The sequence below is a fragment of the Xiphophorus maculatus genome, chromosome 13, assembly GCF_002775205.1.
Source record: "Xiphophorus maculatus strain JP 163 A chromosome 13, X_maculatus-5.0-male, whole genome shotgun sequence".
In the NCBI taxonomy this organism is placed as follows: domain Eukaryota; kingdom Metazoa; phylum Chordata; class Actinopteri; order Cyprinodontiformes; family Poeciliidae; genus Xiphophorus; species Xiphophorus maculatus.
In genome coordinates, this window is record NC_036455.1 from 16528779 (window position 1) to 16586611 (window position 57833).

The following is a 57833-nucleotide window of genomic DNA, read 5'->3' on the forward strand; positions in this document are numbered from 1 at the left end:
TTTTGTATTTTCACATTAAAAATGGACTAAGAAGGGCTGAGAACTAAGAAATCTGAGTAAGAGAAGTTTATGTATGGATTTTACGTCTAACTTCGAACAATTAACAATTGTCTTGCCAACTGATATTCCCTCCAAAAGTTTATTTTTAACAGTAAAATCTTTGTCTGTTTTAGTTATTGTTCTCTTTCCACAACAGCTCATGCCCTGTTTAACTTTTCACCTAGTGACTCAATATCTCATTATTACATGTGGGCATTATGTTGAACGCAACTTTTTCCAACTTAAGAGGATTTAAATTTTTAGAGGAAAAGTGTTCCTCTAAACAAACTTGTGACATTCAACGAACTCTTGTCCAGCTACAAACCTCGGTCTCTGTTCGGTTGAAGCAAACTCTGGCGTGGTTCGAATGCATATGTGGACGCCAAGCAGACCAGAGACCACTCCAAAAGCAGGAAGTGGACTGCAGCGCAATGTATTCTGGGTAAGTACAAGCAAAACAAACATGCGAGTCTTAACGCAGGCAGGAGAAATGACTTGTCTTTTAAACAAAGACAAAAGAGAAATCCTGCAACCGCTAAAATCTGACGCTCCAGTGGTTTTTGGTGCAGCGCCACCACAGGCGAGGAGGAGAACAAGGGTTTGGTTCGTTTCACAGAATGAAATCGATCCTCACCAGCTGAAAATGTAAAAAAAAGTTACAATTTTGGTCCCCAATTGAAGCGAGTCTACCGGCGAAAAAACACCCCGAGAAGCAGTTAAAGACACTTTTATATCGACAGGCTTTTAAACTCATTTATCTTCAAGTATTTTCTTGTTTCTGTTTGTATGTTAACATCTGTGACAAGCGCCACTTATTTCTACTAGCAGGGCTTCTGCCAATAAATCGATTCCATTTATTTCATGTAAAGTGGGCCAGCGAGAGAAGCACATCTGAACAGAATAGACCCGAACAAAAGAGGGGAGAACTTGAGAGGTTCAGCTGTAATTCTCTTCTCAGTAGAGGAGTCACCAGAGGGCAGGGCAGCGGCATGACTACATCTCCCAGCATGCTGCGGTCACACTGGGATGAGGCGATGGAGTAGACGTTGGGGGAAAAAACAAAAACTACTGATTCAATACATCCAAGAAAAAAAAAATCATATTTCTGTTAATTCCTGCTAAAAATGCAGAATTTTCAAACTGCCTCATCCAGAAATAGCAAATGGATACAAGAAGGAGGAGGTTGATTATAGAGCTGCAGAGGAGGCTTCTCTACACCAGTTGGTGCAATCCTATTGGCCCATCTTGGTACCCCTTCCCCCATACCGATCCCACCTCACAGACTCCTACTTGATGTCTCTCATCTTCAGCACATTTCTACGCGCATCAAGCCAAATTCACAGGCGGCCATGGTGGGAAGAGACAAATTTGTCCGACAGCAGTCGGGGGTTGTGTACATGGTGTAGAAATATTTATTGCAATCTAAGTGAGGAACAATGTAGGTAGGAAAAAGTGTGTGGGGGGGTGGGGGGCTAAAGGGAAGAAGGGGTGGAGGCAGTGGAGGGGTGGCTGTTTTTGGGAAGATGGATGTTGTTCAGAATAGGAAATGGAGGCAGCAACAGAGAGAGGAGTGGGGGGTGAGTTCATATTGGGGAAGGGGCGGCGGTGGTGGTGGTGGTAGTGGCGGACGGTGGGAGACTGGGCTACATGACGTTTGTTTCCATGGTGATGGTCTCTCTGTCTCCCACATGTAGGGAGATGGTGCTTTAATATGTGTGTGTATCTCTGTGTGTGTGTCTGTGTGTGTAATGGGGTTTTTTTTTTTCTCCAAAAAAGAAAAAAAAACTGTTTGTTTGTTTGGTGGCCATTTTATTGCTAAAAGAGTAAAACCACAGCTATGAGCCGTGCCAATCTGCACCCTGAAATGCTTCCAGGGTTTGCAGTCAACACAGATTTCAGAATCATGATTCAACACAAGCCGATTGGTTTAAAAAAAATAAAAAAAGTGTATTTTCTTGACCGTCCTGTTGTTTGAGCCGGTCCTTAAGTTAAAGTGTAAAAGGCAACAATGCCACAACTGTGGCTGTTAGGTTCCATTAAGAATCTTTATCTTTGCTTTGAAATGAAAATAATATGAATAAAGATCAAATCTGTTGGCGCAACCGCAGCTGCCAGACAACCACTAATTCCAACCAGTTCGCTCCGGACTGCAGAAATGCCAGATCAATTACAGCGCGCGAGTCGGTCTTTCCACCTGTGCTTCCCGCCATCACGCTTTTCTCACTCGCTGATTTAATGTAATTAAGAGTTAAAATTGCGCGAGCTAAAGATTTTGGTGTTTGGTTTGTAAAGGCTCGTTTAAAAATAGCAGCTGGGATGAAGGTGGAATTTTAGTTTGCGGGGGTGTGGATGGTTTCAAAAAAAAAAAAAAGACCGTCAAACGGTGAGCGAGCCTGGATGCTTCTGCACGTGCGTTTTTATTAGGGATGTGACACTGCATGTGTCGGAGAAACAGGCTGATATCTGCGCGGGGCGTGACCGGCATGGCAAAAAGATCCTGTTGCGATCCGCGCCGAACTGGAGGCAGAGAGGAGGCCTGGGAATTCCGCTCAAACTTGAAGGCAACATCGCCATCTGCTGTCGGGAAGAAACACGGCGCTTCTGCTGAACAAATCCACCCCGCTTAAAAAAAAAAATGTGATTAGCGACACATTAAGCTGCGCTTTGCTTACAGATGGTAACACGCGAGATTGAGGCGGACAACCTGAGCGGGAGTCACCAAGCAGACGGGCGAATTCCCTTGGAGGCGTCAATTCAGGGTGGACACACATCCATCTTCCTCCATTCACCACACACGCCATCTATTTTTTCCCTCCTGTTTTTAATGACATACACTATCATTTACAATTTGGCACCGTCTGAAACCAGAAATCTGCATGGAAATTCAAGGTTGAAAGAAAAAAAACCCCCACAAAAACAAGAACCTGCCCAGAATTTCAAGCAGCTGAGTCAGAAGAAAAGAATTGCCGTTGTTCTCGACAAACGGGTCAAGCCTTTCACCTGCAGAAGTAAGAGGATAAGCTGAACTGCCGGAACTGAAAGTATTAGGGGGGAAAAAGTCATTAGTAACCCTAAGGTGATTAGTGATGCTAAGTAGTGTAGTTTATGGATTTCAATGCAAAAGGCATGACAAAATGCCAGTCATGGGTTTGATTCATTTTTAGCAATAATAAAGTGTTTGGTTTTTAGGTTTTCTTTGCCTCAAAAACACAAAATCTTAAAGTACTTCTGGTCTAGTTTCTACTTCAAATATCTCAATACATTTTAAATAAAACAAAACTAACTTACAAGTAACTTTTCAGCAGGTGTAGGGGCTTCTTTCAGCTTCTATGTTTGGTGTAGAAAAGGTAGTTTTTAATGATTGCCTATGAATGAAAAAGAAATTTGATGTGTATTTTTTTCCCTAATCAGCTCAGGCTGAACAATTACATACCCTTATCAAAATATATATCTGCAGCTTCCGTTTAACTTCCGCTAAACTGCCTCTCAGTTTTTATGTCAAAGTTCTGTCCCTTTTGATTCTTTCTCCCAGCTTTCATCATCCTCATGGGTTAAGCCACAGAAGAAAGCTCTGTTTTCGTGAGAAAGATCAGCCGTGAAACCCGTAATCCTCGCTCCGACAAGATATTTCCCTGGAGAGACGATCTAAATAAAACCAGAGCAAACCTGATGTTTAAACTAAACATACAATCACTTCTAAAACCGTCCTACGGTTTTTGAGACTTTACGGGAAATTCATGGATTGCCTTGGAATCTTTCAACACAATCATCTCATGCAAAGGCTCATAAAATTGAGATGATGTTTTTGAGTCTGGAATTGAGGATTTTGGTGTTGACACTTGACAAAATGTAATGTTTGTTACTGGTTTCTCAATGGCCGCATGATGTTTATGTTTTTATGATGTAAAGCATATAGAGCTGCCTTATTGTGATACAAATAAACTCGAATAGTTCCCATTAAATATCTGAACAAGATGGGAGCAAATTCAACAAATGGCCACAAGAGGGCACCTTGAACAAAACATTGTTACACCTCCAGTCAGATTCTTACTATGCCTGAGAGACAATCTGTGTCCATCTGTTCGGTACTGAGACCGAAACTGTCTTTAACTGGTGCCTCTGACTCAAAAGGGTCAAAGGTCACACGCCAAAGACCTCCATCTCTATTGGTTCGGGCGCAAATATTGAAGGTCAGTGCTTCACAATCTGTGCCAGGCAACGAGCCGTGCAGTGCTCAGAGATCGGATGTTTTGGGAGAACTTTTGCTTGAGTGATGTTCATTTCAACCCAAAGTCATATGTGTGATTTATCTGCCGTCCTGCTCAAAGACAATATTTTTAATAAAAAAAATTTTTTTTCCTCACCTGCATTTAAATGATAATAATCTCTAATTGCAGTTGTGAACTGTCTGTCACCCTTAGTTTGTTTACAAAATGGCCTGAACAACCCTGGAGCGGAAGGTCACATGCCTCATTTCACCACCTTATGGATGCAGGGAAATAAGAATCTGGGCTCTCTTCACACAAGCAATGAGGCAGTGGAGTTGATTTTTACATAATTACAGCACACGTAAATCACGGGCAGTCGTAGGCCAGGCTAAAAACAAATGAGATCTAGGGTACCTTATGAAAAACATCACAAGGTACGCAGAAGCCAGGATTTTCCAAGTTTTAAGTGGAAAAAAAAAATCACCTGGAGCACATAAAAAGTACTTCAAGCTGCAGCAGCAAATTATTTATTTACACTTCTGTCATATTGTGTCACACAGAAAGAGGAGGATAAAGTCCACCTAAATGCAAAATGCGAAGTAATCCCATTGTATTACTGATAACTGTCCTGGTGGTAAATCCTACATGACGTCCAAAATGCAATATTCATAATTAAGTTTTATGCGATGATGAAGTCATTTCCCGTTTTCATCACCATTTCTAATGCAGTACTTCTAAATGTTAACAGAAAAAAACATTGATGGAAACATGGACTGCTGAGTAGCTGACATAGCAAAGTACAACAACTAGCTAGTTCCACCAGTTTTTCACCTTACTATTTAAACATGCTTACTGCCTGTGGGTTACTTGACTCAAATTGTAACTTCAAATCACCTTTTGCCCACTCCCAAGTCAGAAAATCAGCAGTACTTGTTAATTATTCTTCAAATGCTAGCTAAACCTAAGCAAGACTCAGAACTGAATGCTGTCAGACCTGTAAAAAGAAGAATTACAACCTGCATGACAATATAAAGTGAGTTAAAATAACTCAAATAGCAACAAGGTCATTCTCATTGATCAGTCTGGAGCAATTTGTAAGGTTTTCGGACTTCAGTGAACTTCAACTAGAGCCATTATCTACAAATAGTGAAAACATGAAGGAGTGGTAAACTTTCTTGGTAGTTACCAAAACCACCAAATTTCCTTAAAAGGGAGTAGAAAAGTCCTCCCATTTCTTCAGGTCTAACTTGCCTTAGTTAAAATTAGTGCTCAAAATTCTACATTAATAGGAAACCAAGCAGAAATTGCATTCATGGGAGAGTTCCAAGATGCAAACTACTGCTGACCAAAAACAACAAAAATGCCAATCTCACACTACCTAAAAACATCTTGATGATTCTTAAGAAGCATAATTTCATAATAATAACTACGTGATACCTACAGTCAAACAGGATGCTGTTGGTTGGATGGTCTGGAGTTGCTTTGCTGGCTGTTCCAGAACCAGACTGCCCTGCTGTAGTTGATGAAACCATGAATTTCATCAACTGGATGGAGACATACTCCATCCAGATTTTCTGGATGGAGTATGTCTAGCCACCAGTTTGTGGCCTAAAGTTAAAGTCCAAGAGCACAGATTCAAATCCGACTGAGATGCTCTGGCATAACCTTAAACAGGCTGTACATGCTTGACAACGTCCAATGCAGCTGAATTAAAGCAATTCGGCATTGAAGGGTATGCTAGCCTCCATGATGGATAAGACAATCTATTAAACTTTGATTATGCTATTGGTCAAAGTCAAAAGCTCAATTTCACCAGCTAGATTTGCATGTTATTGACAGTGTCCAATTATGGAGAATGACTTTGCATAGCAACCAAGAAAAGGAGGGAAGAAATGAAATACAGCTAAGAAAAGTCTTCCTAATGGTAGGAGGATTTTCTAATCCAAAGAAAGCAAGCAGCAGGGCATAAGAACTGGAGCTTCTTTTTCTGTTGGAAGGTAAAATTATTTAATGTGTGCATTTACACATGTTCACTGATTCATCTGTACATTTTATTTTTCTTGTTTGAACCACAGACGTGGGAAATCAGGAGTACTTTCAAAGACTTGAGCTTAAATTCACCTGTTTATAACTGCTCGTTCTTTTAGAGTAAGTAATAGTAAAAGTAAGTAAAGTAAAAGCTTGAAATTAACATTTGGTGCCATCTTTGATCCACTGTATATGTATTTCTTCAAAAATACTTTGTACAGCTATTCCAGTGTTTCACACTTTCTTTATTTTTCAGGATGAAGCGGACACTTCTGCTTGTCCTCGCCTTCTCAGGTCAGTCTGTCAGTTGTGCAGAAGGGTGAAACTCAAAGGGACAGGTCTGATGTTTGTACAGATATAAGTTCTCCAAAGTTATTTTCAGTACCTCCAGTAGACAGATGTCATACAGTAGTGATTTTGTAGAAAGTGCAGAGATTCAGACCTTGTCAGTCCACTACAATCTTACCATGAATGCTGTAGTTTTTGTAACAGGTCATCAGTTGTTTACATGGACAGTATTATAAATTGTTCTTTCGAAAAAAAAGCTAACTATTAAACGCTAACTGATGGCATTTGCTGAACTACAGCAACTAACAGTACGATAAGATAGTAGATTTTGCTGTTTGAGCTCATTTCCCACTGTTGGTTTCACAGCATATATTCTAAATCTAGATTATATTTCTATAATATTGATTGTTTACAGAAGATGTGTTATAAGATGAGGTAATTTTTAAAAAAATGATCTTGTCCAGCGGGGGTTTATGTTCTGTCTACCAACTTGTTTCGTGAGTACCACTACGTGAGCAGCCCCAAGACGTGGGCTGAAGCTCAGCGGTACTGCAGAGAGACGTACGCCGACCTGGCCACCGTGGACAGCCCAGAGGAAAACGACAGACTGCTCCTTGAACTGCAGGGATCCGGACAGTTTGCCTGGATCGGGCTTTACGACAACACAACGGGCTGGAAGTGGACAATGGGAGACGATGACTTTGTCGGCAATAAGAGTTTCCCACCTTGGCAACCAAATCAGCCTGACAACTACGGTGGCAAGCAGAGCTGCATAGTGATGAATTTGATTGGAGGCTGGCGGAATGAAATCTGCAACACAGAGCGCCCTTTTATCTGCTTTGATGGTAGGTAACTCCACTTTTCATTTTCCAAATCTAGTGGCAAAGATGGAAAAATAAGACAATAAAACCATCATAAGTGAATATATTTAGGTCAGACAATGGTAAGGATTAAAAACAGTAGAAGAAAAACATCCATAGTAGTTTCAAAGAAGAGAATGAGTGAGGTTTGTCTGTTTTTGCTGGTTTTTCTGTGCGGTTTCAGAAATTGACGGTCTGACCGGACGAGCCCCCACTTTTCCACTGTCTGACAGTGACATTTTCGGTGCTCCTCCTAATCGTCGTTCTACGACCGTAGGAGCGTTAAAAAAGAGAATATAAGTGAAGTTTATTTTTTGCTGTTTTTCTCTTTTTTTGTAGAACACGGCCCTTCTAAATACGTTGTTGTGACTACATTCATGTTTTGGGAAGATGCTAAGAACTACTGTCGGTCCAAATACACGGACCTGGTCAGAGTGTGGAACACGTCTCAGAACAATGAAATACACCCACTCATTGAGAGGAACCACTGGATCGGCCTCTACAGAGACCTGTGGGCTAACTGGTCTGACCACAGCCTACTGACCTTCACTAACTGGGAGACGGGCCAGCCTGACAACAAAGGCAGCACCAACATGACTTCCTGTGCTGCTGTGAATACGAGCACCAGAACGTGGTGGGATGTTGACTGTAGTGAAGAGCACGAGTTCATCTGTCAGACTCTGATTCCATCCAGTAGGAGGTTGGAGCTGCGCTTCCAGTCTGAGGCCGACCTGACCGACCCCGACGCCCAGCAGCAGATTTTACAGCAGGTACAGGAAGCCTGTTTCCTCTCTATTTTGAGAACTTAATCTACAACAATACCAAATCTAAAGGGAAAGTGCATAATTTGTTAATTTAGGGTTCTGGTGCAAAGTTTTGTGCAGTTAGTATCTCAGCTTATTTTAACAAAAACAAACTCTGTTGCCAAAAAAGAATCTTTGGCATGTACAGAGTTACTACTAATCAATAAATTAGAGTATGCATTCACACAAATGTGAGCCAATTCACACCACAATAATACAATAATAGTTTTTTATTGTTCAAAGGTAAAATCTCTGTTTCCTCTGCGTTTCCATCAGCTGTTAGCAGAAATTCACCATAATTAACAGAAACAAAAGGCTTGAAACTATCATACCATTTGTAATTAATTCATGTGTTGCACTTTTTAATGATATCCTTATTTGTTGACTATTGTAAGACAGTAGATAATATCTTGGGTACTGCAGAAACTCATCAATTAAAGTAAACCATTTTTAGCACAATAACTTATAGGAAATCAGCTCTATACCAAATTAAAAATTACTTAATTGTACAAAAAACTCACATGACAGATTTTACAACATCACGATTTATCATACACAGAAAAGGTCGAAATGGATACTTAATATTTATAAAGACTAGGAATTAGAATATCTCCTTTGCTTTGTTTGACTACATGTAGATATGAAGATCGTATTATATATCTCTATAAGCCATCATGTATGAATTTACAGAAAATTAAGTCAGTAAGATATATGACAATATGCTTTGATCAACTGGACAGCACTTAAACAATCTACCATAAAAACTAATCAATTGTATCTTTCATTTAGCTCCACGCTAAACTGGAGACTGATGGACTAACAGACTTCAAGCTCAGCTGGATCGAGAAAGACGGGCAGGACTTTCACAAGGATACAAAGCAAAAAACATAAGAAAAATTCAGCTTTTTAAAATTGAGTCTTACTATTTCAGCAGCATCTGTAACAGTTAGTCAAAGATATATTTGTTTTTTTATTCAGCTATCTATTTAAGTTTCAGACAGAAGAAGCAGAAGACTTTTTCTATCTATGAATTATGTGAACATGAAACCTTGTTTCTTTTGCTCTGCTTTGTTTTATGAGGTTGGAAAATTGACGGACTGTGGTTCAAAAGTCTTGAAAAATTGTTTGTGAATAATTACTTGTACTACAGTCTTTTATTTGTAGTTTAAAATGAAATAAATATGGCATACTTGTGTGGTCTGAATTATGGTTTGTCTTTGATCACTAAATGTTTGAGTAATAAATCAGATAAACCAACAATAAACTGTGTGAATGTATCACAATTTGTCATTTGTGGTGCAAAACATTAACATTGAGATTTTTACTAAATTTGTTTTTGTTTTAAGCAAATACCCTTTGTGTGAGGTTAATGCGGACTGCTAACAGACTTATTTAGCTCAAAAGAAGATTTTAAAAAATTAGAAATTTAATTGCAGACTTGTTGGAGTATAATATGCATGATGACATACTTTTCTCAGTCTTATTGGCATGAAAAAAAAAAATCAATTTGACCTTTAAAGACAAGGAATTGCATATTCATGAATTTCGATTAGGGTACTTTGCGCGTTTTTACCAAAAACAACCACAGACTAAAAAGTAAGGGTAAATTTACTGTGAATTAAATTAGGAAAATATATATTTTAATGGAAGCCAACTAAATGCATTATAGGTGTATAATATAGAGAAATATTATGTATCATAATGTAGACTGTAATGAAACTAGGGTTGCCTTACAACCATGATCAGCCTCTTTAGTTTTGTCTGCTGGCTTCTGGTATTTAAAGAACCACTGGGGGGGGAAAATGTATATTTCTGTCATTTAAACACAAACTTACATGTGGTTTTGCTCATGTAATCAATTATTCTCACAAAGAGAATGAAAATAAATTAATCTATGTTCTTATTTGCCACTTTGAATGGATTCCCAGTAGTTTTTATGCCATTAAAAAGATGCTCGGTTAAAGCATGTGATCTACGTCACTATGTCTTGATTAAGATCATGTGATCTATGTCCAATTTATAATTTCAGTGTTCTTCTACATCCTATTTTTTAAAACTCTTTTTAAAATATATACGCCACAAGAACAACAATGTTTGCCCATTCATTTGACTGATCCATTCTCCTTGAGATAAGGACACAAACATTTAAAAATCTTTAATTGAAAGTTGGCCATTTCATCATCCATTATTACACTGTAAGTGTTGACAGTCCAAGTGCAGGAACTTGTTTTACAGTTCTTGCTATACTGCGACGACTTCTGCTGTAAAATCTGCTGGGCTAACTGCTAACCCAACCATTGGTCAAATCTGGACCAATTATGCTACTTCAGGACATGGGCGACTTTCTGTAATTGATGGCACCATGAGTTCTGTGCTCAGTCAGAAAATCTAACCATAAGCTTGTTACTTTAATGCTCCAGAACATTTAGCAGAACCACCTCTGAATGGGTCAAACACCGAAATCCTACTGAGAAGGTTTAAAGCTACAGAATGTAACTTTTATTTTTTTTTTAAAGTTACATTTGTTGAAGCTGTCACTATGTCCAGACAGGTAATCTGGGGGTGGGAAGGAACAAAAAAAAAAAAAGCTTCGCTGCCTTCTCCCAGTGCTAACTAGAGACAACCAATCAGAGCCAGGAGGAGGGTCTTAGCGTTGTCAATCATGCTCGTGTGTGCTCCCCGTACCCTCCTTTCTGTCTGCTATGATACAACTTCTCCCCATCAGCAGAGCCTGAAGTGAACGCTAAGGCTAGTTAGCATGGCCACGTATGATGACGGACAAGCCCTTTTGTTGTTTCTCTGCCTTTAACACATTTAGCAGCGCGTTCATGAGGTTAACTGGCAGCGCTAAGATCCTCCTCTTGGCTCTGACTGGTTGTTTCTGACAGGGAGAGGTGCATTCCTTCAGACGGCAATAGCAGCACAGGGAGGAGGTGGAGAAGCTTGATCTTTTCACCGTCTCATCTTATCTCTACATGGTGATAGTTTTAGCAAATATAAAACATCTTTTTTTTTTTTTTTTTTTTTACTTACGGCAGATTTAATGCTCAAGATTCCTCCAGTGAGGCTGAAGAAAGACGAGCCTAAAAGATAAAATAAAAATACCCCCAAAACATTGCAAAACACTGATTAATAGATATTGCTACCATGATTATTAGCTTCAAAGGACAATTACTTTTTGGTGTGTAAAGCTTTTGTCCTTAAATAAATTAAATATATTGAAAACTGCTTGTTGTACTACTCCTGCTTGTCTTTGACATTACATTGTATTTTGATGACTAAAAATAAATTCAAAACAGCAGAAACTAACTGTTGGATTTAACTAAATTTGGTGTGAACGGCTTAAAAACACACAGATACGGTACATTGCTAGGAGCCAAACTTCTTCCTTTATATATTTAAACAATGCCTTGCGTGGGTTAGCCGCCTCATTTCACACAGTTCATTTGTATTTGTTTTACATCACGTTCCATTTGTTTTACATCCTGTTCTAATGAAAGCAGCAAATTACTCAGATTGGGTTTCAATACTGAAAATGAGGAGAAATAGAATAAAGGTAAACAGATTCTTTTCATCAAAGCAAAGATCCAAGCAGGATACCAGAGATGTCTTCAAGTCCAAGTAAGGCTATTGTGTATTCCTTATTTGACCATGCTTTTTTGTTTTTATTAACAAATTAGAAATAAACCATTAATTGAGTCTTAAACTTGAAGGAAATATCTCTCAAATGTAAATTGTCCAAAATATTACCAATTAATTAATCCTAAATGTTTATACAGTTTTTGGTTTTGCCTTTTCTCTTCATATAAAATAGATGTGCTCTGCATGTTTTTTGTTTAGATTTTTTTTAACCCATTATTTAAAAACCTAACATTTAAAATGTTTAAATTGACAGGATGAGGAAGACACTTCTACTTGTTCTCACCTTGTCAGGTGAGGTTTCTTTCAGGGGCAAAATAAAACAATGTTTCCATTTTCTTAAAAAAAAAAAGCTTCATAGTTATTTTATTATCGTTACCCAGCGGGGGTTTATGTTCTGTCTACCAACTTGTTTCGTGAGTACCACTACGTGAGCAGCCCCAAGACGTGGGCTGAAGCTCAGCGGTACTGCAGAGAGACGTACGCCGACCTGGCCACCGTGGACAGCCCAGAGGAAAACGACAGACTGCTCCTTGAACTGCAGGGATCCGGACAGTTTGCCTGGATCGGGCTTTACGACAACACAACGGGCTGGAAGTGGACAATGGGAGACGATGACTTTGTCGGCAATAAGAGTTTCCCACCTTGGCAACCAAATCAGCCTGACAACTACGGTGGCAAGCAGAGCTGCATAGTGATGAATTTGACTGGAGGTTGGCGGGATGAAATCTGCAACACAGAGCGCCCTTTTATCTGCTTTGATGGTAAGTAATTTTTATAAAAAACAACTTGGGGGTGTGCTGTGGTGGCGCTGGGGTTAAGCACAACCCACATATGGAGGCCTTAGTCCTCGACGTGGCTGTCGCAGGTCGATTCCAGGCCTGGCGACCTTTTCCGCATGTCTTCCCCCTTCTCTCATTACCCACTTTCCTGTCAATTAACTATCAAATAAAGGCCACTCGAGGCAAAAAAATAAAAAATCTTTAAAAAACTTAAGTATTCACTTCACAAATTTACTATCAATCAAACCATCAAAGGTTAATATTTTTGCGGCGCCGTATGCTGCAGTAGTTAGAGCAGGTGCTCCGCATTCACCGGCTAGAGACCTGGACATATCCATCTCAAGTACGACTCCTGTCCTCAGTTCCTGTGCTGCTTGTCTTTACCCCCTTCTCTTTGCTCCGTTCCTGTCAAATTATTGTGTGAAAAAGGCCAACAGTGCTGTAAAACACTTTTAAAATAAAGATTACTATGCCAGACAGAGGTCAAGAAAAATCAAAGAACAACATTGGTCCTCGCTTTCATGAGGGGTTTTTTTTCTGTGCGGTTTCAGAAATTGACGGTCTGACCGGACGAGCCCCCACTTTTCCACTGTCTGACCGTGACATTTTCGGTGCTCCTCCTAATCGTCGTTCTATGACCGTAGGAGCGTTAAAAAAGAGAATAGAAGTGAAGTTTATTCTTTGCTGTTTTTCTCTTTTTTTGTAGAACACGGCCCTTCTAAATACGTTGTTGTGACTACATTCATGTTTTGGGAAGATGCTAAGAACTACTGTCGGTCCAAATACACGGACCTGGTCAGAGTGTGGAACACGTCTCAGAACAATGAAATATATCCACTCATTGAGAGGAACCACTGGATCGGCCTCTACATAGACCTGTGGGCTAACTGGTCTGACCACAGCCTACTGACCTTCACTAATTGGGAGACGGGCCAGCCTGACAACAAAGGCAGCACCAACATGACTTCCTGTGCTGCTGTGAATACGAGCACCAGAACGTGGTGGGATGTTGACTGTAGTGAAGAGCACGAGTTCATCTGTCAGACTCTGATTCCATCCAGTAGGAGGTTGGAGCTGCGCTTCCAGTCTGAGGCCGACCTGACCGACCCCGACGCCCAGCAGCAGATTTTACAGCAGGTAAATACTGTAAATGCCTCTTTAAGAGCAATCTATCCTCAAAAAGTTCTTAATACCCTGACACAGGTTTTGTTTCTATCTGACATTTAGCTGCATGCTAAAATGGAGGCTGATGGACTAACAGACCTCAAGTTTCGCTGGATGGAGAGGGATGGGCAAATTTTTCATAAAGAACCAAAGAAAAAAACATGAGGAAAATTCAGCCTTTTTCATGCACCATTCATAAGCATAACCTACAAATATTTGCATCTATAGTCTAGTAAGTCAAGGACATTTTCAGTACCTCTTTTTTTGTTAAGCTAACAGTCATTTACTTTGCAGATACACTATTAAACTTATGTAATCTTTTCTGGAATAAGTCGATCCACATATATTTTTATTCATATATGTATACCTAAATGTCAAGGTACACATTGTATGCAGGTCATATCGTGTAATATCCAATTTGACTGTTTAATAAGGTAAAACCTGACACGACTACCTGTAATATTATATGCGTTTCCTAAACTTGAATTATGCAAATGATTTGCTTTTCTCTTTTTATGATTTATTTGTGCTGTACATGGCATTATACATTCTATGGACCATTTAAACTTTACACCCGACCTTTTTCTTGACTTTGATACCCAATTGTTACTTCTTTTTCATTTGTTGGTTGTATTGTCTGTGATGCAATACGATGCAAGGGTGGTTTGAATGTATGAAAAAAATAAAGAAAAACTTGTCATTTCTTGGCCACAAAATGTTTAAGTGTTGCCTTTTAAATTCATTGGAAGTGTTTGTGACTTTGTTCATTTAGTCAGTGTAAAACTATGTTAAATTATTTTAAACTGGCAATAAATCCGTGTAATTAAATGGGTGTGTTAGTGCCATAATTTGTCATTTTCTCTCCAAAATGTTTATAGCAAGACATTTAGGAGTTTTTAATACAAATACTAAATGTAATGTATTTCAGTCATTGCACTCAGGTGAGTCTCAGGTCATTGTGGTATAAAGACGTCTGTGTCAGAAATGTCTATAACTTCTTTTCAGCTGGATTTAAAACTAGAAAACAATAAACTACCAAATTTACTCAGACTAAACACTGTTGACTACTATTGCATGTTTTCAAAATTATACTTTTTTTTTAATAGACGCCACCTAATTTCACTTGATTCATTGCATGTGTCTACATGCTGTTCTAATGACAGCGACAAATTACTTCCACCATGTTTGCATAGCTGCAGAAAAGAAGGTGGAGTGACAGAAGAAAAGGCAAGCAAATGCCATTCCTGTAGGTCTGAGATTTATTTTCCGTCAGATTTTACAGCAAGTACGGGAAGCCTGGATCCGTTTCATCTAAACGTAGCTCGCCCATCTCGCAACAACGCTGTCGTTTTGTCTCGAGTATTTAACCAAAGATTAACATACTAGACATTGTGTGCTGTCATTGTTTCAGCTGCATGCAAAATTGAACTCTGATGGGATGACAGACTTCAATTGGCGCTGGATCGAGAAAGACGGAGTCACTTTACACAAGGAGCAGAAGAAGAAGACATAAGTGTAAACCCATCCTGTGTCGGCGTGTGTTTTCTCTAAGAAGTCAACCTAAAGTTGCTTGTCACATTTTACAGGATAACTAACGAGCTCGTAAAACATTTGTGACAAACTCATATAAAAATGAAGAACTGGGCTGATGCTGGTCCTACAAAAGCCATGAATCTGTTTCATTAAAAAAGCCTTACACTGAAAAAACAAAAACAGATGATTCAACTTCAAATCAAAACACTGAGCTCATTTGTTGCAAGTAATCAAATTGAGTTTATCCAAGCGAATATATTACGTTTATTAAGTTGTCCTCCTGAGACATAAAGATGACACCCATGATGACCCGTATCTGTGTGTCCGTCATGAGTTGGCAGGTATCGGTGGCGTCCATGACTATTCAAAATGACAGTCAGCCACAGAGTCTCTCTCTCCGTCTCTCTCTACGCAAGTGTACACATCCCCTCACACACACATACACACACAGAGATAAATAGAGAGGAATACAGAAGCTGCAGCGTGACAGTAATTCAGCCGTGCCGTCGGCTGGTGCGAGGCCATCTCTGGCAACACCCTAAATGAGTTCTCATGTCCCCCACGGCAAGATGAAGCACCTCTGATAAAGCCGAGCTGCGGACCTCGACTTTCTGCCACCTAACCGCAACTAAATCACAGTCCGCCTCCTGCACTCGCTGTCAGGTCTGGGTGCAATGGGAGGATGAAATAAAAAAAATAAAAAATAAAGAGGATGCAATAAAATATCTTGGCTAACAGTGTGGGGTTATGTGTGTGAGGGTATATTACTGTGAAGAGATTCTGTCACAAATGCAATTCAGTTTACCTGTACTGCACCAGTTCACAAGAAATGTCATTTCAGGGCACTTTACAAAAAAAAAAAAAGTGAATTAAATCCAATTATATATACACATGACAACTGATCCAAGTTATCAAATATTATTCATTTTGGTTCAAACATTTTCTATCTAATCAAACCCTACAAATTGTATCAAGTCAGTAGCTGTGTTTCCACTGACCATAAAATTGTGCAAGTTGAAATTATAAATATAAATGTGCTTAATGCAATTTTTAAAAAAAAAAAACCATATTTTTCATTAAAGTTTGCTGCGTTAGGATGAGGTGGTTTTTCGGCCGTATATAAATAGATGTTTCGTAAAACTCCAGTGGAAACACTTTTTTCGCATACTCACGTTATCAACGGCCGGATGTTAATAAAAAAAAGATGACACACAGGGCGCATTTGAGAAAATGTTAACGACATAACAGTGATGCAACAGATTTAATAGCTGTTACAGGCCTGTTACTCATGTCATTCGCAAATCAAACTTCGACCAGAGTCCTCCAACCAAGATGACACGTTTCTGTGTTGCTGGAGATCAAAGGAAAGATGGCACCCAAAAAAATGGTTCATATCTAAAACCAAAATATACACCATCTAGTTTACATAATTTAGATCAACATTAGATTATTTTTCTTCTTTTGCTCTTTCCTTTGGGTTGTTATTTTGTTTGTATTTCCTTTTAATTCCTGTAAAGCACTTGTTGCTGAAAAATGTGCTATATAAATAAAATTACCTTTATCTTGCTAAATGTTTTCACTAATCATGGACCTAAGAGACATCCATTTATTATCACTAATCATGGACCTAAGAGACATCCATTTATTAATCCATGGGGTTTAATATGAAAAGCTTGAGCCCATCTCTTACAAAAGCAGCCCCCCACACCTTAATCCCCTCAGCACCAAACTTTACCCGTGACACGTTGCCTTCAGGCAAGTACCGTTATTCCGGCTACTGTCATGTAACCACTGGCTTTCCAGACCTAAGATTCGTGATTCGTCACTCCAAAGAATACATCTGCACTGTTCTAGAGTCCAGTGGCGGTGTTCTTTGCACGACAGCAACAGATGCCTTTGCGTTGCACTTGGTGCTGCAAGGCTTGAACGCCAGGGCCATGAAAACCCATTCCATGAAGTCCTCCATGCATTGCTCGCGAGTTGATCACTGACCGCATGAAGGAGGTCTGGAGACAGTGATGGCAGAAAGTTGGCACCTTTGGCCATAAAACACCTGACGATTGGATGGGTGAATAAAAACTTTTAGCAGTGTACTGTATATTATAGCTGCCTCACATGAACACTAACTGCTTAAAAAAATCATACAAAAATTGGCAGGACATTTTACCTCTAGAAAAGGGGCCTACTCCATTGCAGATTGATGATTGAGCTACTGATAGCTGTATGGCTACATCAAACTACATAAAGTTGCATGCTTTCATGTTTTCGTTTTTCTAGAGCAGTGGCTTCATGTACTGTGACTATGGACATCCCAAAATACTTCACTATGTGTACTTATTATCTGCAGCAGCTTGTACTTTTTGAATAATGTCTGAAAGCAGATTAAAAAAGACTTCTAATCATTGTGTCCTTTATTCAACACAATGCTATAAAAATCATTTTCATTGCCAGTAGTCAGACAAATAGATTAGAAAAACCCAAGCAGGCAGATTTAATGAGACTCATTCGACCATTACGTACTTTCTGTTTGAAATCTATAACCCCCTTAACATTTTATGAAACGGTTACTCAAGAGTGTTTGTCTCAAACTGTTTTAATGTCAACAATGGTGAAATGATGATGAAACAAATGAGGCTACCAGACAACATACTTCATAAATAAACCCCAGAGATCAGGGTGCAGTGCTTGGCAGTGGCAGCTGGTGGAAAACATTCTTGGTGGGGTTGATGTGCCAATAGATTTCCCTTCCAAATCCAGTACAGGGATTGAAATGAGCAGCAGGGGAATTCTTTATACAGCAAAATAACATGTTGAATTAGCTAAAAGCAAAAGGCCGGTTCAGTAACTTCCAAGTTATATCGAATTTTATCATTAAATCAGTGTCAACAGCCAACACCGAATCAAGACTCAGAACTGTGAAAAACACCAAACTAATTTGAGAAGTTTAACTTTTAACAAACAAGCAAAATTTTAATAAAATTGTAGAAAATTAACTCATGGCACCAGACAAAGGTCTTCCTCCCTAAAAGGACTAAACACACAGGATGAAATAATCATGGCTACTCGCACAAAATTAACCCAGAAATCAAAAAGACTTGACCAGGTTCTGCTGGAACCATGGGCGTAAATCCCGGTGGGGGGTCGGGAGGGGATACTGGGGATATCCCCTCCCCAGATATATATATGTGTGTGTATATATATATGTATATACTGTATATATACACACACACATAAGTGGCCGTCTTACCCAGCAAACATCATGCTATCAACCAAACATGTGCATTATAAAAGCAGCAGAAGCTCAAAAAGGCAACAGGAACATTATGATTATTAACAATTATAAAAACCAATCCTAGCAAAATTTACCCAGAGCAGTATTGGCATTATGCTAGCCAGAGAAACACATACATCAAACAAACTACAGCAACATTCATAACTGATTATCAGTAAAGACTAAATGATAGTGGCTGATGAACAGAAAAAGTAAACAACGAAAAACAGCAGGGTGGTAGCTATTAGCTAAAACTAATTTAAAAAGCTGAGGAACTCAAACTGTAGCTTACCGGCCATCTTGAAAATTCAGCACCATCATTCAAGGTGGGGTAAGGTCTCCATCATCAAATTTGGAACTTTCTCACTTTCAATTACGCCGGAATCTTCTTTTCTTGATTTTTTTATTGGCTGTTGGCAAGAGAAACGTCAGGTAAGCATTACCGCCACCTACTGGTTTACCCGCATATTCCAGGCAGAGGCGAAATTCTAAGCGTCCCAAATGACATTAAATTCAGCGATGCTGATTGGCCAAATGTTTCTTAGTTTCCCTTAGTAGCCGCACACTATTGGCTATTTAGCTACAATAAGGTGGCACTATGAGAATAGACAGTCTGTCGGGGGAAATTCACTTTTAAATGATAGTTGATGTGAGGTAATGTGGTGTAAATGATTCAGATTAAGCACACGCTACTAAGGGACACTGGCTAATAATTTATTTCTTTTTTTTCCTGCGTATTTCATTCCAAACATAAGAGAACGTGTTATTTTACTTTTTTTTTCGTTTATTTTTTTCTTTTTGCATGAAAGTTTCTGTATTATCAAAATGTGTGTGTGTGTGTGTGTGTGTTTCACCTTCCTTTCAAACTACAATTGCTCTGGAAGAAAACAAATCTCTTTTCTCTTTCGATCTGCATTTCAATAAAAGCCCTTTAATGGAAGGAATAAGGGATTACATTTGACACTAGCTCGGTCACCATTTGATGTAAACAGCTTCCCATCCCCGTCTCCGTGTTTCATTAGTGGCCTATAATGTATTTTTAATGGCAGCCTTAAATTATAATTCCAGTTTCAGCTGTCGTTATGAGTCACCGCCGTTTTCTGTTGGCTCAGCAAAGCACGCTCAGTCGAGTCGAGTTCAAATAGGAAGGCAACTTTGCCAAATGTATCAGTTTGGGGGCCAGCAACGTGAAAGCTGCCAAATCCCATCAGCTGCAGAGGTGGCATGATGCTAAGTGATCAGCAGCAAGCCTGCAGATTGGTAAAGGTCTGCATATTGTGACTTTTCTCAAACTCTACTGTTTGAGGACAGTAGAGTAAATGGACATTTAGCGATTTTTAAAACGACTTTCTGTGGAAAAAAAGTGAGCAGCTAATATCTGCTTTGCAGATCTGAAAATACATAGTGACGAAACATCAGAAAAGTAAAAAGGTGTACCAACTAATTTGAATTTACACTTAACGACGACAACCAAGAGAGTAATTTACTACAGGTAAGATATAACATGCTTGTAATTTTGTAACAGAGCCCCGCTTTGAAAACACGGAGCTTCAAACATAAAAAAGTCACCTGCAGTCTTTGATTTGAGCAAAGCTCAAAATTTTAAATTTGGCTCTTGTTGACCTTTTTCGTCTTTGTCAAGCATGCACAAGGATAAAATATGTCCCCATTTCTGCAGCGATTCCTGAAAAAGTGATGCAGGCGTCGCTGGCATCCCTGCTTGGCATTAGCCGCCAAAATTCAGCCTCATTTCACCGCATTTCACACAGTCATGTGTGATGAGTGCTATTCAGCGCCGCTCTCAAGTTCAACCTCCACACTTCAAAAGCCACTCCATCATCATCATCGTCATCGTCGTCGTTGGGTAAAAAGTCAAAGTGTGAACTTCTTTTGTTGAGGCGTACACGGTGTGAGGTCTCTCTTTGTGACCTTTGACTCACTTATGGCTCGACGATGCAAACGGCGCCAGAATGAGAATCGCAAGCGCTGGGAATGACCCAGGTGAGAACAGTGACATTTCTTTGCGGTTCTTAGAGAAATACGTCTTCTTACGGTGGATTTAATCACACCACCTTGAATATTTCCCAACTCTTTAAAAAACAGTTATGGATCTAAATATGTAAGAAATCCTTCAGTGTTTCGAACGGACGAGTAACATTTTCTAAACAGTATTTTTCCTTGCACCTACTAGAGAAACATATTTGAGTATTTCTACATCTACAATCTCAGATTATATCCATATTGGCAAGTAGACAACATAGATTTTAAAGCCTTAAAATAATATTTTTTTTATTGAATTTGCAAATGTGAAACATTTAGAAAAAAAAAAATCCAACCAATAGTTTGAGTACATTTCAGTTTCTGTCAAGCACGTCGCTTCGTGTCCCAGCTGAACTACGTTCTCTTTAAGTTGACTCACCTGATTGCTGAGTTAATGTCTTGCCAGATCCTCCTGTGATGTCAGTTCTCCGTTGCTCTTCTTGTGACTACCACCATGATTTGTAGCAAAAAACCCTATTATTTATAATTATTCAAGTCAATAAATGTCCTAAAACATTTGGTAAAATAAGCACATTGCAACGTGATAAGGATATTCAGCCTTTCAAAGACTCTTAAAGGGTATTTTTGATCAGTCAAGTGACCAAAAACTAATATATATATTATAGTAATAGATTTTTACAATATTTTTCAACTATGACAAACAGCAAATTTTTGTTTGCTATTCAGACATGTCATGTTCAGCATCAAAGTTCATGTTTCCTTAGCTGCGATATGGTAACATGTGCAAATTGTTTATTGTTCAACATGGAAGTTGTTTATGGCTGATACTGATATTTACATTCTACACAGCCTCATATTTCTTTTTGCTCTGGTTGCAGTGGTTTTATGCCGACTGTTACAAAATCTCAAAGATTAATAAAGCCAAGTGAGAGAACCTGACAGAGGCTGATTTGCAGACCAAGTCAATGTTCAGCATCATATATCATCATTAATGCTAAGTTATGCCATGAATTAAAAAGTGTTGCAATCCAAACTATACATAATTCTGGCACTTTGTGGGTAAGTAAATTCAGACTCCTTCACCAATGTTATCGTCCCGACCCCACAAGTCTACGACATTCATGCTGCTGATTAGGTGTACGTAAACTTCTGACCCACACCCGAGCTCCGCTACCTGTACTTCCTCTGCTCTGGAGGTGTGCGTTCGCCAGCCTATGTTGCTCCTCGGAGCTCGCGTTGCTCACAAAGCCGTAGTTGTGAATTAGTAATGGCTTCCCAGTCCTGTTACCTTTTTCATGCCTTACTGCCAAATATAGAGACGTGTGGTGTGCGACTGAGTGCCAAGGAGAGGTTATTATATAACTGCTGCTGACCTCTGCCAACATCCTCCATGAGAGTATACTGCTACAGTATGAGCGGCAGATGGTGAGCATGGACACGGTTTCACTGCATTTATCTGTTCCGAACAAAACAAATACACCACACCGCCAACGCCGTTGCTGCGTTTTTGCCTTCGCTTTGCCTCCTTACAACACTCATGTTGTTGAATTGGATTTTTTTTTTTTTCTCTTTTCTTTTACCCACGTTTCAGGTTTCGCTGCAGGTCAGGAGAGAGTTTTAGCGAATGGTTTTGGGTTAATGAGCGTGTCAGATGTGAAAACCCAACAGAGAGCAAAACAGAACAATAAAAGCAAAAGGGACAAAAAAATAGCCAATGATTCGGCGTGGCGACTGTACGACAACCAGAACCTGTGATGGTCGTAACGAAATCCGTAGACCATAAAAAGCACATCTGGATGAGTCCAGAGAAGGTTTTTTTATTATTATTATTATTATTAGTTTTTATATTTTCCAGTTAGCTGCTGTGCAAAAGTACCAAAAACACACAAGTTTCAGGTGGAAACACAGATGGGATGCATTTGACCCTCCTCTTCCTCGTTGATAGAGCTTCGTTTCGCTTTCTGTGTTGTTTGACAAATGACTCAGTGCTTTTGGTCAATAATCACTGAGTCACTGATAGTAATTGGAACCACCTGCACTGTGGCATTTAGCTGATTTGTACTCCGGATGAGGAGGAAACATCGAACCAACAGGATCTGTAAGCGCTTCACTTCCAAATGTGTAATAAGAAAAACAGCTGGACTTCGACATCCTGTCTCGGATCGTGCCGGTATGTCATCAGCAGAGGAAATGTCGATTACAGACGGTTGCATTCTGTCTTAACCTTTGCTGAAAAATATTATTACTTAAATATATTTGTTACAGCTTAATAAATAGACCAGTAAGTGGAACATAAATTGTTGGTTAGTTGAATCCAGTGTCACCTGGAGACATTTCTTTAACAATGGTAAGACGCGTGTTTTTGTGTGAACATCAGAATCACATCCAGACTTTGTTTGATGCAAGATTTGATTTAGACAAACAAACAAATAATAATTCTAATATGTTAATACTTGCATATCTGCTTCAACAAGCCTTTATTTTTTTAGTTTTTTAGTTTGCAATTAGGCATAAACGTTCTCTGAAGTTGAAATTCCTTGAAGGAAAGTCGAGTTTGCCAACAACGCGAACCCTCAAAATCCAATATGGCTGCTCCACATATAAAACTCAGCCGTATTTGAGATAATAGAGACTGCTTAGTTGCATTCCTGAAAATCTGTATGTCAGCAAACTTATCACACACACACACCCACCCCCACACACACACCCACACACACACAAAAGAAAACTGTCTGTCCTTCTACATTAAACATGACAGTGAGATGTTGGAAAGCAAAAAGTGAAGATGAATAGTAGTTTTAGTTTGTATTTTCTGTTGTTTAATGAGCTTGAACTTGAAGCAACATTAAGATGGAACCGAACCGAGTCCCAGAGGGTAAGTAACTCGTTTATTTCTACTCACCAAACTAATATCAATATTTCTTGTGAGTGACACTAAAGTAGGGGAGTCTAAACGTTTTGTCACAAAGGTCAAAAGTATTCATGGCCCAAGAAAGAAAAATGTAAAATCTCAAATAAGATCAAGGAAAGAAAGTAACAAAATTTCTGGGGAGCGTTATTCATGGTTCATCCAACACTTAGCAATAATTTTGCACATTTGTTCTCTTAAATGAAATACTTTCCAAACAAATTTATTCTCAGTTTACAAGATTTGGGTCGCTTTCTTCCACAACGCTTGCTAAATTTAGGCAAGTTTAATAAATTAAATAAAAGCTTCAGAAAAGCCAGATTTTCAGTAAATGTCTCTGGGTAAACGTGGTTCTACTTATTACACAAGCTTGGCTGTAGAAAAAAATAAAAGGACCCTTTTTGTCGTACTTAACATTTAGAGTTGTAAGAAAATTCGGTCAATAATGGTTTCACACTGATTAAAAGTAAATCGTTCAATAAACAAATTTATGTTATTCTTAAACTGCTGTTTGCGGCCTCAAAAAAAATTGTTCCCAGTGCCAAAAAAGGCCCCGGGGCCGCACTTTGGACTCCCCTGCACAAGAGAAAACTGGAGTCCAGCAGTGGCAGAACTATGGCTGATGTTTGCACTTACTGCAGAATAAGTACCAACTCACCCAGATTTTGACATAAGCTAAAGAGGTTCGCTTCTAAAGTACCGAAAAATGAAAGAAAGAAAAGAAAGAGTTCAACGTGGAATGATAGCGAGTTTTTAGAATGTCTTCAACTTATCTTAATAAAGTGTTGCTCAGTTATCTCCTTTATTTTACCTCTCTATGCACTTCTTCAGAGAAATTCAGAGCGTCAGTGGTCAAACACATTCAAGGCGGATTAAGCAAGCTAATGGATGTGACGTTTTTCCTCAGAAAAGTAAAAAATATCCTTTATAGTTGATCAGAGAATGCAAGCGATGCAAATATCCTCCCTAAAAATGGACAAAGGGACACTGGGGGTTATTTCCATAATCACATTTAGTTTGGGTTTGACTCAGAAACGCACGATTCAACAACAATAAGTTGATTTGCGGTTTCATCGTCCCCTAGATTCACTCACCGTAGGAAACGAGGAGAGAGATCAGGGGCCGGTCGCCACATTTCAGATCTGCTCGCAAATTGAATCCAGGAAACATTTTTTGCTACAAAAGCAAGCAGAGCAACAGAGGCGTTTTGAACACGCGGCACTTGAAAGTGACTTTGACTTGTTAGGGTGCAGCTGGAAGGAGGTGGCAGCGTCTCCTTCCTGTTAGGTAACACCGGGGGGGGTTGGCCCCTCAGCACAGGGCCTCTGTCCCGGGAAGGAGGGAGTCGACGTCAGAACGTTTTCTTCCTTCTCTTCGTCTTTCCTCTTCCTCCGTTCTCCGAGGAGGGCGTTCTCTCCCACCGGTGCCAGCACTTTAATTGGAACCACTTTAGGAAATAAGCTGCTGCCATCTTGTTTTTATCCTTTTTTTTCTTGGTCTGTTTTAGCTAAAAGACAGAAGAGCAGCACATAAAACGTGAACCTTTGATGGCGGGACAAAAAAAAAAAAGTACAGCCTCATCTTTTGGTGAACGAATTGAAATCGAATCCAAACTAAACATGGTTTATAAATACAAAAAATATATTTGTTTGTTTATGTTTATATTTTATTTTGCTCTATAGTGAATATAGAACAAAACAAGACTTAAGGAGGAAATAAAGGAGACGAGCTTTTTGTTTGTTTGTTTTCGCAAAAAAGGAGATCATGATTTGGTGGAATACAAACTGTTTTAAAGTTATAAACGATTAAAGGGGCAGAGTTTTGTGTTTTCCAGGCATCTGGTGTCATTTTATAACATAATCAAGTGACTATGTTAGCTTCAGTTGTTATAAAAATGATGTATATCAAATATTACACCTTGGTATTGGACCTGAGTGAAGTTGCTCCCCCACCACCTTCTGCAAATCAGACAAAACTGGTGTGAATCAACTAGACTACGTTTGTGCAGCAATTATTTTTGTTTGTGTTGCTCTGGCTTTGAAGATAGCAATGAAGGTTTAAAGGTCAACAAAGTCAACCCCCCCCCCCTCCCCTCACTCTTACTAAATCAAAATTACCTTTAAACCAATTTTGTTTGCTGTGAAGAAGGTTGGAAAGTGGTCCTCTGTCTCCAGTTTGATTGCGTCTCCAATGAGAAAAGAGCAAAAGGTTCCAGAGAAGAACTGATGACATCAGCAGGTTGTTTTTGGAGTGTGCATTTCCTGCAGCTAAGCTTTTCTCTTTTTTTTAGGGTGGCAGGATTTATGAGGGACATGTGCACATTCAAGGGCAGACAAACATTCGGGCAAACAGTTTTCGATGATTTATGAGATTTTTTTTCCAGCCGTGTTCTCTGTTTTTGTTTTTTGTTTATTTGTTGTTTTGTTTTGTTTTTTCAATAAGATGTCGTTCTTATCTTTATCTTCAAAACTTTATTTTTAGTGCTGTGCCCTTGGGAGCAGCCTTCTTCCACCCAAATCTATCAGAGCTTTGCAGAAGAACTCAAATGTGAGTCTGCACTAATTAATTTTTTTCTTCTTCTTTGAACCAACTTAAAAGTAATAATGATCATTTCTTACAGATCATTTTATTAGTTTTGCTCAAGCTAGAATTCTCATTGAGTTGAAATCAGAAATTTTTTTGTCAAAAATTCTGATTTCTGATTGAAAATCTGTCCTTCCTGAAAACTAAAACAACTCTGAATAATCTTGAATAATTTGCTTTACAATAACATTTAATTTCACTTTGGGATCAATAAGTTATTTTTGGATGAACTGAATGTAACTGGTTAGGAGCAACAATAATTTCCAGATGCCGTTTCTACAGAAATCCTGATTATCAGTATTTCCTGAAGATATTGCTCGTGTCCATCTGTTGATGAATTAAAAAAAAAACAATTCAAGCAGTTTCGCATTTTTAATAATAACATAAATAAAAAACATCGCCCTTCGCTCTTTTTTGATGACTTTGCTGCAAAAACAAAATTTGGGGTTGAAAGGTCAAACAATCAGTGTAATAATTCATCCCGCTCGCACGCGCGCGTAGAATATTTTATATTCTACTATATTTACCAACTCATTTAATGAAATAAAATATCTTCAGTGAGGTTTGTCTGTCTACTTTATTTTTTATTTGTTTATTTTTATTTATTTATTTATTTATTTTGCTTTCCGGTTTCTTCTGTTAAGTGACCTCACGTGCACCGCTGCAGGTGTTTTTGCGCGAGCGTCTGCGGGTGTCTGCGAACAGCGGCACGTCGCCGCCTCCGCTCCCACAGCTCCGTCACCACCAGCCGGATCGGACTGACACTCCGAGCCGCCATCCCCTGTCGACACACCGGCACTATCTCCCTCGCTTCCTCTGCACCTCCCTCTCTCTTCACCTTCATCTCAATCCCTCCTCCTCTTCGTCTTCCTCCTCCTCCTTCGGCTGTTGTTGCGCCGCCGCCGCCGCCGCTGCTGGCGCTTCTGCTGCAGCTCACAACTTCCAGAGAGCCTCGTCTCCGGCACAACAAGTCCGCCCTCTGGTTCCCCCCGTACCGGCCGGGGGGATGCTCGTCTCGCTCGCCTTCAATGCGATGTGATAAATGGGCCGCGCAGGATGTGAAGCCCCGCAAGAAGAAGCAGGAGGATGGCGAAACCGGGCTTGTCTGCCGCGGCGCTGCCGCTGCTCCTGCTGGGCTCCCTCCTCTCGGCGTCCTCCGTTAAAGCCGGTGAGTTGGACCACAGGTTGGTGAGCGATCACCGCAGGTAAACAAAGGAGAGGCGGGGATGAATGTACCGGCTGAGCAAAACGCATCCAGCGGGGCTGATGTATGTCGGTTCGGAGCACCGCTGATCTAGTGTTAGGTTTGTAGCGGCATCCCTTTGGGGGACGAAGGGGGCGCACACTGTCATGACATATGGATGTGATCTGCGCTCACAATAAGCTTTGTTAAGCCAAAAATGATGGGTTGACATGAGGTAATCACGCTGCATTAGCGTGATTTTTAGGCTCACTCTGACACAAACAGAGGCAGAAATCTCCTCATAATCCAGGTAAATGTCTTGAAATTTAATACAAGATGAGATTGTAACTCCCAGCTAGAGTTCAAGGCACACACACACACACACACACACACAGCGTCATCCAAGTGATTCCATTCAACCTCATCTGGACAATTCAGATTTCTCTGGACATTTTTTTCAGCGTCCGTCACTTTTCCTGCGAGATTATGTCCAGCCCTTTTTAAACGATGGTATATTCTGAATTCATCAGCGAGTTATGCTCAAGAGGGGAAATCTGTCTGAGTCCAAAGATCTTGCTTCCATTGTGTCCTGACGATGGAAGCTCACAGACGACTCATAGTCCTTTGGAAATCCTAACTCTTGGAGATAACATCGTCGAGGCTTTATCTCAGCTTGGAGAGATCGCTTTCATTTGGTCTGAAGATGTGTGTGTGTTCATGCGCACGCGCGTGTGTGTGCTTGTGGTTTTAGGAGCAAGAATTGTACTTCTGGAACCTTGTTTAAATCATTTTGTGACTTGTGGAATAGTTGGGAACGTTCTGGTACGTTCTGAGGTGTGGCTGAGGCTAGAAAATCTCGCAAAAGTCTCTTCATTTTCACAATCTGTCCTATTACAACCTCTTCAATCCATTTCATTAAGTTTGCATGCGACATCTCACACATCAATATTTAGTTCAACTGCAAACCTAATAGGACATGGCTATAGTCAAAGTCCAGACCTAAATCTAATTGACAATCTGTGGCTTGACTTTATAATTGATGCTCACAGACAACTTAAGTTGAGTAAATACGTAAATGTCCTGATATATGCACCCCCACATATTCTTAGATTTTCATTTGGAAAATGTTTTGCTAACTTTTTATTGTCTGCCTTCCCACTTTATGTTGGTTTACCTAAATAAAAATACATAGAGGGGAGAAAACTCATCTCTTTCTGCATTGTAGTTCTGTAAGGGATTTGTTTAGTGGATATTTGTCCAGATGTTCGGGGACTCGGCCTCCGCAACTTTTATGAGTTATTATTAAGGGTGCGCCGATTTATCGGCCAGCTGATTTATTGGTGCCAATTTCCTTAATTTTGGGAGATCGTGATCAGCATATTTTTACGTATGAAGCTGATCTTATCCACCGATCTTGTCTAAGGCAAAGGTCTATGAATCAACCGCTGTCCTCTGTTGCTTTCTGTTGACAGAGGTCTGACTGATAGACCGGCCCATCGGGTCATGTCTGCACATTTACAATCAACAATAGTGACCCCACTGTTACCAACTCAACAACTTTCTTGCTATATTGAGCAAAATTTCAGACAAAAACTTGGTATCGGCCAAAATCGGAATTGGCAGGTTAAGCTTTTTAAAAGATTGGTAATCGGTGATCGGCCAGAAACTGCAATCGGTGCACCTCTGGTTATTATTTTCCCACTGTCAACAAGCTATGGTTACTTCTTCGTATTTGTCCATTTATTCATAGGAAATCTATAAACTTAAGTTTTGAGTTCTGTTAAGGAAACCTACCAAAATTTCTATTTCAATACATTGAAATATTGGTGATAATTTGCCAAGCTGTGGAAAACAGAGCAGTACAAAAGGTGCAGTTAATTGAACTCTCTTTGGTTAATTGAACTCTCTCCATGCAGACCTTTGCGTCCATAAAAACAAATTCTACTAAAAATAAATACAAAAATACTATGTCCACCTACAGAATATTTGCTTGTACACTTTTTGACGACTCAGAAACTAACCTAATTAACAGACGAATGAAGGCTAATAGTAATGTTAGCAAACTTTATACACAAGAGCTCCCCTATTCCAGTGATCATTTTCACAGTTTTCACAAGCAGGAAACCACTATTCCTTTTTATGTACAGCTGAATTTCTATATTTGAGCTTTACATACTTTGCTAAGTGCCAAATTTTAGCTAGGCACGACAAATTGCATCAAAGTTCCAATTTCGTTAAGGCTAGAAGTAGAAAAGTTACCAACAAAATATGTCAGTGAAGACCTTGCTTTTTGTTTTTGAATGTAAGAGGAAATTATGCAAAACTTTTTGCTATATTTTTATTTTAGTTCAAGCGCTGTTATGACTGAGTCACTACTCATTTAACTCAGTCAACATACATTTTAAATTTGGCACATCATATTAGTTGTAGTAACTCAATGTGGTTACTGTGGCAGCACAAGCGAGCTGTAACAACAGCATTAGCATAATACTGCTAATGCTAAACACAAGTGAGAAGTAACAACCTCATTAGCATAATACTTCTAACACTAAACACAAGCAAGCTGTAGCAACCGCATTAGCACAGTAATACTAACTCTAAGGGCAATTGAGCTCTAACTACTGCATCAGAATAATACTGCTAAAGCTAATTAGCACCATCTCAGCTGAAATGGTTGACTTGTTAGCTGGCATAAATCAGCTAAATATTCGAAGGAGTCAGTGGGGTGACATTCCAGACATTTTCTTGACACTACATGTCTTGCTACTTGCTCATCTAACTCCTTAGAGTAAATGTAATCTGCCAATTTTTGTTCATTAGTCAGAAGCAAATATGAGATGCTGGCGAGACTGCCATGGAAACGGTGGGCAAATGCTGATAATTGCCAATTAGGGTGCATCATGTAATGGGTTGAAAATTCCAAAAGTGTTCGAGTATGCTGTATAATATAATCAAACTATGTGGAACATTTTTATGTGGTAGTCTTTGGTTACATTTTCAGAAAGAATAGCTTTAGTGTTGAGGCTTTAGTGTAGTGACCAGGGAGTCACTATTGTTTTCTTGCTTCCTGAGTTCAAACCCAAACCAAGGTCTAACTCTGATGTTAATTTGTCGAGCTGGACTCGAGGGAAATCCAGGTTCGAGTCGACTCGTAGAGGACCTGGAGTTTGTTGTAATTGACACACACTTCCCGTCTGTAAAGTCACACACACACACACACACACAGACGCATTCAGCTCTATCCCTTTCTGCAGTTCAGAAATGGAAACGATTCAAACTTCAACAGGATCTGTCATGAAAGATTAGCGCCGTATTACATTCACCCAGGTGTGATTTCTCCTCTTTTCCAGCACAAACATTAAGATCATTTCACAGAAGGATCGCACCAAAAGTGAACCTCTGCCTACGAAAGAGGAGAGGAGGCAAAGACCGAAAAAATGTGTGAGAATCAGAAACAAAGACGAACGGGGAGCAGCGTCTTCCTGTGGGAAACCCCCCGACAGACTGAAGTGTGTTAATTAGGCTGGGTATAAATGAAAGGAGATAGATTAATTTGCGGGTGGTGCGAGGAAGATCTGAGTGAAAGTGGGCTGAGGGAGCAAAATAAAAAAAGGGAAGAGTTCAAAGAGAGTGATCATGAGGAGGCTGTGCTGCTCTCCGCTTTAGGATTTATTATATCAATTGCAAAGTGCGGGAATGTAGCATTTATGTTCTGTCCTTGTTAATTAAATATCCTTCTGTGTCTGTGTTAGACGCTGCGCTGTCAGCTCCGCTCAATGTGACCATCAGAGAGCTGGAGGTCAACTCGGCTGTGGTGACGTGGGAGATCTCGGAGGGAGATCCCGTCATCGGATTCGCCATCACGCAACAGGTATGTGTGAGTTTGTTTTGTTTTTTTTCTTCCTTTTTTTTAATGGCTTTGGGAGAGAGGGCCTGAAAATAATGTTCAAAACAAACATTAAAACGACAGCTGGGTCGTAAATTCAAAAACATAAAGAAGTACAAGAAGCACTGTGTTATTTTATTTCCCAACTTTGACAATGTGGGCAAATTCTTTGGCATTTTAACAAGACTTTAAAACATATGATACTCATAAATTCTAAAATCCTATTGTGCAAAACTTGATACATTTATGCAGCTATGCTGTTATTACTGAGGATTTGTCCCCTTTGTTTTTTTCTTTTGTTTACATGTATGTTAATACTGCGCACTTGATTGCATTTGGTTTACTTGGCAGTACAACATTTTTGATGGAATTTCATGGACACACTTTTTTTACTAGCTGAGGGGGGGAAAATATCTTTTTCCCACCAGTCATTCATAAAGTTATATTGGCCCGTTACGGAGAAACCCCTTATGGTTTTGGATATCAAAGATTCACCAACCAGAAATGTTTTGAAGCTTTTATTTAAGCTAAAACAGTTAGCTAGAAGAAGAATTAACATGTCTGAGAGCCAATTCTAACCAGCTAGCGTTAAAAAGGTAGCCTAACGGTGCTGAGCTTCTGTTCAAAGAAGCATTTCCATTAAAACCAACTGGCGTTGTATTTAACTGGTATTTATTCTATCTGTTTTTTTAGATCATGTTCTACAAAGTACATTTGTTTAAAAAATACAGCACTTTGTTAAAATGACATTTTTGGCACTTTAGCTAAATTTAGCGGACTTGATTTTGCATTGATGATCTAAATACATGACCCTGATTTAAGTGTCATGAGTGCAAGCTCTGAGGCTTCAAATATATGCCGTGTGTCTACAACATTATGTAGGTAGGTGCAAATTATTATAGTATTGAAGCTAATAATCACTATTTAAGCACTACGGTTAATTATGTTGGCCACAGTAGTGTCAGCATTTGCATTTCTGGCTATAAACAATAGAAGATATATTTTCAGATTGAACTCAAATCTTAAATTATCTTAAAAATCTTAAAGTATCTCCTTAAATCTTCAAGCAAATCATCTTGTTTTTGTGTTTGCCTGAGCACCAAAGTAATTCATCGTCGCGCACACATCTTTTCATTAATTATTCAAACCGGAGCAGAAAATCGCAGCTTTCTGGAACCTAGTTTCTGCTGCCACGCCGCAGCGCTCTGAAAGATCCGTGTTAGATGAACATTTTGTCCTTGTGAAGTTTTAATGGCTTAAGAAATTTCCTTTTATAATTGCCTGGTAAATAAAAGTGCCCCAGAGGAGCCGTGGTCTTTAATCCAGCAGGAGCCAATTGACCTGAGCAAGCAGCTGTAGCCGGGGTAATAATGGCCATTTCTAGGACATGGCCTGGAAAGCAATTTCTGTCTTTAAGCTTTACTGCATTGTTAAAATAAACCTTGAGAGACTTTACTTAAGCTTTTTCCCCAACTGTTCCCCTGGACAGAAGTGTACACATTAGCATAAATTAAGCCACAGCATAGAAAACTGAAGTTCCTTACAGAAATTTGCAGTGGTTACAACAAAAATTTAGTTTAAAAAAAGGTAAACAAAAATGGATTGTAAGCTTGTGTTTTTTTTTTTTCCGTTTTTTTGTTTTCCCATCTTGTGCGCCGCAGAAGAAGGATGTGCGGATGTTGAGGTTCATCCAGGAAGTGAACACCACCACCCGCTCCTGCGCGCTGTGGGACCTGGACGAGGATACCGAATACATCGTCCACGTCCAGAGCATCAGCATGGGAGGCAGCAGCCCCCCCAGTCAGCCCGTTCTCTTCAGAACGCCAAAAGAGTCGGAGAAAATGGCGTCCAAGAATCCCGGTGAGATTCGGATTCCCGGCAGGGTTTGCTTAGTTTTAAACAGCCTGAGTTGGGTTTCTCTTGGGCTTTATGTGACATGCCGGCACAATGTGAGGCGTAATTGTGAAATGGACGAAAAAATGTGATTCGTTTTACTCTGATACCCCTAAATAAAGTCACCCTGTTTGTAAAAATGCTCTATATTCACTGAATAAAAGAAAGCAGGTGATCCGACTTATAAAAATTTAGTTGATTTGTAACAAGTAATCAAATGAAGTTTATCCAAGAAATATATAAAGTATATTAAGTTGTCATGTTAAACAAGTGTAAATAAATAAAGTTTGACAAACTTAATTTGATAACTTTTTTAAGTTGAGTTCCATTCTCTTTTTTCAGTGCGTCACTTCTGTTGATAGGAGACTTTATTAGTTGTGTACTCCACTAATTTGGCCTTCATTGGAAAGTGGCAAGAAGAAATACTCATATGTAGTAAATATTGAGAAAGAGGACTTTCTGGTCTCAATATAAAAGGGTAGGAAAAAATAAATAAACCAACAACGGTGGTGGCAGCATCATGTTGTGGGGAAGGAAACCTGCTGGGATACTGACTGGGATGGAGTTTCAACTTGCAGCAATTAAATAAGCCTAAACATGCAGCTGACAAAAAAAAAGATTGCAATTGAATGTTTTAGACCAATTAATATTCATGTGCAGGAACAGCCCAGTCAAAGTCAGGAAGCGAAATTGAGAATCTGCGGCCAGACTTGAAAACTGGACGTCGTAGACGATTCCTTTTGAATCTTACTGAGGTTGAGCTGATTCACGGGGTAACAAAACCGGAAGAGACGCACCCTAAAAAACAGGCGCATGCCACACTTTTCAGATTTGTATATCCTATCCCTTCCGCTTTGTATTTATGCTTTTTACTTGGTGTTGATGCGTCACATAAAATCCCCAAAGAAACGCACCGAATTTTGGGGTCGTAACGAGACAAAATGTGGCGATAAAGTTCTCTGGCAACGAGGCGCTGCACCTGTCTCTGCTAGCATACTGTGAGCCGTGTTACCGAGTTCTCCAAGTGCTAATCTATATGTAAATACATTTCTTGTGTATTCATCACACTTTTCCCATTGAGGACGTCGTCGTGTAGCTTCTATTGGAACAGGATATGCTACAAACACAAAATGTGAGAGGGGAATTGAAATTCGGCGCATAGGAGAGAGCCCGCGAAAAAAAGAAAAAATAAATGCAAGCACGAGAGCATATAGACACGGAGGCAATCATGTATCACCGCAGATGGAGTGAACAAACAACCGGCCTCCTTGTTTCCCCCTCTGCTGTCACACACACACAGAAAACTCTGCTCATGTTCTTACATACAAGTATATATATATATATATATATATATATATATATATATATATATATATATATATATATATATATATGTATATATATATATATATATATATATATATATATATATATATATATATATATACTGTATGTATTTTATTATTACTCTGTCCCATCCCCCACTAAGACTATATATGTCTCGCTATTTTCTGTTTCTGCGTCTCCCAGACGAACAAAACGGTAATAAAAACACAAATCTCGGGCGTGAACTCCTCGCGCCTTCCATCTTCTCTCTCACGAGTACGCAGAGAGGCTGCTGGCTCTTATCTGGAGCGGCCCGCGGCACTCCCAGTTTTATCAGGTTCGACCCAGTTCTGCTGCCAAAAGCGGCCGCTTCAGAGGGACCCTGCAAAATACTAAAACGCTCATCAGCGGCGAGGCGATAAGAGGACGCAGCAGTCTGTTCCCTGGAAGCCCCCGCACTGACTGAGCTCGCCTTGGTCCTGTTTTAAGACACATGGTTGGAACTGATACTGTATTTATATAGCAAAAGAAAACATTATCCATCTTTTGTAATGTAGCTTTCCTTCTCTGTCGTAATGAGGTTATGACACACCAAGCCCCTATAGAGATTGAAATTTCGTTCCTTCTTGTAAAATAGCCGGAGCTTGGTCAGATTGGATTTAGAGCATCTGTGAAAATACATTTCCAAGTCTTGCCACAGACTCTTGGTTGGATTCAAGTTTAAGTTATTCCGTTGTAGGTATGGGTGTAGTCATTGTCTTGGTGGAAGGTAGACCAAATCGCGATGTGGCCACTGCAGCTGTGTTTCCATCAACGTTTTTGATGCACGTTTGGTAGTACCGCATTAAGAAAGTTCAACGTAAAAGGCAAAATTCAAAATAGCTTCCTGGATTTTGTAAAAACATTTTGTGCTCACTGGAGGTGGTTTTTTAGCCTGGCCATTCTGCTTGATTTTCATCTCCCTTCAGTGACAATCTGGGATTTCTCCCATTGAGCTGGATTTCTCCAGTAGGATTCCAACCGAATAAATCAGCGAACAGAAGAAGTTATGAACGACAATGTAGATGTAGATTTTCTAAGGTGTTTTAGAATCATAGTCTGCCTGTAGTTTTAGCAATGGCAGCAGAGGAAGTGGGCGAAGCCATTCAGTCCGTGTTGGCCACGCCTCCAAATATTGAATTGACATCAACAGCCGCCTCGTTCAGATTGGCTCTTCTCTCTACGCAGTGGAGGATGGTTGTTTACAGCGGTAAGCTTCATCGCGTCATGACCAAATGTTAGGAATTAGCTAAAAAGACTTCAACACAGTCCATGCCTCCTGCAAACAATCTTTTCTCAATTTCAGAGAGTCCAGACCTTCTGGATGAAGTAAAGGATAGAACAAGCAACTGTTTTTTATCAGACTATGTGTTATTTTGCTTTTCCGAGAAAAGCTAATCCTCTGAAGGGGAGATGAAAACACATTTACTGAATAAGTTTTGACGTAGTAAATTTGCTTCCATCCACTGGTGGGTCTGTTCCTTACCAAAGGCAGAAAACTCTAAAAAACAAATTCAAAGTCCAAACTGCTAGCTTGGAGCGAATTACTCTCTGCATTTTTTTCTAATTTGCAACCTCTGCTTCCCGTGTATTACGGTCATATGTAACAGGAAAATCTGACGAAATGACGCTTTCATGGTTGATTCGCCTCTTTTGTCCACTTTTCTACAAAGATCTGATTTATAAAGTTCACAAACAGTTGCTCAATCCTGAGCAGCGGATCGTTTCTTTCCGTTCTGTCTGGCAAAAGTTTGCGCAGACATCTTCATTGTCACTAACGGTGGTTGAAGCTAACGTACAGCTGCTAACATACCCTTGCTTGCTCGCTAGCTTTTCTGTACCTATCATGGGCAACTTCAAACTTATCGCTTGTTGGCTGGACTATGTTCATTTTCACCACCGGCTCACTTCTGTTGCCAACCTATATGAGGCCAGACGCATTCTGTGAGAAAAAAAAAACTTTATAAGTGTGGCTCTATGGTTTCTCTATAGTTCTTTGGCCTTAAATTTTAGTCCCCAGTGTCATTAAAAAGCTCTTTAAAACTCTTAAATTTGACTCCCTGGAATCTGCAGATGCCCTGAATTAATCAAATGAAATCTTAAGACACCTTGAAGTTTTTGGTCATACGGCAACATTTTAAGGGGTGTGAATACTTTCGCAAGCCACCGAACATCTGGTCACGTGACACATATTTAGAGGCGTAATTTGTCTCAACTGTTGCCGAGCTCTGACTTTGATGGATGGATCCGGTTGGTGTTGGTGGAAGTATTCATTAGCTGTCCTGATTAAATCTCCCGGCCATTACTGCTCTCCTCCCCCTCTAAGCGGGTATTAATCAGCCTGACACCGCTTTGCATTTGTAGCCGCGGTGCGGACCGGCACGCCGCTCGTCGCTGGGTTTCTGTCAGACGGTTTGCTTATCTTTCTAAGCCGTCTATCGCTAGGATGGAGAAAATACTGCAGGTGTTCCCGGTGTATCGAGCTAAATCGTTGGAGGTTTCGTGGTAGTCTTTCCCAGCCATCACGTTTTACAAGCCTCCATACTGTTGGACCTATATTGAAACTGTAATTAGTGTCTGTCTTCTTTTTGTAGGTCCTGCTTCTCCTTTTAAATATGGTCAAACCATTCTGGACATGAGATGATTTGTTTTCCAGTGTTTTGACCTGTTTGACTGTTACTGAAAGCAAACCAAGCTGACAAATTAAGAGCTTGTCAACAAAGAAAACAACCATATTTAATGTAATCATGCCAAGCCCTCACAGACAGGAGTATGTCATTATTTCACATTCAGCTTATTAAAGTGCATAAACCTTCCACTCCTTCTGTCACGCCTCGGGCTGCAGTTAAAGCTTAGAAGGATCGCTATGGTAACAGTGATCTTGACAGCCAGGCAGAGCAGAGATGTACGAAGAGCAAAATCCTAAACTCACCCAGACAAAGATGATGTGTCACAAAGGCCTTCATGGAACGGCCTCTCTCCCCTAAAGGCGACCGCGACTCGCGCCGGACCTGGAACGAAAACAAACATTTAGCGTTTAGAGCAGCGGGGTTCACTTGCTTACACAGCAACGGTCGTGTGGTACGAAGAAACCACGTAGGCACAGTGCAGTTCGTTATCAGCGAGGTCAGCTTGTCATCTCTCTGGCATTTTGAAATACTTGACGTCCAAAATAGTATTTTACCCCAAATAGTCAGAATTTGTGTGGCTTTATCCAGTTTCAATGACATCTCGTGGGACAAGTTATCACAATATTCATGACACTGTTGACCTCCGGTGTTTGCGGAGGTTGGCCACCGCAAGAAACCAAACAGCTAAAATCCACAAATACTTCAGACGCCCTCTAAAAGCGTTTACAGCTGCTTATTTTACTAGTTCAAACAATAAATATGCAGAAGCTAACATCCACAGTCTTCCTTAACTCCACTCTTGCGGATCAATCAGCACCGATACCAATGGTTGCTTTGGCTGCTTTGCGACATCCAATAGTAGCAAGTAGCATTGTGCGCTCTTTGCTGTATTTTCTTTCAAGTATATTATGCTACACGAAAAAAAAATCTGTGAATAATTTGGAGTTAGAATAATTTTAGTTAGAACAAGGCGACGGTCTACTGTATTTGGAATTTAGAGGAAGTCTGTAGGAGGCAGCACTTTCCAGCTGGAGCTAGCTTAAGTTTAATTAGCACAGAAAAAGAAGTGCTCTCCACCATTAAATCATTTGCGTGGCAGTATTTTATCTTCCTAGTTGGTAAAATAAATAGCTACGTTGTGACAAATAAAATAAATGATCATTTGTAAGCACTAGAGGGAAATATTGCTGTAAAATTGCAGCTAGCTAGCTAGCAGCAGCTGCTAGCTGGATTCCTGTCTGAAGCTCACTATTTGTACATTGACATTTTTGAAACGTGAACAAATTTACTCTACTGATTACAAATTGTTCAATATTAAACCTGCCTTCAATTTGTGAAAACACACCAACTGTAAATAAATAGCGTAGATATATAAAACACATTTCATGATCAGTTAAATCTTTATTCTATATGTAAAACAACAAAAATAAACAGGAAAAAATACTTATGTGGGCGTTCTGCAGCTAAAGCCATACCAGGGCTGTATTTTTCTGCAGTGAATACAGACCTTTTAATATACAGTAAAATCTTTGTTATATTTGTAAAAATAAAATAAGAAAATTTAGTATTCCTGAAAAAGTAAATGGTAAGGACTCCATCTTCACTGAATGCAGAATTTCTTTTGCCACACGTAATCCAATTAAGTTTACCGAAGTTAATTTCTGAAGTTATCGAGTTAAACAAAGGTAAATAAATTAAGTTAGATGAACTTCATTCAATTACTTGTGACCAGTTAAAATTTTTAAAATTGGATATCAATTCTCTATTTTCAGTATTTTTTTGTTCTTGCGAGCTCTGAGCACTTTGACAGCCCTACTATTTAATTCATATAACATATGTGTTGTCTCTTACATGAAGGAATGTTGACTCTACAGTTGACCTTTAAGACCAGCTCTCTTCAGCCAGTCTGTGGTTTCCCCATCCCAGCTTCTTCTTTCCCCTTCTTCCAGTTTTTGCTCCTATAGTTTTTCCAGCCTGTCCAATTTTCTGCCTGCACCAGATACAGGATACTGTTTGGCTGATTCAAACGTGCACTGGAAGCAACATCCAACTCCCACTATCATACAGCAACGTTGCCGCTAACGCACTGGATGGCGATTAAAAACAAAAACGGCCAGGCGGAGAAGGAAGTGAAAGGCGGTGGAATGTGTTGTGTTTGCTTTGCAGCTGATGGCAGCGGAGAGACAGAGGCTGTAATTCAGAGTGTGTTCCAACCTTTACAGCTGTGATTGGTTTTACGCTGCAGCGGCCAGAGTGCTGTCAGCGAGGGAAAGCCCGGTGACTGATTGGGTGGGGGGTCTGGGCTCCTTTTGTCCCTGCAGACGGCTGCTCTCACTTAGCTTTAATTACACAGAGCAGGGTGAAGAATTCACACCAGCCTGCCTCTCTTTCCTCACGTCACCCGTCTTTGATTCTTTTATCTTTCCTCGCAGAGTTTACGAGTGATGGGAAATTTTTTTTATTTTTTGCATTTAATTTCTGTCATACTGTTCTTAAAAAGACACACCCACTGCTGATGAATTACAGTGTCTTCCACCTTCCCTTTGTTGACTCTGTGTGTGGGTGTGTGTGTGTGTGTTCTCTCTGCAGACGAGGTGACGATGGAGGAGGTTGGTCAGGATGCCCAGCTGAGGGCCGGAGAGCTCATCATCATTGTTGTGGTGCTCGTCATGTGGGCAGGTAATGTTCTTCTGCGTTATTGGTCATTTATCATCAGGCACCTTCCAGGACGGCAGTACCTGCAGAGTAAATAAGCTCTCTGATGGAGTTCCTTTCTGGGAACAAACATTCGGCTTCAGGTGCCATTTTTCCGTGAGGAATAACCCCCCGCAAGGTTTTTAGAGCAAAGTGGAGAGACTCTGGGTTATTTTAGACAATATTCAAGTTTCCTAAAGGTCGTTAGAACTTTTTGGATTCGTATTTATGATCCAAAAAGTTCAGTTGATTGGATCTCTTGTTACTTACCTATTACCTAAAAAATGATGGCCTATTGGTATAAATCTATTGTCTACGACGGTGCGTTGGGGCAATTATTGATAGAAATTTTTTACTTAAAAAAACCCCACAGAAATATGCGAGTTTGAAAAGTTGGAAATTGGCTAGAAAAAAGTCAAAAATGTCGACATTGATCTCAGACATTTTCTAGAAAAAAATACAGAACTTTCTGAGTTTGGAAAGTCATTTTTTTTATTTTTTAGGTTTTATTGGCTCTAGTGGCTAATTGATATCTAATTGACAGGAAAGTGGGTAATGAGAGAAGGGGAGGAAAGGCGGAAAAGGTCGCCAGGCCGGAAATCAAACCTGCAACGGTCACGTCGAGGACTAAGGCCTCCATATGTCGGTTGTGCTGAACTCCTGCACCACCACAGCACACCCAAAGAAAGTCAAAAAAACTAATTTTTTTCTTTAAAAACTCACAAATTTGGAGTTTGATCTCAGACATTTTCCAGAAAACACAAAGGAAATTTTCAAGTTCCAAAAGTTAAAATTGTTCTGAAGTTTGTACATCTGTTTGTGCCTTACCCAGCTCTTTTATGATTCCAGTTCTTAATCTGATTTGCTATATATTATGTCTGAATTTGTTTTTGTTTGTTTGTTTTTTTTGCCACTTTTGAGAAAGGAGCCAAGTGTTATTTTAAAAAATACCCGAAAAACAGATTAAAGATGTAGTATTTATTTAATTTAGCCTGATAATTTGGCAGTAAAGAACAATCTCTCCTGTAACACTGCCATCTTCAGCTCCTATATTTTCATGTATTAATCCTTATTACAGTTGTACAATATGAAAAACTAATGTCCACCACTTCCTAATGAGATTAGATAACACATCTTGCAGCTTACGTTCCTCTATTTCCTCTCTTTGTTTCTTCATTTTGCATTTCTTCTCTCTGAAGTCTCATTAAGCGATCTGCAGCTTCAGCTGGCAGTTTAGATTTTCTACCAGCTCTTGAGGTTTAAGCCTCTCCTTTAAGGGAAACACAATCCGGGTCGCTTTTCTTCTCCGCTTCAAACGGCTGCATCCCGTACTCGAGAGAGCCGACACAGATTGCATCTCTACTAGCGGCCCCTCTTTTCTGTTTTTTTGGTTTTGTTTTTGTTTTGCTTTTTTGTCAGAATTGAAAGAAATGAAAGGACAAGAGAGCTGATGATGTAACATTTGTGTACAAAATTTTAAGAAAAGTCCAACATATTGGTTCTGGTGGTTTGTTTATCTATTATACAGTAAGTGACAAGTAGGTAAAAAGCCAACAAGCAAGGTGAGAGCCAGCTCCTAGTGCTCCTCCTCAAAAATAAAAAGATATGACTGCTTTGTTTTTTCTTGATATTTTTAATTTTTTTATTTGATGTTTCTTGTTGAGCAGCTGTCATAAAAACAAGCAAGGCATTTTTCTTGTTTTTAATTTACTGAACCCCCCGCGCCCCCAGTCCTCAAATTTTATTGCTCAAAAGTTTTAGATTGAAAGTTTTGGGGTCAAAAAATATGTAAGTTACATTTTCTTAATTAAATCATCACACACACACACACACACGCCTGCATACACACACAGCCAGCCGTCGCTTTCTGTTAAGGATTGTAAAAGTGTTTAAAGACCCTTAAATATTACTTTGAAGGATTTACTTCCACTTTCCCCACATTTGGCTTTAAACAGACGTTGAGTACTCAAAATAAATTGTAATTAAAAAGCTAGCCAAAAGTTAGATGAGTTTAAACTGATATGACTGAATTTTTATGTTGCACTGCAAAAACAAAATCTTCATTTTAGGTATGTAAATCTCGGCACACTTGAAATAAGACAAAACAAACTTACAAGTAACTTTTCAGAACGGTATAGGAGCTTGTTCTAGTTAACAATTACTTAATACTGACTAAAACACACTAGTCAGAAGTAAAATAATCTGCTTGTGGATTTAGTCCTTTAAAAAAAAACAACATTAAGTAATTATTGACTTCAAATAAGCATCTATATTTCGCTGAAAAGTCACCTTTAAGTTAGTTTTGTCTTATTTCAGGTAAACTAAGATATTTGCACTATAAATTTGACCAAAAATACTTGGTAGGATTTTGTATTTGTGCAAATTAAAAGACTCCTAAAGGCTTAGTGCCTCTCTTTCCACAAATAATAAAGTGATAACTCACTCCACAAAAACGTACTCTTCTTCCTGTTATGGAAATATTCACATTTGAGTGGCAAGATGTCCATTTACTAAGGTTTTTTTTTTTTGCCATATGATAAGTCTCTGATCTTACTCCACTAAATGTAACAAGATATATATGGTCTCTGTACATTCCATGGAGGGGTTGGTATGCGCCCAATTACTGGTAGCAGGGACTGAGATGACAAGCGAAAAACTAAGGAAAATTCAAAGAGAATAAAAGAAAACGTGGTGGAGAAAAACCTGAGCAGCACACGATGGTAGAAAAAGAAAACTAACTTAAAGCCAAGGAGGCGAATTGTGTTTTTCAGCTCTTAATTGGACCTGTGGGGCATGGTGGGGGATATCACAGGGAGATATCCCATCTTGCCCCTTGGTACCGCAATGATTAGATCTGCCGAGGCTGACATAAGCAGAAATACCGAGCCATGTTTGGGCTCAGATTCATCCCATCGCACACTCCTCCACCATCATGAATTATTCCCTTTCTCGTTCCTGCAAGCTCGTTCTCTATCTGCTCCCCGCATCGACAGCTCCTGCGTCGTGTCTCGGCGTCCAGATTCACATCCTCACCCCCCTCACCCTCCTCGACTCCATCTGCTCACGTCGCTACTGTCCGTGTCTCTGTCTCAGTTCGTTCGGATCGGCTCTATTGACATGTCGGGAGCACGTATCTGCCACGTCGCTCTGTCTGCGTCAGAATTAACAAGCCAATGATTCCAAATGCACATAGAAAGTGGTTTGGATAAGACTGGCTAACGTTAGCCTTTTGGGTCCGTTCCAGAAAAAGAACCAATTTAAATTAGATTTACCATTTTTCATTAGAACAGTGGTCAATATCCAGACAGCATTACTTTTGGACCTTGTTAATGACTACAAGAGCACGAGGATTTTTTGAATCTTGCTAAGAGACATTTAACCAAAATATATCTCTGCAAGTACAATATAATTTAAACCTTGTTCAGGTAGGAGAGCATCCACAAATTCAAACCTGCAGCACACAGTTCTTGTCTTTGAAAGTTATCTGTTGTGTGTTTATCACACCCCACAAAAAGGACAGTTCAAATGGACCCTGAAAGGCTCAAAATGAATGTAAACACCTGGCTGGAATCAGATATGTTGAGCTGCAATCCATATCATACCATAACATACCAACTTTATTTATGAACTACTTTATACACCGACAGGACCAAAGTGCTATACACAATCATAAAATGAAATGCAATTATAAAATAGAAAAGATCAAAATATAAAATGCATACAGACACAATAAAACAAAGTGAAACCTCTCAGATTGTGCCAAAAGCCAAAGAAAAAAGCTGAGTCTTAAGAAGGGACTTAAAAACAACAAGTGAAGAGGCCTGTCTTATGCCCAAAGGAAGATCATTCCATAGCTTGGGAGCTGCCACAGAAAAACCGCGATCCCCTCTGAGCTGCACTTTGGTACCTTCAGAAGCAGCTGATCAGCTGACCTGAGGGAACGGGACGGTGTGCAAGAATGTAACAGCTCAGACAGAGAGGGAGGGGCGAGGCCATTAAGAGCTTTAAAAACAAATAAAAGGATTTTAAAATGAATCCTAAACTGTACTGGCAACCAGTGTAAGGAAGCTAAAATAGGGAAAGTGTGGTCAAATTTACGTGTACCTGTTAAAAGACGTGCAGCAGCATTTTGTACCCTTTTAAGCTGGAAAATATAAAAATCATTGACTCCTATATAAAGTCCATTACAGTAATCTAATCCAATCCAAGCATTTCAGTTTAAAGCTTCAGTCAGGTGAAGGACCTGAACATTCAGTCACATAAAGACAGTTACAAAGTCAGCCTTCTATCGCCTGAAGAACATTTTTTGTAGGATTAAAGGGCTAATGTTGATTTTGATGATGGCGTATGACTAAATGTTACGTTTATTGCTTGTTTCAGAATTGGTGACTGTAGGATGTTCTGAGAATGATTGAACTGCCTTGTTGCTGAAATGTGTTATACAGATAAACTTGAATTTAAGTTTCAGCGGAAGGTGCACGTGTTAAGAAGCAAAACGTTTTTCTTTAATGTTTTGAGCTCTAGAGTGCGTAAATGAACCTTTGTGTGTGTGAAATGTTTGTTAGCTTGTGGGTGTGTCCTTGTAGCTGCCATCTTGGGACCCTGCTAAGGAGGAGAACCCAGCTCTTTTCTAGAAGGAGCAGTGATAAGAGCTGGGGTTTGATTGGCTTTGGTAAATTGTGAAGGCAGGGATGACCAGTATATGGGTGGACTGCTGGATGTAGCACGAAGACTGATGGGACGGCTGCCATTTTGAACTCTGCTGTGTTGCTGGAGGCTTAATAAACCAGCTTTATTAGCTGAATAGTCAAGTTTGCCGACCTTTTCTTTCCACACCACACCACACCTGTCAGCGTAACGATGGTGTCAGAAGTGGGATTTGAATCTTCTTTTTAAGTATCTTAGCCAGTTTAGAGCTGAGACTCACAAATGTTCCTAGTGGACCTTGTAAGACTGTTTTAAAAACGTTTAAATGGCCATGTTTTAGGTTGGTCGCTATTTACATTGACTGCCATATTAATTTAGACTATACAACAATGATCTTCACATATGAAACATCTAATACTGATCCCTCATAACCGCTTAAGAGATACCAAAGAAAAAGTCTTGAACTATCCCTTCAACGCCCACACATTCCAAGATGATGCAAACTTTGTTGGTTTTCTGTATGTCTCTACACAATCATCATAACGAGAGAGAGATTTTATTTCTAGACATTGCAGCAGTTACTTAACAATCTCTATCCTGTTGTCCCTCAGGGGTGATCGCCTTGTTTTGTCGTCAGTATGACATCATCAAAGACAACGAGCCCAACAACAACAAGGACAAAGCCAAGAACTCCTCAGAGTGCAGTACTCCTGAGCACCCACAAGGGGGGTTACTGCGCAGCAACGTCTAGGACCAACCTTCTGTCGCCTTCTGCAATAACCAACCTAAGACCTCAGGACGGGTGAGGAATTTTCACAAACTCTTGTGTCATATTGTAACAAACAGTTGGCTTTGCTTTTATATATTATCTTTATCTGTAGTAATTGATCAAACTAACTGGGAGGCACAATTTTGGACAAACTGACAATTTGCCAACCTCTTTCCTTTAAAAGTTGAGGCTAAATGTTTATAAAATCTACATGTCAAGCTTTTGGACTTCTCAACATTATCATCCACATATATCGTCATAATTAAGGGTACATAGTTTGTCTCCAGTTTGGCAGTATCTTGGATATTTTAAAAAAACAAAAACTAATCAATAATTATTGATACCGACTGATATGACATGGTTATCATGTTAAGTTTTTCAGCCATATCGCCAATGCCTCAGCTGTAATATTCATTTTGGTTAACCATTTAAAATAGGGCTGCACAATATATCACATTATATGGTCATAGCAATATCAAACCTAATATCGTCATAGCAATATGTACCAATATTATTCCCAAGGCAAGATTTTCTAATATCGTATTTGAGCTGCTGCTGTGCGATGTGATCCCTGCAAACAAAGTTGAGTTTCTCCAATGAAACAAATCTGAACTGTGGGAGAAACTGCAGCTTAAGTCTTAACAAATTAGGACATTCAGGACGGTCGGGATCAGAAATGCTCACCAAACAGCAGATATCCTTTGTGAGAACGACTGTAGGGCTGCCAAAGTGTTAACGAATGCAATTAATTTAAAAAGTGATATGTAAAATGTTTTGAATTTTTATATTTCAAGCTTGCAAAGTTAAGCATCGTGATTAATCGCAATTAATGACAGCGGTAGAGTGTGACTAATATAACATTTTTCAATTGATTGAAGCACTTAACTATTTCTTACGGGGTTTTTTTTATATCATTAGAATAACTGAACTGTGCTAAAGTTTATAACTGTGTTTCTTCCAGACCCTGAGACCAACAGAAAGCCATTCTCAGAAAAAAGACAAAAAAAATATTGACGAACAGATCAAACCAATAAAGGAATCTTCTTGAGACAACGGAGCGAGCGTGCAAAATCAAAGGCTACAAGCAGCCGAACCGGAAACGGCGGACTGTCGCCTCCCTCCTGCCGATACACGGCGGACTTTTGACCGGAGCTGCCCGATTCATATGGTTTTGTTACTCTTCGTCGGTGGCATGGAATCCCCCCTGACCTCTCTACCCTGGGAGTGTTGATTGTCGAATGTGAACGTCAAACTCAACATGTGGACGCCAGCTCCAAGGTGGCGGGAACTGGAGATGGGCTGGTCCAGGTATCAGCCAGCGCACAACTATGACTAGAGTTCATGTTTTCTGTCGGTCCATCTGCTTTGGTTCCTTTCTGTCTTTGTTCCTGCTCATCTCTCTCCTTGTCTCTCTGTGTTGGTGTGGCTCTAATAAGCACATTGCCATTTGGTGCTCCTCTTACTGTGATTGCTTCTTGAACTCCTCTACAGTCCCACCGCTGATTGCAGTCTGAGTTTTCTCCTTGGGTCGCGAGTGTTGCATGACGAGTGTCGTCTCCAGCTTTTCTCTCTCTCTCGTTACCGTCAGTTCAAATGATGCATCCGTTCCTTCGCCTCACTAAACGGAACTTTAAACTCTCCCATCAGCCCAGCAGATCACATTTGACAGGCTTATTACCCTCCACCTATATTTTGCCGACGAGGTGATGACTGAGTACGGCGATGATTCACAGAGAGTTCAAGGATTGACAAGGAGTGAGTCACCCGTTTCTGACTTATTGTCACTTTGGGTTGTAAAACTACCGGGCCCTGCGCGGCGTGCCAACGTTTAGAAAGACGCCGCAGCGGGTTTGGGTATCGTCGTTCGTCGCTGCATATTCAGCACCATATGCCGTTTGTGGTCCGCAGCAGGACGAGCAGGGAATGTGTATCCTCTAATGCGATGTAGAATGTGGCCGCGTTTTCCCGTGCGGTTTGGCCGAAGACCAACGGGGATGCCAGGAAGTGAAGGCCGTAAGAGGACACACTCAGTCCTGCGCTGGACCCAGATCTGTCAATGAATGCGAGGCTCTCAGAACTCCTGGTACACTCTCAGTAGGAGAACACAACATGAAACAGGACAAAAATCTGATATTCGGGAACTTCATCCTTAAAACTGGGGTATGTTTCTTTATATTTAAAAAAATTACATATTTGTTAAAACTGTCACTATGTCCTCATAAATGTCCTTATACATATAATATGAGGCAAATAATCTGTGAAAAGATCAATCTACTATAGCTGTCCCAAAAAACATTTCCCGGTCTCAGTTAAAAACAACTAATCAGAGCCAGGAGGAGGGTCTTAGCGCTGTCAATCTATCTCGTGTACGTTCTACTAAATGTGAAGAAACAACTTACCATTACAGGAAGACCGTTTATCCACCGTCATTGCCGTAAGGGGCCATGCTAACTAGCCTTGGCATCCACGGCAGCCTTCATTGTGGTGAACCAGCTGTAGCATAGCAGAAAGAAAGGGGGAGGATGGTTGACAGCGCTAAGACCCTCCTCCTAGATCTGATTGGTTGTTTTTGACAGAGCTGTGTATTTATTCAAATGATAGAAAGTCTAAGGCGAGGGAGCTTGATTTTTACAGATTATCTGCCTCACACCATACTGTGATAACATAGTGAGAGTTTTAACAAGCATGAGAAAAAAAAAATATTTTTGATGAAAATTAGACAGACAACTAGATTAAAACTTCCTTGATGGTACAATATACAATGTCAGCCACTTACTGACCTTAAAATGCCTTCACTTATTGTTGCAGTAGCATAATCTCACACAGAAAAATCTAGAATTCTGGTGAAGTGTTTCTATATAAAATTTTGCCAAGTGAAATACTTAAATATTCTTTTACTTAAAAAAAAAAGTATGTCTTCCACTTTAAATACGTCTTCCCCCCCAAGGTTCCCAGGGTGTTGGGAAAAGTAGTCCCACAGCATTACAGATCCTTCACCGTACTTATGGCATGGTTGCTTTTCCTTTAAACTTTGATTGACTTAAATACATTAAATACAGATTTCAATTATGCAATGGTTACATTTATTGTATAGATAATTGTTAGGGGAAGCAATGAACGTGCCAGCAAAAATTCAGTGCTAAAAATGTATGTTTTTGACATGAGTTTTTTCTTTCTCCAAACGAATTCCACTAATGTGGAGAAATTAAAGGTAGGATTTTCCTACATGTTTCAGCATAACGTAGCGACGAAAGGGAGATTTTTATGGTATTTTACGCAACTGTTCCAGGAGTGTCGAAATAAGTGGTTGGCCCTGAAAGTCTGTGTCGCAAAATGGTTATTTCTCATATTTAAAATACACGAGAAGCAAGTCACAGTGCCACTTTTGTGATAAAAAAAAAACTAAATAAATAAACTATAAATGAAACCAGTCGACATTTCTAATCAAATATTTACTTTTGCCTGTTCCTCCGTGTCCCAGAACTCCATTGTTAGCAGACTGTTATGAAGTTACAAAAATCATGCAACAACAAATGTGGCCACTCTTATTTATTCTCCAATCCCTCTGCTGTAGTGCATGAAATGTGTACCGTTGCGCCACTGAAAATAGTTCCCCGGGGTAACGCGCTGTAATAAATCCATGTCTGGTCAACATTTGTTGCCCGGCTGCCTTTATCAGACCAGCGTAGTTGGCGGACATTTGCGACTTCTTGTTTAGGAAAAGTGAAACGTAGCGCCCCGCGGCTGTATTGACACCCCTGTTAAAGATGTGTAAAAGAAAGAAAAGCAAAAAAAGCTTTAATCCCTTTATTACATTTGATCTGCTCAGACAGGATTTAGCATGCTGTTGTTGCAGCGTCAAAAGCAAACAGCAACGCTAATCAACTGACAGACTGAAGTTGATTTAAAGTGAAAGGTGAAAAGCCACACTTTTTCTGCTTTTATTTTACATTACGTAGACCACGAGAAAGTTAAACAAGTTGCTTTATTGTAGTATTTACATACCAAAAAAGGGTTCTGATTAATGGTGACACACTCGCTGTGCGTTAAAATAGCATTCCTACCACTTCATTTTTTTAAAAATGCAAATATTATGACATTACAACCACAAACTTCAGATTTTTGGGGATGAAGAGACAAAATGGAAGAAGAAGATTTTCATAGTTATTTTTCTTTAGAAGCGAAAGCAAATCTTAAAGGGGGAGATTGCAATTTTTTTGTAGCCTCATTTAAGCTAATACCCTGAAATAAAGTCCAGTGAAAGCATCTGTTTTCAGAAATAGCATGATTAGTCATTCTTACTCCAGCCGCCACGGGACTCCAGAGCAGTAATTAACTGTGCTCCACTGCACAAAGCAACGTCCGTAAAGAGAGGCATGAGGGAGTTTTGTGTGAAGGAAGTCGACTGGCCTTCATGTTGCTCTGGCATGAAGATGATGGAGCACATCGACACACACACTGCTTGATGTGTTTCAAGCAGTTTTAAACATCAGAATTATTTTCTCCTTTCTGTTCTGTTCCGATTTTTTTTTTTTTACTTTCACGTCAGTGTGATTCGTTTTAATTAGTAATCCACGAGTCTCTGTTTCTCGGGCGTAAACAGATGATTGTTTCTCAAACGAAGTCTTCGAAATGGAAAAGACAAGAAAACATACCATTAAAGTAAGGCAGACGGCTACAGTTAGAGCAACAATATTATTTTTAATCAACTTATCTTCCCACCATAGACAGTGCCTGTGTTTCCTTTGACCATTCAATTGCGCAAATTGGAATTGCGAAAATAAATTTGCTTAATGGAAACACGGCAATTTTTTTTTTTTTTAAAGTCACGTTCTTGCGCCAGGATGAGGTGGTTTTTCGGCCGTATCGAAATCGGTGTGTTTTTCAAGACTGCAGTGGAAACGCTATTTGTTTGTGTCGCACAAGTCACATGATCAACAACTACTGGCGGAAGAGACAAAGAAGACGACAGGAAGCGGTAGGAGGACGATGGCGCAGCATGTTTTTGAATGACTTATCGCGTTTTGTTATTTAATGGAAACACCGCAACAGCAAAATTGTGTTTTTCCGCCATGGTCAGAGTATTGACAATGTTTAGCACACTTTTAAAATGGAAATGCAGCCAGTCAGAGTGATGGTCAGAGAAGTAAAAACATCCAAAGCCAACTGTCAGAGAACTGCATTGATTAAAGCAATAAAATAAAATAATCTGCATCCTTATTATGGTTGCTAATAAATTTGGCGGCAAGAGAGGACACTGTTTTTGAGAAAATGTAAAAATAGTTCAAGTCTCTTAAGCGAAAATAAGAATATTTTTAAAAGAATACCTACTAAATATTTGAAACCCGTGCAAGTTCTTGACAAAGTTTGACCTTCACACTTAATTGGTTGGAACTCCATCAACGCGTTCATAGAAATGAGCGAAGGACTTCCTCAGCTAAAGATAAGGCTTCGTTATCTCCTCCTTCGCTTCCTGTTCGGTTAAGCTGCTCTGTCCGCACAACCCCAACCACCGGCTGACGTCACTCTGAAAGACAGTCAGAGAAACACCTCCAGACTAAAGTCAGCGGAGGTTCTCTCTATTAGAGATAATGAGTTCATGGCTCAGTGAGCTGCAGGTTGAGATGTCCTCTAATCATCAGTCTAGATTTATTCATTCACACACATTCAGGCTGGATTTTAATGCCGTCTTGCGCTGGGAGAAAAGCAGCCATTTTGTGGCGACAGTCTTATCCTGCCACCGCCATCGGCCCCTCCCAACAACCATCTCCTGTCCTCATCCTCCTTCATTCTTCCATTTATGACTTTACCCTCATTCGTCGCTCTCCCTTCCTCTCTCATATACATCGCTAACCGTCCTTTCTTGTTTCTCCCCTCTCGCCGCCCTGACTCTCATTACATCCACTCTCCGAGGTTAGCCGCCGCCGTCTCCCGCTCCACATGAGCTCTTCGCTCTCTTGTTCCGGCCCCGGCCCACCGCCTACCCCTCGCTCCTCCGCTCGTTTGTCACCTCTGCGTCCTGGACTGGCTGGAATGGCCACCTCACCTGGTGACAAATGAGGAATAACGGAGGGTGTAGAAATCAATGAAAAGGTTGAACCGAATTGACCGTTTTTCACTACTCATAAGCGCGTGCCTGTTAATCATTACTTTGAGCGACTTTCCTTTGCGAACGTATTTGAGATTCTGCTAGGCCTATCAATGTTAACACATGGGATTAATCAAAACGTTTAATGTGCCTATTTATCGCATTACCTATTTTGACCTAACAGCCACTCTCCGGCAGAGGATTACTTAGTTCAAAATAAGCGTGTCACACGGTCTTGTACTGCGGTCAACAATTCAAAGTCAGAAACATGAGTGAAAAGATGAGCGAGGAGAGTCAGATTGGTGTGCTCAGCCGCACATTTTGCTTTAAAACAAACACTCTGGTTAGGAACAGAGAGTTTATAGACCTCGTCTCAGGTTCGACTCCTGTCTTCGGTTTCTTTGACTTAATTAATCTGCCGCCTTCCTGCCAGATTACTGTCAGACACAAGCCACGAGTGCAACAAAACTTCTTAAATGAAAAACACCACAATGGACGTTTGAGTAAAACCGAGCTAGTGTGTAGCCTACTTACTGCAATGACAAATTATCTGAGGCACAACCAGTTTTTAGCTAACATTTTTAAATTATGTTTGAAACAAAATGGCTTATTTGGAACCCCTCCTGAATATGAAAACCTGCAAAAGTAAAACATTTTCTTAAATATTTTTTATATTCCGAGCTTAGAAATTTAAGCAGTGATTAATCCACACAGTGCTATTTTTCAATCAATCGACAGCAATCGTTTTTGCCACCAGATCCACATGAAAAGCTTATAGTGTTGCAAAAAATATCCACTTTTTACGACGCAAGTGTTCAGATTTGTAATGGTTGAAGGGTGCGCTTGTTGAGGAGATGACAGAAGCGGGGCGCTGAGGCCGCCACGGCAGATTTAAGCAACAACAGATAAACGAGTCAAACGAGTCAAATGGATGTTGAGCTTTATCCAAGCCCCCGCAGGTCTGGGGTCGGAGTCAGAGGTAGCCCTGTAAGAAGCTGTGAAGATTTAATGCCATTGTTGTTGCTCCGTCTGTACAGGTGAAGCAGATGAAAGCCAGAGGAAAGACTCCACTCAGCAAATCTGGAGATATTTTTAAACCGCCCACCCTGCTTCCTCTTTCTGTTTTGTTTTTTTTTGTTGTTCACTGCCCTGCTTTCAATATGCAATCGTGTGTGAAGTACAGAATTGGAGGAGGGATGGATTTTTTTTTTCAACTGAATGAACATGCTGGATTTTATTCAGAGACATCAGGATAAAGAGCGTTGAATAGTTACCTTGCACTTTACCTTGTGTTGATTTTGATGATCAAAATCGAAACACATTGACGTTTGTGGTTGTAGTAGCGTGACAAAAGTGTAAATCATTTTGCCAGATACTATCTACTTTCTAAATCAAAGTTTTTAAATCCTCAAACCATTTAAACAAGCAGCTTCCGGGTTCGTTGAATCCCCGTTTTGATCCACATAGCTCCTGCTCTTAAGAACCCAGCCGGCACAAGCGCTTCTTAGTCAGTTTAGAGTATTGATCAGAAGCTTAAATGTGCTAATGAATGTCATATGAATGAGGGAGTTGTATTGATCTATCTGGTAGGGACTGATGACACAACATAAAACTTTTTAGTTGTAGTTTTTTTAGGTCCTTGTGTGTTTCTGCCTGGATATTTGACCGCTCTTACTGGCAGAACGTAAAGAGTTTAGTTCCATTCTCTGATTCCCTGACCCATAACCAGCTGTAAGGGATAGCTAACACATTTTATACATTCAGATGCATATTAAAAACAAACAAACATATTTTTACATTTAGATACATGTGTGACTTGATACAGGTTATCATAAAAGGTACCTCTGTCTTTGAGCATACCCCAAATGGCCATTTCTTTTGTTTATACTCTTTAATAATTTGATAAATGATCATAATACATTGTACATAAAGAATAAACATCCCCTATTGGACTTGTTACTACAGATTGGTTAAGATCAATAAAATTTTAGCCATTAAAGAAAGGAACTTGACTTATTGGGCCCTTATGGCTAATTCTGTCTAAACAGGACATTGTGGTTAAAAGGTGAGAGCTAAGAAAACTTTTTACATAAATACTTCTGTTCATGTTAAAATAATTTTGGTTGAGGTTTTAGTTGAGATGATCCAATAGCCCAACCAAATCTGACTCTCTGTACCTTTGTTTAGGCAAAATTTGGGCCAAACATATGATCTACAAAAATATATATTTTAATCTGAGCTGGCTAAAACAGATTGACCAGCCTGGACAGCTCCATAGAAAATCCTGTCCTTGGATGCCAAGTGTGTGCAGGAGGCTGAAGAACTTCATTCGCGTGCCGACGATAACTTTTTCATTTTGTTTCTTGATCTATCTCAGGAGACACGTTCTTAACACCCACATCGAGTGACCTTTCCGAGTGCCACAATCAATCTGACGTAGAGGGCGATAAAAGCACAAACGTGCCTGGTGACTGTAATGCTATTGAGCCTGAAGCGGTACATTTCCTGTACCGGTCTAATCCAAGCACACAAACACACACACGCTTAAACACTGCGCTCATCCACCAACTACATTCCGTATGCTGGCTGCAGTCCAAAGGGGCCCATTTGAGGAGGTGGCAGAAGGCAGGTCTGGCCTAGACTGCTCAGTCACTGTCTGTCTCAAGCTACAGGAGGTGGTTGAACAGCTGCTCAAGGTGAGCATGCAGTCAAACGTGAAAATATGGAGCTCAACACTGGAGGAGACCAAAGAAGAGACAGAGAGAGAGAGAGAGAGAGAAAGACGCAAAACTCAAAAGAGTATTCTCGAATTCAAATTGTCACAGGCGCAGAGCGTCAAAGGAAATCGTTGCACCCAGTGACTGTGTGAAGTTTGAGTGCTAACATGTCTGGCGTGATATTAAGGTGCCGTCCTATGAGGGATTCAATGACAGAAACCATTCCAGGAAAAGGAAATTAGCATGATAAAGTAAGTCATTCTGCTCGTCTAATTGTATTGGACTAATTGTAATTCATTGCTCTGCTTTACGTCCATTAATGCTCTGCTCCAGGAGACTTACTCTCTGTTACATCTTTCCTAAGTGAGATGTTTGTATGGATGTATGAAAAGCCTCAGTACGGCTACAATGTGATTTAACTAATCTCATGTTCCTGTAATACAGCGAAGGCTCCCGCATACTCTGGCGTACTCTGATCTCTCTTTGAGCCGCGCAGACTCCGTTCACCCCGTCTGCGGACGGTTGAGATTTCATAGGTGAGCGTACAGATTGCCTACATTTCCCACAATCCAAATGGATACTAGCAAGTATGACGGGCTGGTTGGGTGCCTAGCCTCATTTCTAGCCTTCACACACCTATTAGTGTGGCACAAAGTGGCAGTCTGGCTGATGCATGTCCTTGCAGCTGCTTGTGCCAACCCTCAACCTAATCAGATTGGTGTCGCATACAAAACAGTTCGATGTGAACACCATTTCCTGCAATTTGCTGTGCGTCCACAAGTACACGTATGGAGTTATAAAACTGTACCTTTCCGGTACCTTGGCGTTCTCAAAGTGATGCACGCTCAGTTTGCGAGAGCCTTTTAGTCCTAATAATACCCCCAAAAAACTTTGTAACCCCAGTTCCTTTAAGTCAAACTTAAGTTTACATTATTTTGTTTACCAACTGAGGCCTACAAGATGGCTAAATCCCCCCCTTCCCCCACGTATGCCAACACTGTAGATGACAGAATGAGCAAATGTCAAGAACTTTGGATAATCCCATCAAGGCCCTACATAGTATAGCAAAGACGGAGGCCTTTTACTTACAGCATATATTTGTACTTTCAGTTTAAGCAAATAACCAAGAAGCATGGATTTATATCTGAATAACAGAGTCTGTGTTTTATGTACAATCACAACGTCTGTGTTGACATTTTGATGTTCATGGGATAAAACCTGTTCATGAGGGCTAGCATGACTCTGCTATCATTCACACCCCAAGGTATACATATGAATGAACATATATATATATATATATATATATATATATATATATATATATATATATATATATATATATATATATATACTATTTCTATGAAAATATCAATGTCTAATTATGTATTGACACAAAAGAAATACAATATTTTCAATGCACCGTTGATGTTGGTCCTTTTGTTTACTAGAAAAATAAGCATTTTTGCACTTGACATTAACTTAGAAGGTGTTCTGTGACTTTCACTCATTTGATAAAAAGTAAAAGATTTTATATTTCTCCTAAAACCTTAAGCACTGCGCATCAAAGCAACATACAACCTAAAATATTTACATAAGCTACTTTGCTACATGATACCCAGTCAAACAAATAATTGTTTTTGAAGCCCCAGCCTTGGCCTTTGACAGAGTCTTTTTCAGATGTGCTTAATTATATTTTGCTAAATGGGAGAAGGTGCAGGATGACACCTGAAATCTAACAGAGGAATCTTTTTTTTAATGGTCATTTACATCTTTGCATTGTTTATATGGCACATTAAGGGTGCTGTGGAATACCTGAGGTGAACTTTTGTAGGTGTCATAGGGGATGCAAAACTGAGTTTGTAGTATAAACCAAACTGGGTTACTTATGACACATAATCACGCAATCTTAGCTTTACAGGGTTTCCCCCAGAAGACATACTAAGCCTGGTGGTAGGAGTGCTAGGCCAGTCCACCAGCGGCCCAACATGTCTTTGTGTTAAAAAATGTCAAAAGTTACAAGAATGTGGAGGTGCATGAGCAAGCGTCATCATTTGGAAATAACAGGCCAACAGGCAGGTGCAGGGTCGGAGCAATTTGTTAGCGCACAGTTCAATGCATCAACTATAACACCTATTTGTTTGGAGTGTTTAACTGTTAAGATGAATATATATACAGTACAGACCAAAGGTTTGGACACACCTTCTCATTGAATTCAATGAGAAAGTGTGTCCAAACTTTTGGTCTGTACTGTACAGTATATATTAGCATGTTCTCCCTGAGCATTCGTGGGTTCTCTCCAGGTACTCCCTTTTCATCCCAAAATCCAAAAACATGACTGTTGGGTTAAGAAAAACGTAGGTTTAGATAATAGATGGGTGGATGGAAGGAAACTATTTATTTAGCATTTTTTTGGTTTCAGGCCAAACTTGATGTGTTTCAATGGATAGAATAAATGTGTTTATTGCCAAGCTGTATCATGTGCATCAATTTGAAAGGAAGGGTGGAATTTCTAAGACACTCCAGCAGTGACCCAATATATCAGATCACCTCAAGAGTTTGGCAGTAACAGCTGTTGTCTGTCTGAATGCTAATGAAGGCTGAGGGTGGCCAAAGTTGGCCTCCAGCATATGGGCTGTGACAAGGTTATATTGCAATGAATGTTGGCCAGGCCTGGAAACTCGAGGCTGGTTTATGAGGCTGCATCTGCAGGCACCGTGTATCAATATAACAATCCCCCACAACACACACCCGCTCTCAGATAAACACACACACACACATATGTTTGCACGGCTATCTTTGTGGGGACTTTCCATTGACTTCCATTCATTTCTACAGCCTAAACCTTATCCTAACCCTAACCATTACATACCTAACCCTAACCAAAACTCAATTCACACCTTAGTCCTAAATCTGACCCCTGACCCAAAAACAGCGTTTCCCCTTGTGGGGACCAGGCTTCGGTCCCCACAAGGAGTAGTGTGTCCCCACAACGTAGTATGTGTCAGGAAAATGGTCCCCATAAGGTATTAGAAACAAACGCGCGCACACACACACACACGCACATAATTACACGCAGACAGACCTCCACTTCCAGCCATTCCAGGGCATCCTGTGGAACCAAACACATAAATTAGACCGGAGCTCCAGAGAGCCAACGACAGCAGGTGTTCAGCCACGCACGCGAAGCTACTGGCGCCGTGTCAGAGGAAAGGCTGACGTTGGATTTCTGATGAATGAAGTTCAGGTAACGGCGGACGATGACTGTGATGATGTCAGAGAAGGCTGATGGAGCCTAATGATGATGTTACAGTGCCTGTCTGATGTGACGCGGGTGTCAAAAATAATGGTGATAACATGAAGATGCGCACTCTACCTAGACAATAGGATGAACAGAGCACACGTACAGCTGTCACGATGAATAATCACTGCAGGTTGGTCACTTTACAGCATACGCAAGATTTATTAGACATGTGAACTCAATGGGCATTGATTGCAGAGGAATCTTTTCCATCAAGTTTATTTTTGTTGCTTTCAACTTTAAAAGCAGAAGTTTCTCCCGTTGGAGCAAATCTTTTTAACTGTATATAACATAAAACAACCCAACAGCAAGCCCCTCTGAAATCCACAGTAGATTTCAGAACTAGGTTGAGTTTTCTCTCCCTTTTCAGCCTACTTAAGATGATAGCATAACAGAAGCAGGCCTATCATAGATCTTTTGTCTCAAAACTTAATTTAGCACACAATAACATCCTGAAGAGCATGCTCTATGGATCTGCATGTGTTTAATATAACACGGCTTCTAGCTGACAAAAACCAACAACAACAAAAAAGAAGAAGAAGAAAAACTGAGTGTA

The 57833-nt window shown here is 39.9% G+C and overlaps 2 protein-coding genes across 3 annotated transcripts; both read left to right on the forward strand.

Annotated features, from left to right (window-relative positions):
- Positions 1 to 416: 416 nt before the first annotated feature.
- Positions 417 to 9328, forward strand: LOC111610642 (C-type mannose receptor 2-like). Of its 2 annotated transcripts, XM_023345373.1 has the most exons (6): positions 417 to 481; positions 6323 to 6395; positions 6532 to 6569; positions 7028 to 7408; positions 7763 to 8193; positions 9016 to 9328. In XM_023345373.1, exons 3-6 carry the CDS (start codon positions 6533 to 6535, stop codon positions 9115 to 9117), a joined length of 951 nt encoding a protein of 316 aa, XP_023201141.1. In that variant the 5' UTR covers positions 417 to 481; positions 6323 to 6395; position 6532; the 3' UTR covers positions 9118 to 9328. The 2 variants fall into 2 exon arrangements, with proteins under 2 accessions (XP_023201141.1, XP_023201142.1); XM_023345374.1 differs by lacking the exons at positions 417 to 481; positions 6323 to 6395 and having other exon boundaries at positions 6512 to 6569.
- A 17657-nt stretch (positions 9329 to 26985) lies between these two features.
- LOC102237569 (fibronectin type III domain-containing protein 5-like) lies at positions 26986 to 55255 on the forward strand. Its single transcript, XM_005812455.2, has 6 exons — positions 26986 to 27275; positions 31043 to 31161; positions 32838 to 33036; positions 39654 to 39743; positions 45017 to 45207; positions 46136 to 55255. Exons 1-5 carry the CDS (start codon positions 27194 to 27196, stop codon positions 45154 to 45156), a joined length of 630 nt encoding a protein of 209 aa, XP_005812512.1. The 5' UTR covers positions 26986 to 27193; the 3' UTR covers positions 45157 to 45207; positions 46136 to 55255.
- Positions 55256 to 57833: the final 2578 nt, after the last annotated feature.

What these genes read in the sequence shown, in the direction of transcription:
- LOC111610642 (XM_023345373.1), top strand. Translation starts at nt 6,533, where the DNA reads ATGAAGCGGACACTTCTGCTTGTCCTCGCCTTCTCAG. An exon ending in CCCTTTTATCTGCTTTGATG is followed by an intron (nt 7,409 to 7,762) that starts GTAGGTAACTCC and finishes CTTTTTTTGTAG; the next exon opens with AACACGGCCCTTCTAAATAC. An exon ending in AGCAGCAGATTTTACAGCAG is followed by an intron (nt 8,194 to 9,015) that starts GTACAGGAAGCC and finishes TCTTTCATTTAG; the next exon opens with CTCCACGCTAAACTGGAGAC.
- LOC102237569 (XM_005812455.2), top strand. Translation starts at nt 27,194, where the DNA reads ATGGCGAAACCGGGCTTGTCTGCCGCGGCGCTGCCGCTGCTCCTGCTG. An exon ending in GATTCGCCATCACGCAACAG is followed by an intron (nt 31,162 to 32,837) that starts GTATGTGTGAGT and finishes TGTGCGCCGCAG; the next exon opens with AAGAAGGATGTGCGGATGTT. An exon ending in GGTGCTCGTCATGTGGGCAG is followed by an intron (nt 39,744 to 45,016) that starts GTAATGTTCTTC and finishes GTTGTCCCTCAG; the next exon opens with GGGTGATCGCCTTGTTTTGT.